This window comes from Dipodomys merriami, unplaced genomic scaffold (assembly GCF_024711535.1).
Source record: "Dipodomys merriami isolate MVZ:Mamm:240054 unplaced genomic scaffold, mDipMer1.0.p SCAF_25, whole genome shotgun sequence".
Lineage (NCBI taxonomy): Eukaryota > Metazoa > Chordata > Mammalia > Rodentia > Heteromyidae > Dipodomys > Dipodomys merriami.
The window spans coordinates 19,503,102-19,575,190 of record NW_027203937.1 but is presented as its reverse complement, the minus strand read 5'-3'; the positions used below and the strand labels follow the sequence as shown (position 1 = coordinate 19,575,190).

At 35.8% G+C, this 72,089-nt stretch overlaps 7 protein-coding genes across 7 annotated transcripts; 2 read left to right on the top strand and 5 right to left on the bottom strand.

The window, feature by feature from the left end:
* The first annotated feature begins 11,527 nt into the window (after window positions 1-11,527).
* Window positions 11,528-12,460, top strand: LOC138836583 (olfactory receptor 51I2-like). Its single transcript, XM_070035360.1, has one exon. It carries the CDS (start codon window positions 11,528-11,530, stop codon window positions 12,458-12,460), a length of 933 nt encoding a protein of 310 aa, XP_069891461.1.
* Window positions 12,461-15,105: 2,645 nt separating this feature from the next.
* Window positions 15,106-19,110, top strand: LOC138836582 (olfactory receptor 52Z1P-like). Its single transcript, XM_070035359.1, has 2 exons — window positions 15,106-15,118; window positions 18,149-19,110. The coding sequence occupies exons 1-2, from the start codon at window positions 15,106-15,108 to the stop codon at window positions 19,108-19,110; spliced, it is 975 nt and encodes a 324-aa protein (XP_069891460.1).
* Window positions 19,111-23,819: 4,709 nt separating this feature from the next.
* LOC138836581 (olfactory receptor 51L1-like) lies at window positions 23,820-24,779 on the bottom strand. Its single transcript, XM_070035358.1, has one exon. It carries the CDS (start codon window positions 24,777-24,779, stop codon window positions 23,820-23,822), a length of 960 nt encoding a protein of 319 aa, XP_069891459.1.
* Window positions 24,780-38,091: 13,312 nt separating this feature from the next.
* Window positions 38,092-39,042, bottom strand: LOC138836580 (olfactory receptor 52A1-like). Its single transcript, XM_070035357.1, has one exon. It carries the CDS (start codon window positions 39,040-39,042, stop codon window positions 38,092-38,094), a length of 951 nt encoding a protein of 316 aa, XP_069891458.1.
* An 11,312-nt stretch (window positions 39,043-50,354) lies between these two features.
* Window positions 50,355-51,305, bottom strand: LOC138836579 (olfactory receptor 52A5-like). Its single transcript, XM_070035356.1, has one exon. It carries the CDS (start codon window positions 51,297-51,299, stop codon window positions 50,355-50,357), a length of 945 nt encoding a protein of 314 aa, XP_069891457.1. The 5' UTR covers window positions 51,300-51,305.
* A 10,564-nt stretch (window positions 51,306-61,869) lies between these two features.
* Window positions 61,870-62,808, bottom strand: LOC138836212 (olfactory receptor 52E4-like). Its single transcript, XM_070034708.1, has one exon. The coding sequence runs from the start codon at window positions 62,806-62,808 to the stop codon at window positions 61,870-61,872; it is 939 nt and encodes a 312-aa protein (XP_069890809.1).
* A 7,344-nt stretch (window positions 62,809-70,152) lies between these two features.
* Window positions 70,153-71,085, bottom strand: LOC138836211 (olfactory receptor 52E1-like). Its single transcript, XM_070034707.1, is given in 1 exon segment — window positions 70,153-71,085. A coding segment is annotated over 1 exon segment (933 nt).
* Between the last annotated feature and the right edge of the window lie 1,004 nt (window positions 71,086-72,089).

Genomic DNA, 72,089 nt, shown 5'->3' with positions numbered 1-72,089 from the left:
GACACTGTGGCTCAAGTGATAGAATGTTAGCCTTGTGCTGAAGAGCTTGAGGGACAGCACCCAGCCCAAAGGTCAGGCCCCATGACCAGCAAAAAAATAAAAAATAATAAATAAATAAAAATAAAAACAAAAATAAACTGTAAGAACCTGTACCCTTCTTCATACTGGGCAATAAGCTTTATTAAATATTCAGATTTTATATGGGCATCTTCAGTGGAGTAACCAAGTAGGGTATAAATAGCAAAGAGAATGATGACCCTCATCACAGGAAGCAAAATCATAATGCTGAACATCTAGTTGAACTAAAGGAAAATATGACATTAAGTGAAGTAAGCCAGGCCCAAAGAATCATAAGTCCCATTGTTTCCCTTATTTGCAATGTCTGGGACAAGCAGAAAAGGTCAAAAGCTCTGAACATATGATCATATAAAATGATACTAAGCTAAATGAACACCAAGATAGGGACACAAGAGGTTTTTATCTTTGTTGCTGTTGTTTTTAGTGTACTTATAATGTACTTTGATTTTTTTTGTTTCTTTTGTAAGTTCTTCCTCCATGGTATAACCCCTGTTTTCACTGTATTTGATTCTGGTGGCCTGCATCTTGTATATACATTTTTCTAATTTGGGGAGGGGAAGGGAAATACCAAAGTGCTGAAACTAAGATACAAATTGACTCATTGTAACAATGAGATGTACAAGACACTATGTTGAAAATGAACTTCACAACTTTGGGAGAGCGAGAAGTTGAGGGAGGTGGGGAGGAAAGGGAGGGTAGGGGAAAACAAAGGAGAAGGTAACAATGCTCAGTAAGAAATGCCCTCATTTCTTTACTCATGTAACTGTAACCCCTCTGTATCTTTACAATAAAAAGGAAATCATAAAAAAGAAAGAATAAGCAAAACCATAGTCATTTCCTCTTTGTTAATTCTCTGTTCGTAGGCACACCAAAATAAGTATTATAACTGGAGTTGATGATGACAAATCGAATCTTAATGGGATATAATATGTTCCTTGAGGTGATGTTCTAGAAATACATATTAATGTGGCTTTTCTGAAAATAGATTTGTTAATTAAGTATATCTACCCAATTCCTCACATTAATAATCATCAGTAGACTGATAGTTTTTAGTCACTTCTGGGATACTAGTTATTCATTGATTGTGCACATTGCCTCAATTGATTTCAATAGTAAAATTTACTGATACATAATTATACATATTTAGCAGATACAATTTGAAATCTTAATATATGTATACAATATAATTTTTAAATTTGATAATAACAAAACAATAAAAATGCTAATTAACACATTCTTCTTAAACAAGTAATTTATTTTCATGGTGAGAACATTCCAAATCTCCTCTTGTAGGTATTTTGAAACATCATTAAATTATATTAATATTAATGTTATTGTTAATATTAATTGAGAAATAGAAAGCATTAAAGAATTATATTATTACAGTATTATTTTTCAAGATGAGATGATGGACAACTTTTACTGAACAACTAAAACATGGAGATGGCTAATTATTGATCACACACTATATGCTAGGAAATTACACACTTTAATGACAATAAAACCTTGGTAAACAAGAGCTTAGGGCTAGGTGCTGTGGCTCACTCCTGTTATTCAAGGTGCACAAGAAATGGAAATCAAGAGAATCACTTTTCAAGGATAATGTTTGTGAGACCCCATCTCAACCAATAAACTTGGGCTTGGAGGCATTGATCTGCCATTCCAGCTACACAGGAAGTGTATTCTGGTGTTTGTAACTATTTAAAACTAATTGTGTCCTATTTGTTCATTACATTAATTTTTATATTAATGTCCAGTTTGATCTTGGCCGTGAATTGAAGGCTTTCTTCTTTGATTTTTTTTTCATTTAGACATAATAAGGAACTCTCAGACAGACGTAGAGCATTTCACTTCTCTAAGACAAGCAATCATTTCAAAGTGATTATTGCACTTTTCAACAAAATAGTACACAAGCATTTGAAAATTTTGATTTTATTTATCTATATGGACTAAATGCTATATTGCTTTATTTTCAATTCCTTTTAAGGAAAGGTCTCTTTTACTTTTCACTTCTGTTAGTGTGTATAGTCATGTATCATGCTGTACCAATCTACCTTTTGATGTTCCTAACGTTTAACATCACTGTCATGTGTGCAGTGCTGTTCTAATGCCTATCCTTATTACTTATTTATTTAACAGTGGAAAACTTGGCGGGGTGCACCTGTGAGGCAATTTCCTGATCAACAAATTGATATCTAATTAATTTCTAAAACATTTATTCTCTATATCTTACCTCAATGTTTTTTTAAAAATAATCTTTATTGTAAAGATACTGTAGAGAGGGGTTACATTTACATGAGTAAGGTGATGAGTACATTTTCTATCGAGCATTGTTACCTCCTTTTTTGTTTTGCCCCTACCATCCCCTACCTCCCCATCTCTCTAATTCCTCCCTCCCCCTCCCCAAAGTTGTAAAGTGCATTTTCAACATAGTGTCTTGTACATCTCATTGCTACAATGGGTCAACATGTATCCTTATTTCAGCATTTTGTTATTTCCCTTTCCCTCCACAAATTAGAAAATATACATATACAAAATACAGGACACTGGAATCAAATACAGTGAAAAACATTCCATGGGTGTAGAACATACAAAAAAAACAAAAAAAATCACATAGTACATTATAAGTGCATTAAAAGCAACAGCAAGAAAGATACCTCAATGGTTTTTATTAGTATTTTCTTTAGTTCTAATAGACAACATCCTTCATCCAATGAGCATGCATCTCATTTTGGCACATGCATCTCATTTGTAATAGAGATATGGAAAGAAGGATATGTAAACTTCTCAAAATTTCTCCAACCTACTTAACTATAAATAACACTACCAGCACCACCATCATCATCAACAACAGCATTATGACCCCTACCACCAGATATGAGTGAAACAAAAACTAGTATCTGTAGCAGTCAGCACCATTTTCATCTAAGTGAATATTGTAAACATTGTGTTTCTCAGAGACTATCAAAATGTACTTAAGTCTGGATTAATAAACTTTCTTTAATAATCACTCATATGTATGACTCAGAAGAGCTGTATTTTTTAAATGAGCTCGTTCTATTACCCAAATTAGGAGGTATGCTTCATGCTACTGTGACTCCAAAGAACAACAAATTCCCATCGTCACTGGTTCATTATAGGTTAATCTACAATCTTGCAGAAACTGTTTAAGAAAAACGTTGTTATTCAAAGAGAAATGAACAATGAATTTCATTTGTAGATTAAAATGAAAGTTAAACTTTATGTATGCTCAACTTTTTTTAATTTTATGGATTCATGCATTCAATAAATTCAATAAACCTAAAAAATGATATAATGGGCAAATACAAACATTATAAGGATTTTAGATATTTTAGAGTAAATACATTCTAATTAAAAATTATATATATATATTATATTCCCAAAATGTAGAGCTGAATTTCAACAAAGCTTGATGAAATAAAGTATAATGTTTTATAAGGCGAAATTCACATAGAAGATTAATTAATACAAGATTACAATGTTTTGATGTCTTGGAGGGAGTAGTAGGTATTCAGGTAGTTTACATATTCTTTTTAAAGAATTTACCATCATAAGGTAACATTTAAATTTTTTCTTGTCTTATGGTTTTGAAATTCTCTTGAAGGTAATTGTTTAGAAGTGTGTGTTTTGGAAGGGCACTGTGTGTATTGATATATTAATTAATTCGTCAATGGCTCATCATAGCACATTTTTTGTTATAAAGGCAGTTCTCTGATGCACTTGCTCTGCTTTTCCAGTGGAGCCCTCAACCGTCTGACATTATAGGAAGAAGGGCTTTACCAAATGAGTATCATTTGCCAGCCAGTGTCCTCGTTCTCTCTTGCCTCCTTCTCCTGTCCTTATAAATCACCACGTCCTCAGTGTTCAGATGTAGCAACAGAAAATAGATTAGGACAATGAGAGAGAAGATGGTTTCATAAAAAGAAGTATTTCCCATTGCTTTTATAGCATTGAGCAAAAGGCCAAGAAGTTCTGAGTTCCTTCCATAGTTTTGTAATTCAGAAATCAAGACTTCCCTTCCAGATCCCATCATTTAACTTGAATTTGTCTTCTAAGAACTCCATTTCCCTCTGTGTTGTGTCAGCATGAAGTTTTTCCCAGCCCTTATTAATTTATGAGGTATTATCTATTTCCTTAGTTTTTGAAAATTCTATGATTTTCATTTAATCTCTAACTAGTTTGATTTGTAGTTGCAGAAAAAATCCTATAAAGACAGTGTACACAGTTGTAAGATAACAGACAAAACCATTGGTGTGAAGCCATATAAGGTAATACACATATCATAAATATATACATACATATGTATACATATATGTATACATTATGGTTTATGGAATTATAAAATAAAAACACAAATTAAATATGGTGAACGAACTATGTCAAAGTCTTCTAATCAACAAATATATGAGCTGAATTGATGGATAATAGATTTGTCAATTCTCTCTAGATTTTTATAGAATAATGATGACACTAATAACTATAAGGTTTGCATAGGAAACCTGATATGTTAATTACACTATTTTTTGACAAAATTATGCTTTAGAAGATAGATACCATTAGCCTATCTCAATCTTTAGCATTTCACTCCATGTATATTTTATATGGTATCTTTGAAAATATGATATCTTCTTAAAATTTACAAGAATAATGTTATGCTTGCTTACTATATCAATTAATATTTAAATGTTGCTCGTATTCATAATGATTAATATTTGGAATCATTCAGTGTTTCTCAATTAGTATAAATATATTTGGAAATATCAATGTTATCTTACATTACTATTCATAATGTTAATAGCTTAAAACTCTTATTTTCTATGGGCGTCAAAATATATTTTATTATTTTAAGTAGTTGTACAAAGGAGTTGCCATTTAACAAAACTGTTTATTTCTTTCCTATTGATTTTTAATGAGAGGTGTAAAAACAACCTCTTTCTACTATGAGCACAGATAGATTTAAAGAGAGAAAAAAGGCCAAAAACCTTGAAAGATAAGCAGAACATTTGCTCCCACATATTTAGTAGTTAACAAAATAATAAACACAAGACCACATATTTAACAGTATATTATCTGTAGCATTAGGAATTAGTTACATAAAGTTTTTTTTACAGGGGATGTAGATTAAAATCTTAGATATGAATCCATGGATGGTAGTACAAAGATAAGATGTGTCTAATGTCTTTTAATAGGTAGAAATACACCTGCAAGTGTTTTAAGCACTCTGGGGAAACTTTCATGGTAATACTGATGGAGCAGATATTATTCTCATGAGGCAGCTTTAAAGGAAATCAGATCTAGGATGATATACACACATGCACACAAACACATACATAAATACCTGCTCCTAAACATCATTTTAGAATCATATGCTGTACCTTTATGCTTCTAATTTTCATCTACTTTCTATGCTTGGAAAAAAGGTATCTCTTTTGTTTCTCACTGAAATGCCAATTGCAGGTTAAGTTTTAGGTGTTATTTTAAAAGCTAAAGGATTGTTTTAAATGACACATGAAACAAAAATTTCCATATTTATTGAGGTATGATATTTCTGTACATATATATATATATAAATATATATATATATATATATATAGTGCAAGGTTTAGTTAGGTTAAATGTTTAGTCACTTCCTCTGTTATACCCTTTCTTTCAAACAGTTAAAAACAGTCTGATATTTTTGTAAATATTTGCTCAACTGTTAAATATATTAAAATAGAATTCTAAGGTCTGCATAGAATCTACTAGAAATTCTTTCTCCTATCTGTCTATAAACTAATACCCACTGGTCAACCTTTCTTCCTTCTGCCTGTCCACTCTGAAAACATTACAAACACTCTACTTGTAGCTTCTGTAAGATCTTTTTTGTTTTTGTTTTTGGATTCCATGTATTTTTGGATTATATGGTACTTGTCTTTCTGTGTGAGTCTAATTTGACTTAATAGTTTCCAGTTGTACTGATGTGTTTACAGATGTGGTTACAGATGACAGAATTTCATATTTTATTCTTAAACCAATTTTATTAAGTCACAAATTAGTATATGTAAATTTTAAAAGTTCATTATAAACACTCAATAATGCACTGAACGTCTTCCATTAGAAGGTCCAATGAGTTGTTTGACAGTCACTGAAGAGGTTAAGCACTCTATTCTGAATCTTTTTTAAAAATTTTATTGTATGGTAAGAATGCTGTATAGAGAGGTTACAGTTACATGAGTAAGGTAATGATTACATTTCTTGTCGAGCATTGTTACCCCCTCCTTTGTGGTTTTCCCACTATCCCTTCCCTCTCCCACCTCCCTCACTCCTCCCCAAAGTTATAAAGTTCATTTCCAATATAGTGTCTTGTGAGTATCATTGTTCCTATGGGTCATCCTTGTTTCCGCGTTTTGTTATTCCTCTTTCCCTCCCCAAATTAGACAAATGTATATACAAGATGCAGGTTAACAAAATCAAGTACAATAAGAACAGAGGATATATCATAAGGGGAAGAACATACAAAGAAAACAAGAAACCCACATAGTACATTAAAAACAACAACAACAACAAAGAAAGACCTCTTATGTCCATATCTTGGGATTGATTTCGCTTAGCATCATCTTATATGGTCAGGTGTGCAGAGCTTTTGAACTTTTCGGCTCATCTGATAAAAATTATCCTAGATGTGTACTAATTATTGCAAATGAGGAAACCATGGGACCTGTATTTCTTTGGGTCTGGCCTTTTTCACCTAATATGACTTTTTCCAAGGCTTTCCATTTCTTAACAAATGGGGTGGTATCATTCTTTCTGATGGAACTCTAGGGGTTCTTTTATTTTTAAGATGATTTCATTAGCATCAATTAGTTGTACAAGGGGATTTTATTTTCATATGTCCATATGAACATTCAACATACTTTGAACAAACTCATCCTCTTGGTTACTTTCCCTCATTCCCTCTCCCCACTTTTCAAACCAATGTCAGTAATCTTCATTGTTCCATTTTCACACATTAATTTTCTACCCATATTCTCCCTCTGTACCCCCTCTCTGTTCCTCCTCGTTCTTCTCATTAGTCCTTACCTTACAAATGGCATGTAATTTTATTCCTTTTTATGACTGAAAGCTATTCCATTGTCTATAGCAGCAAAATTAATAATTCTCATTCATAATCTAAACCTATAGAGGTATGCATTTTTCTTTGACTAGTAAGATTTCTAAATGAGCACTGAAGATAATAAAATGAGAGATATGTAATAAATGGTGTTAAATTTTGAATATTATTTTGCAATAATTATTTGTATATCATTTATAAGATGTATACCTCTAAATTTTCTCCTAAAATTTTATTCATCCATGACTGGGATGTAGCTCAGTGGAAAAAAATGCTTGCCTAGAAAGTGAAATATCAGAAGGGATGTGAAGGGTAAACAAAGGAGGAGGCTACAATGCTTGATAAGAAATGTACTCATTATCTTGCCCATGTAATTGTAACCCCTCTGTACAGTATGTTCACAATAAAAAAATTTAAAAATTTAAAAATTTAAAAAAAGAAAGTGAAATATCATGGATTTGATCCCCAGTACCAAAAAAAGAGAGGTGATATTATTCAAAAATAAATAATACACTCATTACTTGGCTCATATAACTGTAACCCCTCTGTATATCACCTTTACAGGAAAAAAGGACATGAAAGCTCTTAGAAAATAAAGAGAAAAAGAAAAGATGAAAAAAGCTAAAAATGTTATTCACCCAGCAATAATGGTTTTAAGCAATCTGGTTTTTAAGTACAGCAAATAAATATTACCTCCTGATAAATGTTATTAAAGCTGATATTGCATAGGATATGCTATTTTTACTGTCCATAATGTATAGGTGTACATGCATATATAACAAACAGTAATTATGAGATTTAAATAAATTGCAAGAATCACAGAGCAGGTGAGTCCAAGGTGACTCTACGACTGTCATTTTTAATGCAATGACATGAACTATTAAGGGAATCAGTATCTAGTGTGCCAACATTTCCATTGAATTACAAACCGTTTTGCTGTCTTAGATGGGTTATTGAGGAAAGACACTATTTCTTAGATATGGTATATTGCCCATACAAGGGTAGATTACATTTAATACATTTAAAGATTTCATACATTTCGTGGAGATGATCATATAAAATGTTGTAATTCCAAACATGGTGCTATTTGCCTCTTTTAGTAAAAGTTATTTGTAAGTATAAAGTACAACTTTCCTGGATAAAGAAATGATCTTACTTTTTGCAGCAAAGTGTTGCTTTCTTTCAGTCAATTCACCAAGTGCAACTAGAAAATGTTTACTTTTATTATTTGAGAACTAAATAGATGCTTGTTAAAATTGCTTAAATTCCCATGATTGGAGGTGTATGAATGAGCTCCCCAACATCAACATATGGAATAGGTTCTGCAAATTACTAGAGGTCCCAACACTTTCCAGACTCTCTGCCTTATAGCTTCTACATCAGCTCTTCTCCTTTCCTGGCACTCACTGCACAGCTCTGTGGCTACATTTACTTGCCCTAGTATCTCAGCTTAATTACCATCTCCCTGTGAACTTTCATTGGAATATAATGTCACAACTGATCCATAGTGTTAATCAGCAATTTGTTCTGGCTTATATTTTAACCACAAAAGACATTAGAATGTGAAAAATCCTTGGCACAGGACATTTTAAATATATATGTACTTCTATGTATGCGTATGTTTACATAGGTTAAAATGAATAGTTTAACCTCTTATTTCTGCATGGCAATAAGCTTTAAAAGATCATTTAATTCAGTCCAGAATTTTTAAAATATGCTATTTTAGTTATATGTTCTCCTCTTTAAAATTGTAAAGAAGATGTACAGAGGGATTACAGTTACATAAGTCAGGTAATGAGTACATTTCTTTTTAAACTATCACCCCTCCCTCCTTTTCTTCCAGGTTTCTCCATACAGGCACATTTCTCTCCCCAAGTTGCAAAGTTCATTTTCAACATAGTATCTAGTGAGTTTCATTGCTGAATTGGTTCACCCTTTGTCACACTATTTCTGTGCTAAACAACTTGATTCTAGTGTTTAAAATAGCAAATGCTATTTAAGCCAGGTTCTGGTAGCTCATTCCTATAATCCTACCTACTCAAGAGACTGAGATCTGAGGATCACAGTTTGAAGCCAGCCCAGGCAGGAAAGTTCACAAGACTCTTATCCATAATTAATCACAGAAAAAGCTGGAAGTGGTGCTGTGGCACAAGTGTTAGAGTGCTAGCCATGAGAAAAAGGAGCTCGGGGACAGTGCTCAGGCCAAGTTCAAACCCCAGGACATAAGGGGGAGGGAAACTATTTTAAACAACTTAATTGACTCTAGTATTTAAAGACTATCCTGATCTTGAGCCAGGATAGGATAAGGACACCTGCACATCTATGTTCATTGCCTCACTATTCACAGTAGCCAAGAAAGGGAAACAGTCCAGATGCCCCACAATAGATGAGTGGATCCTATATAAAGTGGAATTTTACATGGCCATTAGAAAGAATAAGATAATGTCATTTGCAGGGAAATGAATGGAACTAAATCAAATCAAATTAAATGAGGTAAGCCAAGCTCAGGGAGACAAATGGCACATGTTCTCCCTGATATACAGAAATTAGATCTAAAATACACTAGCATATGATAAATTATACAGGAGTCTACATACTCACACACAGTGAGGCCAAAGAGGATAGATATTCAGGAAAGAAACACAAAGGAGCAATGCTTAAATGCCTCTTCACATTTATATAATATTTATGTGCATATATACTGAAATGAACAAGAGACCTCTTTTTTCCTCTTTTTAATTTTAATTTTTGATGATTCTGTCTTCTTTAACTTATGTAGGGTATATTCAAGTGTATCTCTTCTGAAGGTTTAGGGGTAGGGTACAAAATTTAAGGGAACAGGGCAAAAAAGTGCAACAGTGGGTCTCACTGGACACTGAAGAAAGTGAACTACCAACTTGTGGGTGGAGATGGGAAGGAGAAACCGGGAGAGAGGGAATAGAAGACACTACATGAAAGGAAATGTACTCATTACCTGGCTCATGTAATTGTAATTCCTCTGGACATTACCTCTATAATAATAATAATAAAGTAAATTAATAGTAAACAAAAATCTGGCCTTTGGTATAACCAATAAATATGTAGTAGAGGTTGATATATGCAAGTTAATATATATATACATATATATGTGCTATTTATACAGTTTAACTCAGAAGAGTAGCAGTATATCAGTCAGCACCATATATAAGTGAATGTAAAGATTTGAGAATGTGCTCCATCAAATGTTGGTTATATATTGGCCTGGGAAGGTGGCTCAGTGGTAGAGCACTTGCCTCGCATGCATGAGGCCCTGGGTTTGATTCCTCAGCACCACATAAACAGAAAAAGTCAGAAGTAGCACTGTGGCTCAAGTGGAAGAGCGCTTGCCTTGAGCTGAAGAGCTGAGAGACAGTGCCCAGGCCCAGAGTTCAAGCCCCACACCCGTCAAAAAAATGTTGGTTGTATGGTCTACATTTTTAAGGGGAGTATAGGAGCTAGACAAAATAGCTGTAATCCTAGCTATCTAGGAGGCTGTGATATCTAGAGGCTCTTGGTGCACTGCCATCCCAGGCAGAAAAAAATCTGTGCAACTCCATAAGCCTGGATGGAGGTATAGCTTGAGTGGGAAAGGAGCATCATAATCAAACAACCGAGGGAACTCATAGCTCTGAATTTAAACTCTGACTTAAAAAAATGGTAAGTAGAGGAAATCAAAATTAAAAGAAGTAGAGTCATGCTTTATCTTATATGAACCTGGAATTTTATTGTTAGGAAAATTCTAATTTAATCAGTGCCATGGGGTTGTTCTATGTTCAGCAAGATCTGAACCTGGTTGATAGAAGACATCCATATTTCCCTATGTTTCTATCAATTCCATGAGAGAGAGAGAGAGAGAGAGAGAGAGAGAGAGAGAGAGAGAGAGAGAGAGAGAGAGAGAGAGAGAGAGAGAGTAAGAAGACAGGCTCTCTGCTAGCTAGCTATTTCTGTATCTTAACAAGTCAAATTGGGTAACATCTCCCTGTGATGACAACCATAATCCCATTTTATATTGAAAAACATGAATGAAGTTTAGAGGTATTAGTGTATTTCATGATTCAGTTTAAAACACCTTCTAATGAGAAAATAAATTATAGACCTGATTCTAGGTAATTCGAGGTAGATATGTAAATATACTAAGTAGCTAGCACCTCCAAGCTTCTCCTTCTCCATAGCTTTAAAACATGGTGCTGAGTAATCGAAGCACAGCCAAGAGCATACCGTACACATAGTGAAAGGTCAGTGGAGATGATTCCTACTAAACTAGTCTCTTTTACTCTAGGAAGAAAAGATTAGTGATCCCAGAAACACAAATTATACAAGATGGACTTTTTCAACACCAGTACCTACCAATACTTTCTTCTGTCTGGCTTTTCAGGTTTGGAAAGCTCACACAAAGTGATCTCCATTTTGTTCTGTGCCCTGTACATTATTGCCCTGGTGGGTAACAGCATCATCATAGTGGTTATCAGGGTAGAGCCATCCCTTCATACTCCCATGTACTTTTTTCTCTCCATGCTGGCTGCCAGTGACCTGGGTCTCTGTGCTACCACCCTGCCCACTTTGCTTGGGCTCTTTTGGTTCAATGTGCGTGAAATCAACTTTGATGGCTGCCTTGTCCAGATGTTCTTCATCCACGTTTTCTCACTAATGGAATCAGGCATCCTGCTCAGCATGGCTTTTGATCGTTACATGGCCATCTCCAATCCACTCAGGTACAATGCTATTTTGACGAATACAGCTATTGCCAAGATCGGGGTTGGGCTGTTGCTAAGGGCCGTGGCTGTTATATTGCCAGGCCCCTTTCTCATTAAGAGACTGAAGTTTTGTGAGGCCAATGTGCTCTCCCACTCCTACTGCCTACATCCAGACATCATCAAGCTCTCCTGTTCTGACCACCGCATCAATAGCATTTACGGCCTCATCATCATTCTCATCACCTTTGGTGTGGATTCTGCCCTTATCCTGCTGTCTTATTTGAAGATCTTGATCACTGTACTAGGCATTGCCTCCCGGGTAGAACAGCACAAGGCACTCAACACTTGTGTCTCCCACATCTGTGCTGTGCTGTTGGTCTATGTCCCTATGCTGGGGGTGTCTATTATCCATCGCTTTGGGAAACATGTTCCCTCGGTAGTGCACATTATCATGGGCTATGTATACCTCTTGGTCCCTCCTGTCCTCAACCCTGTAGTATACTGCATTAAAACCCAGGAAATACGTACCCGCATTCTGGGCAATCTAATGAAATCATAGCAGAGAGGACTTTGGGGCCTTGTGCAGATTTTTGGAATAATCCTTGTAAAATCAAATTCTTATGCAATAAAAGTTTAATCGACCTTATTTTTTTTAATATATTCAAATCCTGCATGGCATGGACTTTTCTATCTCTTTTCTTCTAGTTTTTAAAGGTTTTTTTTTTTGGCAGTAGTTAGGCTTTGAACTAAGGACCTCACACTTCCTAAGCTGATGTGATACCACTGAGCTACGCCTCCTGACTTGCTTTTCTCTGGTTATTTTTGGATAGGGTCTTGCTTGGTGACGAGAAAAGTAAGCTATTTTTAGGCTTCCATTACTATTTGTTTCCCAAGCCCTCAGCACCAAGTCCATCTTCCTTTCTGTAGAGATCAGGTTAAGATTTTTCCATCTTACAGCATCATCTTCCCAATCTGCCTCTTATGTAGTTTGGATGATAGACAAAGCATGGGCCACTATGTGTATATGCATAGTGAGGTGGAGCTATCTAATATATATAGTATATATTACAAAGTACATTTATGCCTCCCCTAATAAAATGATTTTAACTTATGATAATATGCAAGCCAAATAAAACATAGGCTTAAAACATTTCTTAACTAGAAGGGTGATATAGCTCAAAATGCATTTTACTCATAACTTGATTTATGAAATTTTAACCTCTTTGTAAAACTACCTAATAAAAGTTTTGACTAGTTTTATCTTCCAAAATTAAGTTTATTAACAAATTTAAACATTTAACTTGATAAAGATCATTTTCTCAATAAGATTAAATAATTCTCACATCTATCATTTATATTCATGAATACGTCCATAACCAATAAATTCTTTTTTAGGTAACGGCACATTAATATGAAAATTAGTGTGAAATATCTAAATATAATCGTAATTTATATATTAGAATATGTCCATGTTGTTCAAAAGAGAATGATTGTATGTGTGAAGTGACAGAATAGAATTTAATTATACTTTTCATTTGTGAATTTCCACCTACATTTGTCTATTTTTTCCATGTAACTTCTTATTGTTTGCTTGATTTTCTGTAAATATAGAACTGTTCAATAATGTAAAAAAATCTATTAATTTAAAAATAAAAACTACATTTCAAATGTGAGAAGTTTGTAAGTACTCTATTATACTGTTCCCTCTTCAAAACCTCCAAATGTTGCACTAAATATCAGCTTTTGATTTATTTAAATAAATTTAAGTAGTCTCAACAGTTGTCATAGGAAATGTTGTCTCAGAAAAGTCAAGCCATATAAAATCTCCTTATTTTTATACTCTGTAGGTAATGAATATTGAGTTGCAGATACATTATTTAGAGACTCTTGCTTCAGAAGGAACTGTTGCACTTGAAAATTAGAAAATATCATTTGAGCTCTATGTGGAGTCTTTTGAGGAACCTCCATACTGCTTTCCAAAGTGGTTGAGCAAGTTTACACTAGAGCTCCCCTATGACCTAGCAATCCTAATTTTGGGCATTTACCCAAATAATCACAAACAAAACCATACTAAGGCTACCAGCACAATTATGTTTATCACAGCATTATTTACCATAGCTAAGATATGGAACCAACCCAGATGTCCCTCAGTAGATGAATGGCTCAAGAAAATGTGATATAGATAGATCGATCGATCGATAGATGGATGAATAGACAGATATCCAATGGAATTCTATGCCACCTCCATCAGAAAGAATGACATTGCCCTATCTGTTAAGAAATGGAAAGACTTGGAAAAAATTATATTAAATGAAGTAAGCCATGCCCAAAGAAACATAGGTCCCATGGTTTCCCTTATTTGAAATACCTAGTACATGTGTAGGACAGGCAGAAAAGGCCAAAAGCTATGTACATATGACCATATAAGATGATGTTAAGTGAAATGAACCCCAAGATAGGGACACAAGAGGTTTCTTCTATCTTGCTATTGTTTCTAACGTATTTATAATGTACCATGTGATTTTTTTGTTTCTTTGTATGTTCCTCCCCCATGGTATAACCCCTGTTTTCACTGTATTTGATGTCAGTGCCCTGCATCTTATATGTACACTTCTCTAATTCAAGGAGAGGAAGGGAAAAAAACAAAATGCTTAAATAAAGGTTGACACATGGTAACAATGAGATGTACAAAACACTATGTTGAAAAGGAACTTTAAACTTCAGCAGAGTGGGGGTTAGTTGTGGAGTTAGTTGGGAGGGGAGGGATAGTAGAGGGAAAACAAAGGAGGAGGCAACAATGCTCAACAGGAAATGTACTCATTACCTTGCTCATGTAACTGTAATCCTTCTGTACAGCATTTTTACAATAAAAAAATACAAAAAAAAGATGAAAAAAAGAAAATATCATTTGAAAGTTTGAAAGCCATTTGAGTCAGCTAGTCCAAATCATGCTTTAGGACCACTTGCTGTGAAAAGAGTCACTAAGCACATAAAATTCTCAAAAGACCTACCTCCTTAGGGTAATTCCCTGGCTTGTTGGTATAAATATCAATGTACAATACAGATGGGTCCATAGGTCTGTCTCCTCTGAGCTCTGGAGCAAGGAATGATTCTCTCAATTAAGTGTTATGAATATCACAGTAGACGGCGCTAAGGAAAAATTTAAAATCTACCTTTTTATGTTAATTTTGATTTAGAAAGGCCATGCATCCACCAGGTAAATCAGAACTTTTAAGTAATTGAAACCGTGGGCATTGTAGTTCACATTTCTGGATTAAAGAGTGATTTATCTTACATCCTGGAAGAACAGTAAATGTGCCAATGTTCTTCATGCTGTAGCTGTCATCCTTTCATTGTGTTAAACATGTGAAGTTCTAAAAGCAGTATGTTATTGCTGCTGTTGTTGTTGTTGTTGTTGTCAGTTGTGGGGCCTGAACTCTGGGCCTGGGTGCTGTCCCTCAGCTCTTCAGCTCAAGGCTAGCGCTCTACCACTTGAGCCACAGCACCACTTCCAGCTTTTACTGCTTATGTGGTGCTGAGGAATCAAACCCAGGGCCTCATGCATGTAAGGCAACCACTCTACCACTGAGCTACCTTCATAGCCCCCTAAAAGAAGTTTGAAAGAGTAAATTTGCTACGTTGTAAACAACTTGATAAATATTTGCAGTTATTATTATTGATATTTTGATTGGATTGTCAGTTTCTGTAGTGATATTTGATTTTTCTGTTTAAAAATGCTGTTAATTATCTGACATTGCTCTACAGCAAAGCCAGGCACTGCCAAGGAGATAAACAAATGAACAAGGCAAATTTTTAGTCAAGGGGCTAATACAATTGTGATTATACCTCTTTCCTGCACTGTTTCTAATATTTCATTTTTTAATTATTTTTATTATTCTTAAGTAGTTATCAAAGGGTTTCAATTCTAGCATCAGGTTTTGAGCACAATGCATCTTCATCAATAATCACAACTTTTATCATTCTCCCTCATCTCTCCCAAACTCACCCCTCCCCTCAATTAACTGGGTCCATTTTCACTTGTGTACATTGACTATTATGATTGCTTTTGCTACCCTTCCTTTCTCCATTCATCTACATCCCTTCCTTGACCTTCTCTCCCCACCCTGACATGTTCCATCTACCTAGTGTTCGTTTTTTAACTGCAAATTTGTGGTTTGAAGGAATTATACCATTGCAATACTCTAGTGCATATACCATACTTTAGTTAATATGTTTGTTCAAATATGCATATGACACTATGTATTTACATATATATTTATAATTAGATCTCCTTTATATATTTTTATACATGCTATATCTGCTCTTGGACTAGAAATTTTACATCTTCTTCCTCATCTGAACATAGAAAGGAAGAAAAAAGTGGTAGAGGAGAATGAATACAGTGTGAGGGTAATAGGATAAATATAGAATATGTGCTGCTGATGTGATCATGTGGCTCACTTCTTGGTTAAAAGTTTATACTATCTGAAAATAATTTCACTTAATGCAGGGGCTGAGCGATATCTTTACTTGTGATTGTGCATCCACATGGTGGTGGTAGTATGACATCCCCATAGCCAGATAGTAGAACCTGTGCAGATCTGATCTTAGCAACGATTTCTGCATTGAATAACATTTGTTATCCATGATTAATACTCCTGGGTTGCAACCAAAACATATGAGTAAACATATACATCATTTTGCTAACATTGCTGTTTTTGATTACCAACATGACCAACTGAAATAATGATTTATAGAATGAAAAAAGAATAATTTGTACTTGAGACATTTTACAGAAAATCCATATTTACTTTTAGATAATTATTGATGTCCTAAAAATAAGAACTATTCCTATGAAAAACAGTTGGTAAAATTTGATCTCGTTCTCTTGCTAGATCTGAAGATGCCCATCATGCTACACCATAAAAAGCTCATTCATATTGGATAGGCATTGGATGGATAGTAACATGGATAGACTATTTACTGTGTATAGGTATTGGTGTGAGTGGTTATATATCTTCCTTCGAATGTTTGTCTGCTTGGCTGTTCAAGGAGTTACAAGACAGAGGTGAGATAGTTGTTAGGCAATGGATTTTTATTTAACTAAAAGTTAAGTAATACAACTTTTGCAGTACTTTAAATTTCATGTAAATTCATCTATTCAAGTATTGTCTTCAAAGGCTTACATGTGACACAAATGAAAAGATATTTTCTCTTGTGGTAGAAAATTTAGGCCAACAGAGAAAAGCTTACAAATTTAGAGAAGGATACAAGAATAGACATCTTCATGCTGTTTCCACCTACATCAAGTTACCCCATAACACTTCTTTCATCCATTTGTCTACAGAAAAATGGAATTTTCCCTTCTGTCTTCTAATACTTACATATGGACAAAATAAAGGGGGAAAAGTGCCTTTGTCATTCATTATTTATTACCCAGTCATCAAATGCAAAGTCTATATTATAGTTCAAAAAACATACACATAATATCTTTTTCAAATACATAGCATCACATAAAATAAAGAATCTGACCTAGTTTTCTTTTTTCAAATATATATTTTATTGTAAAGATACTGTATAGATTGGTTATACCATTATATGAGTTAGGTCATGAATACATTTCCTATTGAGCATTGTTACCCCTCTGAGAAAGACTTTACTACTATATATGTACTGCAATAAGGACTAATATCTTCCATTAGATCTTCCATTCAAAAACTGAACTGGAAAAAGTAAGTCATTTGTACTATAAGGCATGGACCACACATACAGAGGGAGACTTAAGGGAGCAGTAGAAAAATGGTTGTTCTCGCCGGGCGCCGGTGGCTCATGCCTGTAATCCTAGCTATTCAGGAGGCTGAGATCTGAGGATCGCCATTCAAAGCCAGCCCGGGTAGGAAAGACCGTGAAACTCACGGACTGACCTAGTTTTCTGATGTACACATTTTCAAACAAAAACCAAATGCCCTATAGAACTTAAGGGATTTGCCACAAATCACTCAGTCATTTGAAAACTTAGAACAATGTCATTGATCAAGATTCACTGCACTCATAAACTGACATGAAGAAATGAAACTTCTCTGTAGAACTACTTAAAGAGAACAGTAAAATATACAAATAAATACTTATCTCTAATCATATTATTCATGACTCAATCCTACTTTATCCTACCCTAAGTAATAATTAAAACATGATTAATTTGGAGGAAATTTCTACTAAAGTTTATTCGATATTTTTTTTCCTACAGTACATTCTAATCACTTGTCTGTTGCAGTACTCAACTATACAGCTACTCAGCTCACTTCCTTTCTCCTAACTGGTGTTCCAGGATTAGAAGATGTCCAAATTTGGATCTCCATCCCTTTCAGCTTCATGTACCTCTTGGCTGTAATTGGCAATGGCCTTGTTACAGCTGTGGTAGCCTGTGACAGACAGCTTCATCAACCCATGTATCTCTTCTTGGCCATGCTGGCACTCAATGATGTCCTCCTGTGTACGGTCACAGTACCCCAGATGCTTCTTATCTTCTGGAAGGGGCCTTCCCTGACTCCGTTTGCTGCCTGCCTCACACAGATGTTTTTCGTTCATGCTCTGTTCCTCTCCGAATCTGCTGTCCTGCTGGCCATGGCTTTTGATCGCTATGTGGCTATCTGTACACCACTGCACTATGCAACCTTGCTCACAGGCTCTCTCATTGGTAAAGTGGGCCTCATTCTGGTAGCTCGGAGTATAATTGTTGTCACCCCTGGTGTCCTTCTCATTCTTCGGCTACACTTCTGCCGAAGCAACATTATCCACCACACCTACTGTGAGAACATGGGCATTGCCAAGTTGGCCTGCAATAGCATTGCCCTTAATAGTATTTATGGACTCAGTGCCGCTCTCCTCACCACAGGGCTGGACTTTGTCCTCATCTCTCTTTCCTACTGGTTGATCTTGAGAACAGTCCTGCAGTTGCCGTCAAGGGAGGCACGGACAAAGGCCTTTGGAACCTGTGGAGCTCACATATGCGTCATCTTGGTATTCTACACTCTGGCTTTCTTTTCTTTTTTTACTCATCGTTTCGGGCACCGTGTGCCCAGGCATACCCTTATCCTCCTGGCAAACCTCTATTTACTGGTGCCACCTACTCTGAACCCGATTGTTTATGGAATAAAGACCAAAGAGATAAGGGCAAGGGTACTAGGACTCCATTGTCAAACCAGATGATCTAAATGTGGATGCCTTTAAAATGGCCTTAAAAATGGAATGAACAAGGCAGGCGCTGGTAGCGCAAGCCTGCAATCCTAGCTACTCGGGAGACTGAGATCTGAGGATCACGGCTCAAAACCAGCAGAGTCAGGAACGTACGTGGACTCTTATCTCCAACAAACTACTCAGAAAAATCTGAAAATGGCGCTGTGGCTCAAGTGGTAGCAGGCTGACCTTGAGCACAGAGCAGATAGCACCCAGGCCCCGAGTTAAAAAATGACGGAGGGGGTAACAATGTTTAACAAGAAATGTACTCATTACCTTACCTATTCAACTGTAATCCCTGTGTACCACCTTGACAATAAAATTAAATTAAAAACAATTTTTATCATTATTTAAAATTTTAATTGTGAAAATAACTTACAGAGGGGTTACAATTACATGGGCAAGGTAATGAGCACATTTCTTATCAAGTATTGTTGCCTCCTCCTTTGTTTCCCTTTACTATCCCTCCCCATCTCCGCCACCCCCTCCACCCTCACGTCAAAGTTGTAAAATTCGTTTCTTATACATCTCATTGTTGCAATGGGTCCATCTGTATCCCTATTTAAACAATTTGATTTTTCCCTTCCCCTCCACAAATTATACCAACATCAAATACAGTGAAAACAGGGTTTTTCCGTGGGAGAGGGACATAAAGATCAACAAAGAAATCACATAGTACCTTATAAATATGTTAGAAACATATATACAGAATGGAATTCTATGCATCCATCAGAAAGAATGACATTGCCCCATTTGTTAGGAAATGGAAAGACTTGGAAAAAAATTATATTAAGTGAAGTAAGCCAGGCCCAAAGAAACATAGGCCCCATGGTTTCCCTTATTTGCAAAAACTAATATATGTCTGAGACAAGCAGAAATGGTCAGATAAGTTGATGTTAGGCAAAATGAACCCCAACATAAGTACTCAAATATTTTTTCTTGCTTGTCATGGTTTAAAAAAATTTTTTAAAGAAATGGAATGAACAGAAAGTCAACAGAAAATTTAGGTTACCAAGAAGGATTGTGCTAACATTTATCCATGTAAATCAGCAAGGACAGGAGAAAAATGAAATTTCTCTGAAGTCAGGGATTACTTCTAAGTTCAAGTTCACTATTACATCAACAAGATCCCAGAATATAAAGAATTTCATAAATAATTGTTGAATAAATGAACTCCTAATTAATCAAATAACTACTAATCATTTTTCTTGAAATAGCCCTTATGTTATAATTTGAATATCCCTTATGATATATCTGTATGATACTTTTCTTTCCCCTCATAAAGTTTCCCTTAATTTCCAGAAATCATCTTATATTTTTCAATACCTTGTATAATAAAGATTCTTTTTCATTCCCTCTGCCGTAATTAACTTTCCTTACTTTAAATAAATTAACAAAACACAAGCTATTTCATGGAGCTAATCTGAATTACAACATGACCTTGAAGGGTAAAGATAACTAAAATTCCAAATAGGAAAATACACAAGCTGCCAACTACAGGAGAACATTGCTGAATTGGTGACACTGTTGTATCTTAAAGGCAGTAATGTCAGGAAAATAGCATAATTCCCTTGAATTAGACAATATCACAATCATAGATCAGTTCATGATCTATAGAATCCCTTAAAATTCTGAATTATTATGGGTGCAATTACTTTGGTATTATTTTGAATAATAGGAAATGTTGATCTGGAAATGTTCACTGGAAATATGAGATTATACACTAGATTCATTTGGTTTATGGACTGATTGATTGATTGGCAGATCTTAGTAGTTAACCCAGGATGGCCTTGATTTCATAATCCTCTCTCCTTAATATCTCAAGTGCTAGGATCTAGAGATGAACACCAACACATCAGTTTGGGGGTAGCTCTTTTTTTAGATTTTGTTTTGTATATAGTTTCCTAGTTTTCCTCTTCCCACATTCAGCAGTTTTTCGGATTGCATCATACCTGGCATATAATCTATCATCTGAAAAACTATCTGCATTAATTTCTGAAATATAATTCATTTTCCTTACTATAAAACATTCATTTCCAGATTAACAAAAAAAGCTAAAGTGTTTCCCTTCTACAAAGACTACAAATATATAACATAAACATAATAATTTAAAAAAACCCTACCCTCAATCCAGTAACTGAATTAGTTGGATTAAGTGTCTTGAATGAAATCTATTGGCATCATTTTGCTTATAAAAGCATAGGCTGTTTCTGGATTCTGTGTACAATTAGGCGATCATCTATACTGTGTTTAAAAATGTTCTTATTGTTTAATTAGATTGAATAATTAAATGATGAAATGGAATAATGAGATGCTTTGCCACAACTATGTGAATAAAAGAAAATCATAACCACTTAGAGATGATAAAAATAAATTATTAGTCAGTCACATAATTGCTCATCTCTTCAGCAAATATACCTTTCTGGAAAGAAGTATCCTAATTTGGAGAAAAAAATCATTCTTTTTCTTGTAAAATTTTTAATTGTTCTTGTAAAAGTGATGTAGTTGTATAAGATGGGTAATTAGTACATTTCTTTTTGGACAATGCCACCCCTTCCCTTGCTCTCTCCCAATTGTTCCCTCAGGTCCTCACCCAGAAGTTATATAGTTCATTTTCAACAAAGTATCTAATGAGAACCACTGCTATAGTTGTTAACTCCTTATCCCTCAATGTCTATGGAGACTAAGTGTTTCTAAGCGTCTTTGTTGAGATATATTTTATGAATATAAAGTAATTATAGCTATGCTTTACTGATAATAGCTCAAAAGTTTGATAATCAAAGTTTATATGATCATCTGAAGTGCTTTTACTGGCAAATAAAAATTTTAAATCTAGAATCTCATAGTTTCAGTGTGCTTTTATTAACAGCCACTAAAATATGTTAAAATCTATGGCTTTAAAATATATTCTGGATCTAAAGGTCATATTTGAAAGATAATCATATATAATTAAGTGATACTTATGCAAAGTATAATTGCTGGTAAAGTTCATATTTTCAAGGTGCTGTTTTATATTCAAAGTTATTCTAATTATGAATTATATGAAGAGTAATGTCTTATTTTGATGTTCATATTTCTTCCCTTACTTTCATTTCCACTGCCTGAAATTTATAATCCTACTTATGTGTTTGTGTGGTTTATTTTATTGTGTCAAGTGTGACTTGATGATCACAGGATTTTTACAAAATACTTTGTAAACTTTATCTTTATTTTATGAATTGATTTGTATAATCAGTAATTATATATCTGTATAATCAGTAATTATAAAGAGCTGCTTTTAGAGTAAATAAATTACAATTCTTTTATAGCCTGCAAAATAGTAATTAGTAACATATGAGAAAACAGATTACCTGTTGTTAAGTCCTATACAATAACAAGGACCATAAAGCATTACTAAACATTTTTCCTTCTTGATGTACTTTTCAATTAAACACAGTGTCAAAGTATGAATTTAGAACAATCATACATTAGAAAATTTGAAAACAGGGACTGGGAATGTGGCTTAGTGGTAGAGTGCTTACTTAGCATGCATGGAACCCTGGGTTTGATTCCTCAGTACCACATACACAGAAAAAGCCAGAAGTGGTGCTGTGGCTCATGTCGTAGAACACTAGCCTTGAGCACAGAGAGGCTCAGAGACAGAGCCCAGGTCCTGAGTTCAAGCCTCAGGACTGGCAAAAAAAAAAGAAAAGAAAAAATTGAAGACATGTTTATATCTGTATATTGATAAAAGTTGTAACACAAATTATCTATAATTTCATATTTCCAACTACTATTAACTTGTAAGTACTTGCACCTCAGTTACATCACAGTTTGCCCTAAGTTATTATTAAAACAAAAGTTAATGTAATACCTGAAAGTTTCCAAAATTTTCAGACTCATGTTTCTATAAAGTTAAAAATATTTCCAAAACTTATATATGGCTGGGTGCCGGTCGCTCACACCTGTTATCCTAGCTACTCAGGAGGCTGAGACCTGAGGATTGTGGTTCAAAGCCAGCCAGAGCAGGAAACTGTGAGACTCTTATCTCCAATAAACCACTCAGAAATCTGGAAGCAGCTCTGTGGCCCAAGTGGTAGAGTGCTAGCCATGAGCTGAAGAGCTGAGGGACAGTGCCCAGGCCCAGAGTTCAGGCCCCATGACGAACTGACAAAACAAAACAAATCAAAAAACTTATATATGAAGGTTGCTGCTGTCTATTCTTGAAGAAGCTAAGCTTCTCCAGAGGAGAGGGGAACATGGTATATAAAAATTGAAAAGCTTGTTCTCATGCTTCATGACAGTTTATAAATTTTTGAACCATATGATTTTCTATCAAGATAAGATATTAGCATTTATAAGATAGAATATGCATATATTAAAACCCAGTCATAATACAATAAAAGAGAGTATATGTTCCTATGACAATTATTACATAATATCAAAGATTGAAGTTGTAATTTCCAAACTTGATGGAGAGTACTGTGAATAAAGGTTAAAACACTCCTCTGCAATTTATGAAGCCTATGTTGGGTCAAGCTCTCTTGTCCCAATAGACACCAACACTATTAATTACAGCCTCTTTTTGATGCTTGGTGGGCTCTATTTCTACTTTTAGACTAGTCTTTTGTTGATGACTCTGTAGAATAGTTAGAGCAGACAGAATTACCACTGGTGCCATCCATTGCTTTCTTGAGATGTGCCTACCACAAAGTGGAACCCATTTTCCGGGGGGAAATCAGATGAAGGACTCCTTGACGGATCTGCTTGTTCTTCACACTGTAAATAATTGGATTGAGCACTGGTGAAACCATTAAGTAGCTATGAGCCATAAAGATGTGAACAAAGGGAGATGAGTGTTTGGCAAAGCGATGGACAATAGATAACCCAATCATGGGCACATACAGAATGAGCACAGCACAGATGTGGGATGCACATGTGTTAAGTGCCTTAAGCCTCCCCTCTCGGGATACGATTCTTAACACAGAGTGGAGGATGAAAATGTAAGATATTAAAATGCCCAGAGCGTCCATACCCCACAGCATAGTAATCACAATCATCCCATAAATGACATTAAATCTGATGTCAGCACAGGCCAGGCGGATTATGTCCTGGTGCAGACAGTAGGAATGAGAAAGGACATGGGAGTGACAGAAGGAAAAGAAAGCCAGACGAACATGAAGTGGAATTAGTGGAATAGCACTTCGAAGCAGGGCTGCAATTCCAATCTTGGCAATCAGTTTTGGGGTGAGAATGGTAGCATATCGCAGGGGGTGGCAGATAGCCACATACCTGTCAAGGGCCATGGCCAAGAGCACAGATGATTCAGTGAAGGAGAAAGTGTGAATCAAAAACATTTGGACCACACAGACACTGAAGGGGATCTCCCTAGAAATGGACCACAGCACCCTAAAAAGGGATATCATTGGAGTCAAAGACATGGCCATGTCTGTGAGGGAGAGCATAGCAAGGAAGTAGTACATGGGTTCATGGAGCCTGGAGTCTGTCCGGACAATATGTAGGATGGAGCAATTGCCTGTTATCCCAACCAGGTAGAGGAAGCAGAATGGGATGGAAATCCAGTGGTGATATTCTTCATAGCCAGGGATTCCGGTGAGATAGAAGGTGGAGGACAGTGCACGGCTGGAGTTTGAGGCTGCCATAGAGTGGATGGTTTGACCACAGTCCAGCTCCACAGACATACTCTAGTGAGACACTGTCTGCTTCATGGTGGGGAAGGGGTAAGAGAAAAAAAGAAAAAAACAACTTCATTGGCTTAGCTCAAATCACTCCTTAATCTATCCCCCTCATTCCTGCTTCATCTTCTCCCTTTCATTGTTGGTGTTTGTCAATTTGGTAACCAGGATCAGATTTTTATATTTTTTATTATAAAGGTACTGTAGAGATGGGTTACAGTTACATGAATAAGGTAGTGAGTACATTTGTACGATGTGATTTTTTTTTTGTTTTTCTTGTTTGTTCTTCCCCCATGGTATAACCCCTGTTTTCACTCTATTTGATCAGTGCCCTGCATTTTGCATATACATTTTTCTAATTTGGGGAGGGGAAGGGAAATAACAAAAATGAGGATCATAACTTTTGACTCCAAATTCAAATTCATTCCTCTTTGGTCAAGAGAAACATCCTGTATTAAGAAAGATGAGCTGTTCTTCACCATACCACTTGTACATCATTTGCTAAGGAACTGCTAATATAAGAATTAGCAACCCATGGAATGGATTATTTCCCCCAGTAAGGAAATATGTTAGCATCTTCTTGTAAGATTTTCATTGTTGGAGAATGTCAATTCCCTTTTAATCTCCTTAAGTCTCGAGTAAATAAATTCTAGGTATTTGTTTCATAGTTATAATTTTCTAGGAAATTAAACCAGAATTTGAACATGCAACTTCCAAGGTATACCCAGTCTTTCTGATTCCTTATATTACCAAATTTGAGCCATATATTCTGTAAGCCAATATCCCCTTTCCATGCTATCTTCCTCCCTCTGACAACCTCATAATAATCCCAAATCCCGCTTACTATTTCTCATACCTCTTATAGAGATTCCTTTACAGTGTCATTCATGATCACAATACAGAAATCTGCTTCTTTTACACTTCACTGCCTAATAAGCTCTGACCACTTCTCTGACTTTATATATTTTGTCCTTCATATCTAAAAAGGTATAAACATGAGGTCTAATTGAGATATGTGACCTTGCAGTCAGTGTGAACCATACTTATGTCAATACATTTATTTCAAGGTTTAAGGACTAATTTGCTCACTATCTCCTTCTTAGTGGTGTTTCTCTGGCAATGCAGTCACATCAGCCTACGTTATATTATGATTCCAATGTTGCACACTTTGTTTTTGTTTTGTTGTTTTTGTTTTTTTGGTACCAGTATTGGAGGTTGAACTCAGAGCCTGTGCTGCTGCCCTCTAGCTTTTCATTGAAGGCTAGCATTCTACTACTTGAGCCAAAGCTCTACTTCTGGCTTCTTGGTGATTAATTGGAGATAAGAGTCTCACTGAAAAGGAGGAAGTAACAATGCTTGATAGGAAATGTACTCATTACCTTGCTCATGTAACTGTAACCCCTCTATGCAGTATTTTTACAATAAAAAAATATTAAGAAAAAAGAGTCTTTTTCTGCCTAGGCTGGCTTCAATCCACAATCCTCAAATCTCAACTTCCTGAGTAGCTGGGATTTATAGGCATGAGTTACCAACACCCAATGTATGCTTTTTGATTATGGAAAAAATGTTTTGTTTTTTATGTGCACAAAAGATGCTTCCACAATTTGACAATATTTAAGAATTAAAACAGATTTTGTGTAATGTCCAAATCAGGACTATTATCATATGAAGATGAATAGATCCTTATACATAGTGACCAAAAAAGCTACAACACTTTGTCTGCTGTCAGCATCTGCTACTGATGACAATGGTAACAGTGATAACAAAGAAGACAGCAGCAATCTAATATATAATCGGGTATAGAAGAAATGGAGGACTCTTCATTGTCCCCTTATGTAGAAAAACAGCATGGATTGGCCTTTCACAAAGTAATCTAAGTTTGATTCTTGGTCAGAATCATCAGTTTTGAATCAATTTCATTTTGGGAAGATTCAACATAGCCAGAGAAAAACATTCCCTTCTTAATCTTTTTCTCTATCCGTAACTTTCACTGATGATTACAATAAGCCTCACTAGATAGTGTTCAGTCTATCCAGTGTCAATTTTCAAAGAAAATATTTTCAAGTTAGATTAAGAAGTTCGAGAGAAAGAATGAGATCTTCAGTGGGCTGTGAATCTTAGCAACTACCTTAGTGTACTGGGATCGCACAACAGACCCGTTCACTTTAAAACATACATATTCAATACTGACTGTGAACCCTTATTCAATACTGATGGAACCCTTATTATTTAACTTCCCTTTCTATGGAAACGCTGCTGGTTTTTGAGCACTCAGCTGCTATAGTCTCACATTCATCAATACGGCCATATGATATCATTTACCTCCAAAGTGGAGGATGGAATTTGTCAGGTTAGTTTATAAACTTGACAGTCTAAAGGACTTGGTACATGAGATTAAAAACTTTTTTTTTTTTTTGGTCAGTCGTGGGGCCTGAACTCTGGGCCTGGGCACTGTCCCTCAGCTCTTCAGTTCAAGGATAGCCCTCTACCACTTGAGCTACAGTGCCACTTCCGGTTTTCTAGTGGTTTATTGGAGATAAGAGTTTCACGGACTTTCCTGCCTGGGCTGGCTTTGAACCGCGATTCTCAGATCTCAGCCTCCTGAGTAGCTAGGATTACAGGCGTGAGCCACCAGCGCCCGGCTGAGAGATTAAAAACTTTAGAGCTGTAATTCTGGAGTCATTTTAAAACACTAAAACAAGGAATTGGAAGGGATCGTCTAAGTTTTCTAGTGAAATGTCAGTCTCATTCTGAAACTTCTCAAATAGCCCTTGAGCCTATGTAAACAATAGATACAAAGAACCTCCCATGGAATCTAGAACATCTTAAATAAGCCTGTCTGCCTGAAAAATATGAGTCTAACTTGAAAGCTACAAATATGAACATGAACAACAATAATATTTTGGTAAAAATTATGTCATTAAAGGAGCTGAGTACCTCACCTTTCTTGAAGCAGACTCCGGTTTTCCTCAAACATTTGCTATCTCCTTTCCTCTCTTTTGCTTTGTCATGTTCCTCTCTGTGTTTTCTTATTTCTTCTCATTTTTATTACTTCCAGATCTCACATACTTGATACAAGAGTTTTCCTTACTGTGAGTAGCCATTCTACTTGTGGGGATTAGAGTCAAGATGAATTAATAAGGCTGATTCTAATCCTTAGAGACCTGAGGCCCGGGGATGAATGGGAGACAGTGGCTATAACCCTGTCAGTGCCAAAAGTTCCACTTATGGCTTTCCAAAAGCCCTCTCTCCACTATTATCACCTTGCAGATTGATGCTACAATTTAGCAATAAGTGGGAAATAATAATTTTTAAGATTCTCAGATTTTTTTGCATCAAATTCTGAAACAAATGGCATAATGCAACCTGATAGGAGATAATAGTTTACAACTAGAATATGAGAGAATAAAGAAGAATTTGGGGCTTATCACAGCATTATTCACCACTGCACCTCAATAGATGAATGGATCAAGAAAATGTGATGTATGTGTGTGTGTGTGTGTGTGTGTGTGTGTGTGTGTGTGTGTGTGTAATGGAATTCTATGCTTCCATCAGAAAGAATGATACCATTTGTTAGAAAATGGAAAGACTTGGAGAGAATCATATTAAGTGAAGAAAGCCACACCCAAAGAAATATAGGTCCCATGGTTTCCCTTATTTGCAATAATTAGCATAGATCTAGGATAATCTTATCAGATGGGCAAAAAGCTCAAAAGCTATGTACATATGACCATGTAAGGTGATGCTAAGCGAAATGAACCCCAAGATCTAGACACAAGAGGTTTTTCTTTATTGTTGTTGTTTTTAATGTACTATGTAATTTTTTTTTATTTCTATTGTATGTTCTTCCCCCTATGGTATATCCCTGTTGTCATTGTATTTGATTTTGGCACCTTACATCTTTTTAAAAATTTTTATTTTATTGAAACATTCTTTACAGAGGAGTTACAGTAAGGTAATGAGTACATTTCTTGTCCAGCATTGTTACCTCCTCCTTTGTTGTTCTCCCACTATCATCTTCCCTTCCCCACTTCTCTCCCCTCCCCCGCCACCCATGAAGTTGTAAAGTTCATATCCAATATAGTGTCTTGTGGGTACCTGCTTCTTGTGCATTTTTATATATTTATCTAATTTGAGGAGGGGAAGGGGAAACAAAATGCTGAAACAAGGACACAGGATGACCCATTGCAACAATGAAACTCATAAGAAATGAACTTTACAACTTGGTGGGTAAGAAGGAGTGGGGGAGGTGGGGGAGGGAAGGGATCGTAGGAGAAAGGAGGGGGTAACAATGCTCGACAAGAAATGTATTCATTACCTTACTCATGTAGCTGTAACCCCTCTGTACAACCTCTTTACAATAAAATAAAATTAAAAATAATTTTGGATAGCTGTACCTAATAAGAGGGATTTAGGAACATAAACTCTAGAAGAGCACAGAATGTACATTCTAAGATCTGGAAATGTCTGAGCTTATTTCTATATGTTATCATATAAAATGAGATCCAGTTATTTTAGTTTCTTGCCTCAATATCACAAAATAAACAATAAATCCAAGGTTGTCACTCAGATCTTTTGCTTTTCCATTATGAACTTGAAACTGTGCCATAGAGTTCTTCCAAGACCAAAAATGAAGGATGCATTGTAGACATAAACCGCTTTATTAAATGGCAAAATATGCAATGTATATCCTCAAAAAATTAAGAAAGTGAGGGATGAATGGATTGAGAAGAGTGAGAAAATGTTGTAAACAAGGACAATGATCAAGATGCGCTGCATTTATAAGCTGCTTTGCTGGCAACTCCTTTGTACAACTACCTAAAAATAAAAATATTCCAAAAATTATTTGGAGAATGTCATCTGATTATAATGGACACTTTTTCTCAACAAATAAAGTCCTCTATACACTTATCAGCAATATTGACTTTCTAAATATCTTCCCTCTTTTGCAATTAATGACTTCAGCAAAGTAACAGTAATTGCAAATAAAATTTAGCTAATTCACTAATGAAATCCATCACCCACTAAATATCTATGAAAACTAAAATTCATTTATACCTTATCATAAGAATAAGCTTTGTATCTCCACCTTTACACCTTCTCCTTTTTGTGAAAGTACCAAAAATAAATTTTATTTATTTCCCTCATTGGTGAAGAATGTCTTTGATGCCCTCCGCTGTACAATTTTCTGTTAATTTTAAGTCATAAACTCCATCTTGAAATCACGACAGGTGATTAGAATGTGATAACAATGACCCCTGATAGAGCTGCTAATAGTTAGACCACCCATACAGAGATGTGAAAGCCAGGCTAGTGTCTGGTAAAACAGCATGCTTGAATTATTTTTCAGAGCTAGTGCGTTATATCTAACCACCAGGGACTGCATATGCAGGCTGTCTTTTTCTCTGGTTTCTGGTTTGAATCAGTCGCAATGGGAACCAAAAGGAAATTGTGATACAGAAGACCATGCAGCTAGTTTAGTCATTCTCCTGACTCTTTACTTTGGCTCCTCTTGGTAGCTTCATTTCCCTATGCAAAGGGAAAGCACAGGCCAGCTGCTCCCCTCCCATGCTCCTTTTTCTGAGTTCTGCTAAACTTCTCTGCCTTGTCACATCAAGTCTAGGGATGGCCAGAAAGAACCTACCTGAAACACAGTGTACATTTTCATCACTTTGACCATGTTTATACCATGTTTATAAGGACCCATCAACAGCCTCTTCTGAGTTTGACTTTTTTTGAGTACGAAATCTTTTTCCTAAAAGAAAGTCAATATAATTGGAAACTGTATACCTCTCTGGAACTTATTTTCCATCTGTTTCTGTTTATCATTAGCACTGTCTCCAATCGTATCACGTGTTAAAACTGAAAGATATATAACTTTTGCCTTCATCGGTTCCTTGTAAGAAGTCTGAGATCCTTTTTCTTCGGGGTAGAGGATTGAACATCTCTTTTCCCCACAATGAAGTAAGATACTTAACTCATCACCATCATCATCATCATGTGCTCAACTAAAAGAAAATTTCCAACCAGTTTGTATATTTACTGTTTCAGCACTCATGAGTAAAATCTGAGACTAATAGAAGTCTAGATTAGACAGAGAGCAAGGTACCAAAAGAAGAGGGAGAAAAGAAGTCCTTCTTAAAAAAGGTTCTATTAATTGCATATGATTTGACCTGTTCCCTGGATTTCCATGAGTGAAATGTTTTTGATCAACCAATATGTCATCAGTGCAAGAGTTTTGTAGCAATACAAATTCCATTGAAGAAATAATTTATTTCTTCTTTTGTTCTTAGGCCTTTAACTTTAAAAAATGATGGGTGGAAATTTCTGAGGATTTCGTGCTAAGTTTCAACTCAAAAAGTTTCTTCTCTAGAATAAAATGGGGCTCTTCAGGGAGTCTATGCATACCTGGGTCACTTTCTTGGTTCCTAAGAGGCTGTAATCCTTAATGGGATACCTGACCAAAACAGCCAGTTACAACAAAGGCAGCTGTTGCTTCTGATGATAAAGACGGGTAAGGTTAAATAACATAGGAACATTTCAGCATCTCCATTCACCAAAGACACAAAAAGGGGTCCTGGGCCTTCCCCCAAGGCCAAGAAAACCAGAGAAGAGTATAAGATTGGGAATGAAAATGAATATTCCAGCAGAGCAGGTAAGGAGGTTAGGATGAGGTGAAGATCAGTGTCTTCTATGAAGAAACTTTTTAAATTGAAATTGACACTATACCATATAGTGTTTCAAAATATGTACACATCTACTTTCCTTATTTCTGTGAATGAGGGTCCGCATCAACTGTCATGTTTCTTTTTTTTAATTTAATTTAATTTTATTTGTGAACATACTGTACAGAGGAGTTACAATTACATGGGCAGGATAATGCGTACATTTCTTACCAAGCATTGCAGCCTCCTCCTTTGTTTACCCTTCACATCCCTTCCCAGGCTCCCCCCTCCCCCCCAATCCCAATCCTTCTCCTTACCCCCCTTCCCCCACACACACCGACGTTGTAAAGGTAGTTTTGGACATGACAACTTGTACTTCTCATTGTTGCAACAGGTCCACCTGTATCCTTACACAACTGGTTTTTGCCCATCCCCTCCACAAGTTATACTGACATCAAATATAGTGAAAGCAGGGGTTATACTGTGGGGGAGGGACATACAAAGCAACAAAGAGATAATCTTATAAATGCGTTAGAAACACATGCATGAAAGAAAAAAACATTAAAATATACATCTAAGGGTTCATTTTCCTGACATCACATTATCTGACCTTTTCCGCTTGACTCATACATATACTAGATATTACAAATAAGAGAAACCATGGGACCTATGTTTCTTTGGGCCTGGCTTACTTCACTTAATATAATTTTTTCCAAGTTTTTCCATTTCCTAACAAATGGGGCAATGTCATTCTTTCTGATGGAGGCATAGAATTCCATTGTGTATATATACCACATTTTCTTGATCCATTCATCTACTGAGGGGCATCTGGGTTTGTCATGTTTCTCGAACCACACAGAATTTCTGGTTAGATTTTCTTAATTCCTGGTAGCATTATAGTTTTCCCATCAGAACTTCCACAAAATGGATGTCATCCAGGTGAGATTTTCCTAGCATAAACAATATTAGTAAAAGCATGAAACCTAGAAGTATTTATTCCTTACCACTGCTTCCGTTAGACCTAAGGGCAAGCAACACAGCTTGTCATTGGGTATATATGAAAGACTTACATTTAAGGCAAGATATTTAAGGGTTCAACATGGAGCTGAAAATTAAAAATTCTGGGAGGAACACAAAAAGAAAGAAATTCCTTGGAGCAGTGAGAAGACATTTATGAGTGTTCATTCCTTTTTTCCTATAAATACTACAAGCTAAAATCATCTAGAGTGCTTAAATCCATCACGACTTCCTATACACTCGTCTGCAAAGACTCTAATGGTAACTGAACTTCTAACTTTAGCTACCAACTTGTTAGAAGAAATAGTGAGCTTTAAAGTTGGTCAATGTGGAAGGAGAACTCTTAACTAAAGTGTCCTTGTAGAATTTGTAACACAAATAACTTTCTAGTATGGAATTACACAACAAATTGCTTGTTGTACATTTCTGAATATTCTTCATTTACTTTTATTCTTTTTCTTAAACTTTTTTCCTTTCTCTTTTTTTCTTTTATTTCCTTTCCTTTCTTTTCCATTTTCCTTTTCCCTTGTTGTTCAGGACCTTACACTGTTGCTCAATTTGCTTACTCATGGCTGACATGCTACCACTTAAGCTCCAGACTGGCATTTTGCTGGTTAATTAGAATGATTTGGTTTGAGATTTATTTTACCACATAACTTCATATGAGAATATCATCAGTGCACTGCACCATCTTCACTATTAGAATTTGAGTATCTAGATTTGGGGTTGAGTCCTGTCTTGTACTGATCCTTCAACTGAAAACAAAAATTGTCAGATATTTCACATAAATTAATACTACTTCAGCACATGAATGGACAAATGCATGGACAAGAATCAGCACTTTTCTTTTTTTTTTTTATTATTGTGGAAATACCATACAGAGGGGTTACAATTACATAGGCAAGATAGTGAGTACATTTCTTATCAAGCATTGTTGCCTCCTCTTTTGTTTCCCCATACCATCCCTTCAAGAATCAGCACCTTTCTACAGCTGACACAGCCAGTAGTTTTTATCATGTCATTGTCAAACAGCACAGATTCCATCACAGTACCTTTCTTCTCCTTGGTATTCCAGAAATAGAAACCATTCACATCTGGTTATCAATCCCTTTTTGCCTCAGCATCTTTTGGTTCCATGACTGGAAGATCTATTTTGAAGATTGCCTTCTACAAGTATTTCTCATTCATTCACTATGCAGCATGGCTTCTGGGTTTTTCTTGGCCATGGCCTTTGACTGCTATGTGGCAATCTGCAATCTTCTGAGACATTCCACTATCATGACACATAGATTCATCTGGAATTTGGACTGACCAATGTTTTCTGAGGGACTTTGCTTTTTAGTCCATAGCCATTCATTCTTCGATGGCTTCCTTATTGCTGAACTAATATTATCCTTCATATTTACTGTGAATATTATCCCTCATACTTACTGTGGATTACTGGCGAATATACAGCCTAACTGCTGCCTTCCTAACTGGAGGGTTAGACTTCTTGTTGATCATATATTCTTATGTGGTTCTCCTCTACACTGTCTTCTGTCTTCCAGCCAAGGCTGTGAGGCTCAAGATGTTGGGCACTGTGGCTCCCGTGTCTGTGTAATCTTAGTAGCCTACACTGCAGCTTTTTTTCTCTTCCTCACTTACCATTTTGGTCACAGTGTTGCTCCCCATCTTCACATTTTGTGGCTAATATCTACCTGCTTGTGCCACCTTTAGTGAATCCAATGATCTATGGCATACGAACAATAAGAATCACAGAGCGTTTTCTCGAGGTTTTGATGTCTCGCAAACTCTAAAGCAACCTAATCACCTTAAACAAATTTCCCAGACTTAGGAAAACCAAACAACAAAACAAATCTCATGGAAGAATGAATCTCTCTATCTTCTGTTTGTATTTACAGTATTAGCCTTGATTAGATTGGGTTCTCCTTAGAGATACCTGACTTAGGCTATTTTTGATATGTTTGTCTTGGAGTTTTTGCACCATTGTAGGATCTTATTTGCTCATAAGTTTGCTTCTATAAGACTTCCCTTGGTTCAATTGAACAAGCTTCACTGGAGATATTGTAATAGATTGGTTATCTCTTTTTTTGGGGGGGTCCAGTCGTGGGGCCTGAATATACATGCTAAATAACATCAATAAATCAAGGTAATTCAAGAATTTGGAAATAAGCTCAATTTCTCAGTGTTACAATGGCAGAGGAATGTGTAGTTAAGAAGATGCAGTTATGGATGTGTTTGAAAATCCAATCCCCAAAAATATGAAAAATAATTTTAATAAAATATTTGGATCCAGGATAAGAATTTGTACCAATATGACTTTATATTTCATTGAAGAGCCTGTGAGTACTATTCTGTTTTTCTGGGAAGCTAAGGATGCCTCTCTTTCTGTGAAACAATACTATAGGAAATACAACAGGTGACTTGCAATGGCTCCATACATTGGAAAGCAGATATTTCACTTACTATTCTACAAAAGTTGGCACTTAAATTTGGATTGCTTCCCAAAAGTCTTAGCTATTTTAACACCTGATATTAAAAAAAACTACTTCTCTTAAAAGATGATTTTGGAACTGAGAAGGTGCCTCAGTGGTAGAGCGCTTGCCTTGCATGCATGAGACCCTGGGTTCGATTCCTCAGCACCACAAAAGCAAAAAGAAAAAAGCCAGAAGTGGTTCTGTGGCTCAAGTGTCGTAGAGTGCTAGCCTTGAGCTGAAGAGCTGAGGGATAACACCCAGGCCCAGAGTTCAGGTCCCATGACTGGACCCCCCAAAAAAGATGATTTTACAGGAAATGAGAGTTTTATTTTTTCCAAAACATGTTCATATATCCAAGAGATTTATATGTCCTTGCCATGCTCTCTGTGAGATCACAAAGAAAATTGGGAAAATAGGCTCCACTTCACCTGTTTTTACATATTTCCTGCATTAATCACTTTAAGTGTGTGTGTGTGTGTGTGTGTGTGTGTGTGTGTGTGTGTGTGTGTGCCCTAAGACTTGAACTCTTCACCTCACACCCTCCCTCAGTCACAGCTAATATGCTACCACTCATCTCTACTTCTGTTTTTTTGTAGATTAACTGGAAATATAAATATGCGGTTTTGGTTGTCCTGTATGGCTCTAAACTGAAATCCTCAGATTTCATCAACCTGAATAGCTAATGTTGTAAGTATGAGACACTAGTGGCCAGCTCTTTAGTTTTGTTTGTTTGTTTTTTTTTTTTTGTGTGTGTGTGTGTGTGTGTGTGTGTGTGTGTGTGTGTATGTACTGGTGCTTGAGTTCAGGGCCTGGGTGCAGTCCCTGAGCTTTTTCACTCAAGGCTAGCTCTCTACTACTTGAGCCATAATACACCACATTCCACTTTCTCCTTCCTTCCTTTCTTTCTTCCTTCTTTCCTTCTTTCCTTCCTTCCTTCCTTCCTTCCTTCCTTCCTTCCTTCCTTCCTTCTTTCTTTCTTTTTTCTTTCTTCCTTTCTCTTTCTTCCTTTTGGTAGTTAACTAGAGGTAAGAGTCTTATAGACGTCCCTGCCTGGCTTGACTAGCTTCAAAACAGCAATCCTGTGATCTCAGCCTCCCCAGTAGCTAGGAATACAGGCATGAGCCACAGGCACCCAGCTTAGTTGCTTTTTTAAAGATAGTCCATATACCCTCAAGCTGCTCAAACAGTTGACCATAGACAGGTCCTGTTCATTCCAATGGCTTCTAACACTTCTTTTTGAAAGAACATTTTCAGATTTGGGGAGTTAAGGTCCATTCATGAAGGCAATGAGACAGAAGTACTGGAAATATGACAATTTAGGAGATATTACCAATCAGTTAGATATCAAAATTATTGGGTAAATATTGCACATTTGTAGCCACCACTAAGGTAATTCAGAGTTGTGTTTCTTACACTTTATCCAGGTATCCCTAACAAGAGGGATCTCTGATGATCCACAGTGGTAACTTCCTCAGTAATAATGAAAAGCTCATTGACTTTCTTCTTTTCACTATCTTGCTTTCTCCTTTTCCCATTAGTTTTTCTCTGATCATATTTCAAATATATCTGATTTGGTTTTCTTTTTATGAAAACTCTTGATAGGACGCCTTGTGTTATTAATATCCTGTTATTGTTTCTTGATTGAAGATATCACAAGGTAAACTTTTATTTACCTTTCCATCCATAAATAATACTATAAGTCATTAACGACCATCAAGAGGAGAGACTAATGGAACCACTGGGTTAATAATACTAGTGCTCATGTGGTGGCTGTCATGACAGTGTGATGCTCTCAACCCACAGAGGTCTTGGGGAGGAAGATCTGACAAAGAGGCAAAGGGAATGAGGCTAAAGGTCAATCTTCCTTCACTAGCTTGTAAGTCCCCCTTAGACTCGTTATGATAAGAATAGAAGAAAAGACAATGTTATAAGTTACTAACCTCGGTGCTTGATCAGTTTAACAGATTAGCTGTCAAAACTCTCCAAAAGATCTCCTATTTACCCTTTGACAAAATAAATAAATAAATTTACTATGAGTTTCAATGCTATGCAAACAGATCGTGGGCTGTTTTCAAAGCCACTAAGTAGAAAACGTTGGTAATTGGAAGTTAAGGGACGTTGAGGGAGTATTTTTAAGTTAAATAAAATCAGAAAAAGAAAGCTCTGATGATATGTAATTTCTATCTGCAGAATTCTGTATAGTTTGTTAATTGATAAAGACAGAGATGAGGCTACTTTTCATGATTTGCAGGCTTAAGTAAGTCAGGTCCACAAATATCTGTTCATTTCTATGAGTTCTGATATTAAAGATGTTTAAACTGAATTGAAGATATGGTAAATAACATTTCATCAGCTAAAGTATAATTTGTTATATGAATCTCTTATTTGCCCTGACTTTCTCTACAAGGTCTTTGATTCTTTCTGAAAACTAGATTGGTTGCTTCTCAATTGTGAAACTAAATCTACTGTTTTTAACTTTTCAAAACTTAACCAGCACTGAGTTAAATTTACCCAGTGTTGGCTAACAATGCTCAATAGGAAATGTCCTCATTACCTTACTCATATAACTGTAACCCCTCTTTACAGTATCTACCATAAAAATATTTTTAAAAATTTACCCAGGGTTGTTATATTCTCGCTATAGAATCTTACATATCCAAGTGATGAACTATAGAAAGACACAGTAGATATATGCATGAAAAAGAAGAAAAAAATGAAGGGAGAAAACAGAGATAGAAGATTAGGAATTTGACATATATATTTAACCCACATTTTTCTACTGTTCTGATGGTTCTTTTTTGGGAGGGGGCGGTTCCAGTCATGGGGCCTGAACTCTGGGCCTGGGTGCTGTCCCTCTGCTCTTCTGCTCAAGGCTAGTGCACTACCACTTGAGCCACAGTGCCACTTGTGGCTTTTTTCTTTTTGCTTATGTGGTGCTGAGAAATCGAACCCAGGGCCTCAGGCATGCAAGGCAAGCGCTCTACCACTGAGCCACCTTCCCAGTCCTGATCGTTCTTTCTATGAGAACTATTACTGTGGTACAAAATATTGCAATAGCCACAACATATAAGACTGTTCACTTTAAACAGGCAAATGGATGTTTCTTCGATCTTTGTTGGATCATTTCAGTATGTCTCGCTGTGGAATGAAAATTTGAACAACCCGTTTGCGAATCTCTTTGGTCTTCACACCATAGACAATAGGGTTCAGGGCGGGAGGTACAAGGAGATAGATGGTAGACAAGAGGATATGGGCATAGGGTGATACATGGCCAAAACGGTGACTGAAAAATGAAAAGAAAGCAAGGATATAAAATTCCAGGAAGACAACGATGTGAGCTGTGCACGTGTTGAATGCTTTGATCCGTGCCTCTTTCTGGGGCAGATGAAAAACAGCTCGAAAAATCAGCACGTAAGAGATGAACACAAAGATCATGTCAAAACCTAAAATTGCAAAAGCCACGAAGAGCCCATATGATTTATTCATGTGGACATCTTCCGCAGCCAGCTTGACTACAGCCATGTGCTCACAGTAAGAGTGAACAATGACCACGGAATGGAAACGGTGAAGTTGTTTGAGTAGAATAGGCAAAACCCCAACCAGTGTTGTTGCCCGAATCGCCACCATCAGCACCACTCGAAGGAGAAAAAGAGAGGTGAGGATAGACGCGTGCCTCAAAGGATTACAAATAGCAACATAGCGGTCGAAGGCCATGGCCAGCAGGATGCCAGATTCCATGCCCTGTAAGGCGTGAATGAAGAAGAGCTGGGTGAGGCAAGCATCAAAAGCCATGGAGCGTGAACCAAACCAGAAAATGGCCAACATCTTAGGAGCAATGGCCACACAGAGACCCAGGTCAGTAGCTGCCAATACTGCCAGGAAGATATACATGGGTTGGTGTAGACTGCGTTCTGTTGGAATAATGATAAGCAACAAGATGTTGCCTAGAAGGGCCACCAGGCACAAGCTGAAGAAGGGAAATCCAATCCAAAATTGCACATGCTCTAGTCCAGGTATGCCAATCAGGATCACCGTCTTGGGGGTCAGATAGGACATGTTGGTGTAGGTCATGGTATCGGTAAATCCTAAAGTCATCGGTGATTTATGGCCTATTCAGAGAAAAATCATGAATAGGAAGGAGAAGGGACACTCTCCTCGACTTTCTTCTCAGAACCCGAGAAAGATGGATGGAATGAAATCATATGATTTTAGATCTCTGGACACCACTGCAATCAGCTTCTGAACTGACCTCTTAGATACATGGGTCTTTGTGATCCAGTGTTCATACCCAAGACATTATATAAATGAGAACTTTGTTTTGGGAAGCATCAATTCTGCTGTCTCTGGAGTTTTCTCTGCTTGTGTCATAGATTGCAACTTTAACTCCTTTTCATATTTGTGTCAAAACTCCACATACACTTCATATTGAGTTAAATATCCCTGTGATCAAGTCACAATCACATAACCCTGTACTATTATCTCAAGTCTCAGGATATTCAGGTATGAACAGCCCTATGCTGAATGTCTCCACTTTTGTGTAAAATGCCTTTCCCCACTTGCTAGGAATTGACTTTCTATGGAGCAGTGAGGTTTCTTTGTTTTTTCACTACTTTGGAAGGACTTTTCATAATGATAATTCCATAGGTGTGCAGTATACTTGGAACAACTTCACACCCTACACTGCATTTCTTTATTCCTCCTCCTTCCTCCTCTTCCTTTACAAACAGTGGTCAATGGATTTTGTTGTGGTATCTGTGTAGAAGTTATAGCAGCAGTGTCTGAGCATAGCTGACTGCGTTAATTCTGGTTCATTACTGTAAGAAAAGTCAGTGGAAGGTTATAAACGTATTCTTGGATCTTAAGGGAAGCAGAAAAATCAAGTAGAGAGAGAACATAAATAAGACATTATGTACACCACAAGTATTAGTTTACTGAATAACCTGTATAACTTAAATATTTTTGTTATGTTTACATGTCTCAGATTTAAAAACAGCAGAAAGGCTTTGGTCCTTATAATAGAGTTTAACTCAACTTATTTTATATTTACTTTATTAAAGTTTATTTTTATTGTCAAGATGATGTACAGAAGGGTTACAGTTACATACATAAGGTAATAAGTACATTTCTTATCTAGCATTGTTAGCCCCTCCCTCATTTTCCCCCACTTTCCTTCCCCCACAGTGTCCCCTACTAAAGTTGTAAAGTTCATTTCCCAAATATTGTCTTGTGAGTATCGCTGTTGCATTGGTTCACCCTTTGTCCTTTATCTTACCATTTTCTTGTTCACCTTCCATTCCCTAATTCAGATAAACATATATACAATACACAGTGTACCAAGATCAAACACAGTGACAACAAGGAATAAACTATAGGGAAAAAAGAATAAATGAAAGAAAAAAGTAATAACTTCACATGGTACATTAAAAAACAACAACAACAACAAAGAAAAACTTCTTGTTTCCCTATCTTGGAGTTCACATCACTTAGCATTATCTTACTTGGTCATATATACATAGCTATTAAGCTATTGTGATCCTAGACATATTATTACAAATGAGGGAAACCATACAGTCTATGTTTCTTTGGGTCTGTTTTACTACCAATTACCATTGGAAAAAATTTGCCATGTTTGTATTATCACACTTCACATCTATCCCTTCATCTCTTAATCTATTTTTAATTTTTTTCATTCTCTTTCTTTGTCATACCAGTAAGTAAAGCTTATAACATTATTTACTCTCATCTTTTAACATATTTTACTAACCAATTTGTATGCCTAAATTATGTCAAAGTTTTTCCACCTTTTCATAACTGTGTCAAAGCCAAACAGGCTAACTAAACAGCATAATTCTTAATGCTTATTTTTATGTATTTTGCCTTGAAATGAAAATAAAAGGGTTACTTTGGCAAATTTATAGAAAAAGAGTATATTGGCTTGCAATCAAAAGGAAAACATATGTGGGCATAATGGGAAATTACTCAGGTAATAATACATAACATACTTTTGTAACTAACTTCCTATATGAACATCAGAGGCCACGAAAACCAGGGGACCATGGTTAGTGAAATAAAGAGCTATATTATTTTAACTAATTTTGAAAGTAAAAACTGTCAACATTTTAAAAATAATTTTAATGTCAAAATTTTTGATATTCATATCAAATGAGGCTTGGTGGAGGAAGTAGAGAATCCCTAAAAATGATGATTGATAAATGACACAAATTGTTCATATAAAACCTAATGGAGCTGAAAACAAAAGAAATCCTGTCTGAGGTTGTTACTTATAAGATGCTTAATAAATTTAAGGATAAAAGGAAAAATTAGTTTCCAGATCACCATGATAATAACATAATAATCCCATTAATTTTTCTTCATATTATAGTACATAAAACAATGGAATATTTATTTTGAAATGTAGGGTGTTATCTAAAGCTGCATTTACTACTTGTTTCACTCTAAATGAGGAGAAAGTGTCATTGAACTCATTGGATAATTGGAAGGAATAAATATTATATAGGAAATGCTCAGCCTGCACTATAGGAAAGTGTAAGTTTGCAGTGACTGGCAGGTGATACTTGTCAGAGCTGGTGAAGAACTCTGAAGATGAGAAGTGCTACTGCCTTTTTGAGAAAATGTACACATTAAAGACAGTTCACTTTCATATTCCTTTGGCTATTTTTTATGTAAAGTAGTCGCTTAAATTTCAGATAAAAAAATGAAAATATCCCTTCCTTATTTTTTCCCAATTCTGGCGCATATAAGCTGCATTTTACTCATTTCTCCTGTTTTATTCTTCCACCTCTCTTCCCTTACCTCCCCTTTCCTGTGGGTTGAAATGGGATGAAAGTGTTGAAGGGATGACACGGATCAAGATAATTTATGAAGGGCTGGGAAGGTGGTTCAGTGGTAGAGTGCTTGCCTTGCATGCATGAGGCCCTGGGTTCGATTCCTCAGCACCACAGAAGCAAAAAGAAAAAAGCCGGAAGTGGTGCTGTAGCTCAAGTGGTAGAGCACTAGCCTTGAGCTGAAGAGCTGAGGGACAGCGCCCAGGCCCAGAGTTCAGGCCCCACAACTGGACCCCCCCCCCAAAAAAAGATAATTTATGTACACATAAATTGCTTTGTTAACTTCCAAAAACAGCAACACATTACCTAAAAATCAAGAAAATTGAGAGAAAGAACAGGATGGAAGGGATGGTAAGAATGTGAAAAGGGGTGGTGTGGATCAAGAGGCACCGGATTCATAAATTCTCCTGTCGAAGGAAACTCCTTTATGCAATTACCTAAAGAAAATAAAAATATTCCAAAAAATGAAAATACTAAAAAAAATAAATAATTGCCTCAAAATGTTCTTTGAGGATAGAATTTCTGTAGTTGAGAGACTGCTCAGCTAGATCTGTAGCACTGGACATTAGTGTAAGTAGATCACTCAACAGAACTCCACATCCAAGCATGCACTCCTTGGTGAAGTAAGTAAATTCCACCTCTTTAAAGTAGTTTAATGCAGACAAAGCATGTATATATATATATATATATATATATATATATATATATATGTATATATATATACATACATACATATATATACATTATCTATATCTGAGAGCAAAACATTTTCTCCTTTAAAGTCTTTCTAATTAAATGGAAAAAAACATGAACAGGAGTGCCAGTTTTCTCAGAAAGCAATTTGAAATTGCATCTGTGGAAGGAAGGACATCCTAGCTTTCTATTACAATCATATCAGAAGACAATCTTCAATGACTGGTTTCTGAATAGAAGAAAATGAGAAAGGAATAGGAAGATGTCATAAATAAAAATGGGACAAAGAGTAGGAGATAATAAAGGCTGTGTCTCTAATATAGCCGACACAGAAAAGCATTGGATGTCAGGAATTAGGATCTGAGCTGTATCCATTGTATTCACAGACTTACTCTTACTGATTTAATTTCTTTTAAAAAGCGATGCTAGGTTAAGATCCTGAAAACCTGATCCTCAGTTATTCCTATTACTAACTAATGACATTGTGTCAATTAAGCTGATGGTACTAAACCACCTTTTCATTTCTTCCAGTTCTACATCATGAATTTAATCCATTTCATATACTGTTCATTAAAAACACCACCAACTTGGGATCCTGATAGAGAATAAAGTTTTGAGATGGAAACTTTCTTACTGAATTTCTCAGATTTTTTCTAGTCTTTTCTCTTCCTGTTACAAACTTGTTAAAATTAAAAATCCTAAGGTATCAACACACAAGGAAAAAACTCACCCAGGTGAACAGCTATCTGCAGCAGATCTTTTCTGGCTGATTTTGGGATTTGAAAGGCATTAATACCTAAGTGCCTTGCATCATCTTCCTTTCTTTTATTTTTTTTTTTAGGCTCTGAGCTTATCCCAGGTTAATGACCTGATCTCTAGAGAGGTTATTACAGTTCTGAGGATTCTTTCTGTTTGGAAACAAAAAAAAATTCTTTCTTTGAGGATATATTGCTAGACAACACACCTTACCTCTATAAATCATATATAAATCATATGCTATGCAAAGTACTACATTGTTGTTGCTAAAATCATATGCTATACAAAGTACTACATTGTTGTTGCTAAAATTCTTTGAAAAGCTTATAGCACTTTCCAGATTTAGAGGGAACAATGGTATTTTTTTTCTTTTTTGCTCTTCACTAGCAAGATACTAAAGATCTTCACTGTTCAGACTTGTTGAGAATGTACCATTGTCTTCTTTGGTGTTTTACTTGTTTATTTATTTTTAGAAGTAGTGGATTTGAATTCTAGGCCTCATGCTTACTAGTCAGGTGTTTCACCAGTTGCATGACATTTCCCTCCACCACCCAACTCTTTTTTTTTGCTATAGTTACTTTTAAATTTTAATGTTTTTACTATCTTTTAGGAGTTGCAAATCAGTCTATAAGCACACTGCATCTTGATGGAAGCCATAACCATGATTCTCTGCTGGCCCTCTTCTCAATTCTCTTACTTCCATAGGATATGCTATGCATTGAATATTATAAGTCCATTTTCCCTGTCTTCCTGTTACTTTTGGAATATTGTCTTGATTTTTGTCTCACACTATTTTCAGACCAGTATCATCTTATCTAAAGCTTCTGTGACAGCTGGTATCACAATCTCATGCCAACACACCTAGCAAATTAACTGAGAGGGTCTTGCTACCTTCTTTTCACTGACTAGTCTTGATCTCTGTCTCCTGAGACTTTAGGATTACAGGTGTGAGACACAACTTTCATTGCATTATTAAGGTCTCTGGTCCATTTTCAATTAATTTTTATACAAAATGATAAATTGATCTCTAATTTGAATTTTTGACACTATATTTTATTGTGAAAATACCATAAAGAGGGGTTACAATTACATGGGAAAGATAATGAGTACATTTCCTATCAAGCATTGTAGCCTCCTCTTTGTTTCTCCTTCCCATTACTTACCATACTCCCCCAGTCATCCTCCACCTGATCCTCCCCCCACCCACCACCAAAGTTGTAAAGTTCGTTTTTCGACATAACATCTTATACAGCTCATTGTTGCAATGGAGCCACCTGTATCCCTATTCAAGCAATTTGTTTATTCCCTTCTCCTTCTCAAATTATACCAACATCAAATACAGTGAAAGCAGGGGTTATACCATGGTGGAGGGGCATACAAAGCAACAAAGAAATAATCTTATAAATGTGTTAGAAACAATAGCAAGAAAGAAAAAAAAACATTTGAATACATATCTTAGGGTTCATTTCCCTAACATCAACTTATTTGACCTTTTCTGCTTGACTCAGACATATACTAGAAATTGTAAATAAGGGAAACCATGGGACCTATGTTTCTTTGGGCCTGGCTTACTTCACTTAATATAATTTTTTCCAAGTTTTTCCATTTCCTAACAAATGGGGCAATGCCATTCTTTCTGATAGAGGCATAGAATTCCATTGTGTATATATACCATATTTTCTTGATCCATTCATCTACTGAGGGGCATCTGGGTTGGTTCCGTATCTTAGCTATAGTAAATAGTGCTGCAATAAACATGTCGTGCTGGTAACTTTAGTGTGGTCTGTTTGTGAACATTTGGGTAAATGCCCCAAAGTGGGATTGCTGGGTCATAGAGGAGCTCTATGTGGAGTCTTTTGAGGAACCTCCATACTACTTTCCAAAGTGGTTGAACAAGTTTACACTCCCACCAACAATGCAGTAAGGTTCCCTTCTGTTCACATCCCCTCCAGCATCTGTTGTTATTAGAATTCTTGATTGTAGCCATTCTAACTGGGGTGAGGTGGTATCTCTATGTTGTTTTAATTTGCATTTCTTTTATGGCTAGGAAGGTTGAGCATTTCTTCATGTGTCTATTGGTCATCCTTCTTTCCTCTTCAGAGAAGTTTCTCTTTAAGTCTTTAGCCCACTTATTTACTGGGCAGTTGTTTCTTTGAAGATTTGTTTTGGGGGGATTTAATTTTTTTAGTTCCAGGTATATTTTAGATGAGACCCTTGTCCATTGTATGGCTAGTGAAGATCTCCCAATCCATAGGCTTTCTATTGATCTTACTAGCTATGTCCTTTGCCATGCAGACGCCCTGCAATTTCATGCAATACCATTTGTCCAACCTTTCTTTGATTTGTTGTGTTTCTGGGTCTCTATTAAGAAAATTTCAGCCTGTGCCAAGGAGACCTAGGGTTTCTCCTATTCCATCCTGTAATGTTTTCAGAGTGTCCTCTTTAACTCCAAGGTCTTTGATCCATTTGTAGTTGATTCTGGTGCAAGGTGATATAGAAGGATGTAGCTTTAGTTTTCTACAAGTAGTTGACCAATTTTGCCAGCACCATTTACTGAAGAGGCTGTCTTTCTTCCATTGTATTTTTTTAGCTTCCTTATCGAAGATTAGATGGCTATAGGTCTGTAGGTTCATTTCTGGGTTTTCAAATCTATTCCATTGGCCCTAAGGTCTGTTCTTGTGCCAGTACCAAGCTGTTTTGATTACTATGGCTTTAGAGTAGAGTTTGAAATTTGGTATTGATATTCCTCCAGCAGTGTTCTTTCTGTTGAGGATCGTTTTTGCTATTCAGGGTCTTTTATTGTTCCATATGAATTTTTGGATTGCCTCCTCTATTTCCTTGAAGAATGAGGTTGGAATTTTGATAGGTATTGCATTGAATTTGTAGATAGCCTTAGGAAGTATTGCCATTTTCACGATGTTAATCTTTCCAATCCAGGAGCATGGGAGTTTTTGCCACATTCTAAGTGCTGTTTTGATTTCCTTTTTCAAGTTTTTAAAGTTTTCATCATAGAGGTCCTTCACATCTTTGGTTAAGTTAATTCCTAGGTATTTTATTTTTTGTGGGGCTATTACAAAAGGAATTGCTTTCCTAATTTCAGCCACATTTTTCTCATTGTTGGCATACAAAAAAGCCATTGATTTTTGAGGGTTAATTTTATACCCTGCTACTTTGCCAAAGTTTTGAATCAGCTTGAGTAATTTGGGAGTGGAGTCTATGGGATTCTTTAAATACAAGATCATGTCATATGAAAAGAGGGAGAGGTTTACTTCTTCTTTCCCTATTTGGATCCCCTTTATGTCTGCATCTTGTCTTATTGCTGTAGCTAGGCATTTTAATACTAAATTGAAGAGAAGTGGAGAGAGTGGACATCCTTGTCTTGTTCCTGGGTTAAGAGGAAATGGTTTTAGTTTTTCACCATTAAGTATAATGCTGGCTGTAGGTTTGTCATATACAGCCTTCAGTGTATTGAGGAATGTTCCATGGATTCCTAATTTTTCCAGAACCTTCATCATAAAGGGGTGTTGGATCTTGTCAGATGCTTTTTTTGCATCTATTGAGATAACCATGTGGTTCTTATCCTTGGTCGTGTTGATGTAATGAATTATATTGATTGATTTATGTATATTGAACCAGCTTTGCATCCCTGAAATGAATCCTGTTTGATCGTGGTGTATGAGTTTTTGGATGAATTGTTGAAGTCAATTGGCTAAAATTTTGTTGAGAATTTTTGCATCAATGTTCATCAAAGAAATAGGTCTATAGTTCTCTTTTCTTTGATGCCTAGTTTTGGGATGAGGGTTATGATGGCTTCATAGAATGTGTTCGGTAGTGAACTTTCTCTTTCAAATTTATTGAAGAGTTGGAGGATTATTGATGTGAGCTCTGCTTTGAAGGCCTTGTAGAATTCAGCTGTAAAACCATCTGGTCCTGGACTTTTCTTAGCTGGGAGGTCTCTTATTGCTGTTTCTATTTCAGTGCTTGATATGGGCCTGTTAAGATAGTTTAACTCATCTTGGTTTAGTTTTGGCATGTCAATATTTGCTAGGAAAAGGTCCATTTCTGCCAAGTTCTCAAACTTATTAGCATAAAGTTGAGAAGTATTCCCTTAAAATGTTCTGAATCTTGGTTGTTTCCGTGGTGATGTTTCCATTTTCCTCTCTGAGTTTATTTATTTGGGTTTGTTCTCTTCTTTTTCTGATAAGATTTGCTAAGGGTCTGCCAATTTTGTTAATTTTTTCGAAGAACCAACTCTTTGTTTTGTTGATTCTTTCTATAGTTTTTTAAGATTCTAATTCATTTAATTCTGATTTAATTTTAATTATTTCTTTTTGTCTACTGGATTGGGGTTTATCTTGGTGCTCGTTTTCAAGGAGGTTCAGATGTCTCATTAAATTGTTGGTTTCAGATGTCTCCAATTTGTTGATGTAGGAACTCAGAGCTATAAACTTGCCCCTGAGTACAGCCTTTGCTGTGTCCCACAGGAGCTGGTAATTTGTGTGCTAATTTTTGTTGAATATCATGAACATTTGAATTTCCTTTCTAATCTCTTCCATGACCCACTCATGATTCAGCAGAGTGTTGTTCAGCCTCCATGTGTTACAAGACTTTCTTTGGTGGCTTTTGGTGTTGAGTTCTAATTTTATTCTGTTGTGGTCTGAGAGAATGCAAGGTATAACTTCAATCTTTCTGAATTTGGAAAATTGTAACTCCTCTGTATGGTATTCTCACAATAAAAAAATTAACAATTAAAAAAAAGAAATGTACTCATTACCTTGCGCATGTAATTGTAACCCCTCGGTATTTTCACAATAAAAATAAATTTTAAAAAAGAATTATACTATTTGGATTTTCCATAGATTCTATTTGCAGTGGTACTGGAATTTATCTTAGGGGCCTGTGCTTACTAGGCCAGTTTTGACCACTAAGTCCCACCTCCTGTCCTGGTTGATGGTGGACAGGGTAGGATAGGGCCTTCTATTCTGCAAAGATGAGCCTGGACTGTGATCTACCTGTTTTAGGCTTTTACTCATTTTTTAGATGACAAACATGTGCTGTTGTGTCCATGCCTCCCTCCATTCAGATAGAGTCTTAGAGACTTTTCTGCTAGGCCAACCTGCAAAAACCATGCTTCAACTCTCTGCCTCCCCAGTAGCTAGGATTACAGGTATGAGCCACAAGACTGCTTGTTTGTTTGGGGCACCTTTTTAACAAAGTATATGGCTACAACTGCAAAGGTTATAGTCTAGGTCCTCTAGTCTAGAGTTGGGCCATGTGTCTGTTTTTTTAAATAGAAAATGTTTTATTGTCAAGGTGATGAACAGTTATATAAGGGGTTACAGTTATATAAGTAAGGCAATAAACACATTTCTTGTCAAACTTTTTGTGCCATTATCATGCTGGTTTCTTTTCTATTTTTTTAAGCTTGGCTTTGCAGTGTAATGTAGATATTACAATATCTCTAATATTACTTGGCTATTAGAGAACTTTAGTGCTTCCAAATAAAGGAACATACCTCAATATAATAAATGAGGTATATGATAAATCTATAGCTTACATTGTAGCAAATAAGGAAAATTTGAAAACATTCCCTTAAAATCAAAAGGTATAAAGAAGGCTGTCTACTTTCTCCACTCTTATTCTGTAAATGCTTGAAGCCTTAGAGCAAAGCAAAGTCAGAAAGTGGTGCAAACAGAAATTGAAGACATTAACTTATCTCTATGTGGAAAAGATCTGAACTTCTACTTTTAAAAAAGTCATAAAACCAAGAATCAAGATAAAAGGGTCAACATAAAAATGAGTAGCTTCTCTATATATCAAATATACTAAGATGGATAAAAGAGAACATGGTCCCAAGGACAGTAACACCTAAAAAATAATAACCTATGAATAAATCTAACAGAAGACATGTAAAACCAATTAAATGAAAACTAAAATACTGGAGAAAGAAGTTGTAAAAGGCATTAGAATGATAGCAAGCACTCCTCTGTTCATGGAGAATCAGAGTTAATATTGTAAACATGGCTATTTTACTAAAACTGCTTACATGTTCAACACAATCTACAATAAAATTTCAATAACATTGAAATGACACAAATTGAAAAATAGTAATCCTTTTTGCTTTATATCAGCTAAGTTTCTTCTTTTTATGTTTTCTCCCTCTTGGTTTATACTTTTTACTCTATAATTTGTTTTATAATTGAATGATTCCAGTTATGTCACTTTGTTTCATATTTCAATTTATTAATTTTTTTCACTTTCTTATTCCTTTAGGTACAACTAGAAAATAGGCTTATATTAGTACATATGTATGTACAAGTATCTATACATGTATATGTACAAGTATCTATTTCCATGCATAAACATGGAAATAAAAAGAGCAACACAACAGTCCAATAAAGAACTTGCCTTACTTTTAAAGGTACAAAGCATTTAGGTATACAGAGTTAAATATAATAATACATTTCAAATATTTGAAATCTTGAAAACATTCTCCAGGAGTAAAAAAATTAATTTAGAAGTGACAAAAATTTCATTAAAATTCTTAAATCTCTTGCTATAAAGCAATGTATGTCTCCTTGTCTTCAGTTACCAGAGAAATTCCAATTTATAGTGGTCTTATTTTTTAATTGAGTGAGAAATATAGGAATTATAATATAAACACATGTATTATGGCAGAATCCATCCTTAAAATAAATCAATTGAAGAAAGATATCTATTCTGAACAATTGGCAGAAAATCAGCAACAAAGTTTATTTAAGGAGTCAAAAACAATTACAAGTAAATTGCAAAGAGAAGTTTAACAATGCTAAAAATTAGATTAACAGTCAAAGTCACCAAAAGTAGAAATGATGTTAGTCCTTAGTCGAATACTTTGTGTTTCAATGAACCTATAATTTTTCACTGCTGTTGCTTTTGATGGTATCAAACCTAGAGCCACATGTGTCTAAGCATGTGCTCTATCACAGGTTACACTTTTAGTCCTCAATTAAACGATTTTATGATCCAGAGTTATGATCTGAAACACAATGCACACAGAGTGTAAACTGTGTGTATAAATTTTCTCTAGGAAAAAAGAAATAGCAACTGCTAGGATCCATGATTTATAAGAAAAATCTGTGCCACACGCTTACGAATCACCATGTTTTTTACACCATAGACTATAGGATTGAGTGCAGGTGGAAGAAGGAGGTAAATAGTAGACAGCAGAATGTGGGTTGAGGGGGGAACATGTCCAAAACGGTGGCTGAAGAAGGAGAAAAAAGCAAGAACATAAAACTCAAGGAAAACAAAAATATGAGCTGTGCAGGTGTTAAATGCTTTGACCCTGGCCTCTTTTTGTTGTAGTCGAAAGACAGCCTGAAAAATTAGGACATAGGATATGAGAATAAAAATCATATCAAATCCTAGTATGCTAAAACCCACAAAAAGACCACATACTTTGTTGACTTTGACATCTTCTGCAGCCAACTTAACCACAGCCATGTGCTCACAGTAAGAGTGGGCAATAAGAATCGAATGGAAAGCATGCAATCTTTTAATCAGAATGGGTAACAGACCAACCAGTACTACAGCTCGAATTGCCACCACCACTATCATATGAACCAGGATGGAAGGTGTGAGGATCGAAGTGTGCCTCAGAGGGTCACAAATGGCAATGTAACGGTCATAGGCCATTGCTAACAAAATGCCAGACTCTATGCACTGCAACGTGTGAATGAAGAAAAGTTGGGTAAGGCAGGCATCAAAAGCCATGGAGTAAGATCTGAACCAAAAGATGGCTAACATCTTGGGAGCAATGGCCGCACAGAGTCCTATATCCGTGGCTGCCAGTACAGCCAGGAAGATGTACATGGGCTGGTGCAAACTCCGCTCTGCAGGGATGATGATCAGTAAAGTGATATTTCCCAAAAGAGCCACAAGGCACATGGCAAAGAAAGGAAACCCAATCCAAAACTGAACATGCTCAAGTCCTGGAATGCCAATCAAAATGACAGTTCTAGGGTTCAAATATGATAAGTTGTTAGGTTTCATCGCAGTTTGTATTCAGTCTCCTTCCCACAGAGTGTGATACCTGTGGAAGAGAATTCGGATGGCCTCAGTCATTAATGTCATTCCACTGTGGATCATGCAGTTACTATTATTCAACCATACTGAATACCAAGCAAAGTTTAGTGTGTTGTGTGGGAATTTGTCCATAATATTCCAAATTGCATAGAAGACTGTTTTCTCAGAGCCAGCCAGGGAAAGTTAACTGTCTAAGTGAACATTGACTCAGAGGAATTGGCTGAATGGAAAAGAAAGGCTGCTCTTACTGGAAAGTTGTATAATGTAGAAAAAGAACCATAAAGGTATCAAATTCAAGAAACATTATTGCATTATTAAAATCTCGTAGATTCACGTTGTCATTTCTCTCATTCTCTACCCTAGGCCCCATATTGTTAATAAAGGAAATTATTCTTCAAAATAATGTTTATTATTTAGCCCATGTAATCAGCAACATAAATAGAATAACACCCCAAGATAAATATCAAAACAAAACCTGGTTAATCTTAGACTTATTTTGAAGGTGAATGTGTGTGTGTGTGTGTGTGTGTGTGTGTGTGTGTGTGTGTGTCCTCAGATGTCAAAAATCAATGGGGCAGATGAATGAAGAGGAAAAGAAGGGGAAAATGCAGACAAGGATCCAGTAGATAGTGTACAAAATTAAAAGGAATGATGTAAAGAGTGGGAGAGGCGGGTTGGGGGAGATGGCCGCAAATGTTGAAAGGAATGACATTTATCAAGATATATTGTATTCTTTAACTGCTTTGGTAAACATCAATTCCTCTGTACAAAAAGATAATACTTAAAGATAATAATAAAATAAGTAAAACAAGACGTTATGTCGTAAAACAAACTTTACAACTTTGGCGGGGAAGGGGGTCAGAGGTGGGAAATGGGGGGCTGGGATGGGAAGGGGAAACAAAGGAGGAGGCAACAATGCTTGATAAGAAATGTACTCATTACCTTGCTCATGTAATTGTAACCCTTCTGTATGGGATTTTCACAATAAAAAAAAACCTGTAAAAATAAATTTTAAAAAATCAACTGGTCATCAGATTCCTTGGGATTAGGGGAAACCTGTGTGTGCTAATTTCTATCATGGACTATCTATTTGTTTCCTCTTAATAGCTTTACACCATATATTAATAATTAGCTGCATATTGAGTTTTGAAGATCCTTGCAGTATAATGCCCATGTCCTTTTCATAGCGATCTAAGTTCCCAGTTTTTCCCCAAACTCCTGATGTAATAGCAGAGCCCAGTCTCTTCCATGGAGATTTTCTCTTACCTGGTCATATTAGTACACCTGGCATAGGAACACTCTTTGTGAATAATAATAGAAATCTCTGTCTCATTTTCTCTGTGAATGACAGTTTTGTGAAAAATATCAGTTAGATGCTTCTTTCACTCAACATACACATTGTGATAATATAAAATAATTTTCTTCAACTAATACTTACACATAACAAAAATAAGAACATTGAAATCTCTTCGCCTATTACTTGGCAACAATACTAATGAACCAGGTGGGGGAGAATGAGAAATAGTGATTAAAGCAATGAATCTTATTTTTGAAAAATAATTTCATTTGTTACCAACATAGTGTCTTTGGGACAGAGGTTGGGAGAAAAGATCGTATAGATGTGCAAGTTTTTATTAGTTATGAGTGGGATTTTTCCAGAAATCATAGCAACCAAAAATGAAAAAGACATTTTAAGCTAAAATAAATTCATAGTAAGTGAAGTAAGTCAGACCTAAAGAAACATAGGCTCCATGATTTCCCTCATTTGTAATAATTAGTATATTCCTAAGATACTCACAATAGAGGTTCAAAATAGCCCAATAGCTATGAACATATGACCATATAAAATGATGCTAATCAAAATGATCTCTACAATAAGGAAACAAGAGGTTTTGTTGTTGTTGTGTTTGTTGTTTTGTTTTTCTTCCTTTTTTAGGGTAGTGTTTGTAGTTATTTTCTTTGTCTTTTGTTTTTTTTCTATTCTAGCTTATTCCCTGTGGTCACAGTTTCTGATTTCAATACCCTTTGTTTTGTATATAAGTTTGTCTGATTTGCGGAAGGGAAGAGAGATCACAGAAATGGGTGGATAAAGGGTGAACCCATCCAACAGTGATACTCATGGGACAGTGTGTTTGAAATGAGAGGGGAGGCAGGGAGGAGAGAAAGCAGGAGAAAGTAGGGAGGGAATAACACTGTTTGAAATGAACCCCAAGGTATGGACACGAGAGGTTTTTTTTCTTTGTTGCTGTTGTTTTTAACGTACTATGTGATTTTTTTGTTTCTTTTGTATGTTCTTCCCCATATGGTATAACCCCTGTTGTCACTGTATTTAATTCTGGTGCCCTGAATCTTGTAAATACATTTTTCTAAATTGGGGAGTAGAAGGGAAACAACAAAATGCTGAAACAAGGATACAGGTTAACCCATTGTAACAATGAGATGTACAAGACACTGTATTGAAAAAGAACTTTACAACTGGGGGGGGGGTGAGGAAGGAGTTGGGGAAGTTGGGAGGGAAGGGCTAGTAGGGGAAAACAGAGGAGGGGGTAACAATGCTTGATAGGAAATGTACTCATACCTTACTCATGTAACTTTAATCCCTCTGTACAGTATCTTTACAACAAAATAATTTTTAAAATTTTTAAAAAAGAAATGTACTCATTACCTTATTTATGTAACTGAAACTCCTCCATTCACCAACTTTACAATAAAAAATAAAATTTAAAAAAGATCAGCATTTTTGTAATTTTAATTAATTTTAATCATTCAGTGTTCTTTAACAGTTTAAAGGCATAAATATTTATTATATTCACTCTAGTCCACTTGATGATAAGATCTTTAACAAGGTCACACATTTATATAGTTTTCAGCAAATGGCTAATATGCAAAATTCAGAAAGATGCATTTGCTGTTATATTTGATACCAACTTACCATTTATTTATTTTACTCAGTCTATTCAACTGTAAATTGAGAACACCACTCTCATTTACTGTTGTGTAATTGCCATAATTCACAGAATAGATCCTGTCTGAAAATTCACATAACATATATTCAAAAGACATTAGCATATAAAGACCCTGGCATTTTTCTCAAAATATAAATTATGAAATAAGGGGCTGGGAAAGTGGCTCAGTGGTAGAGCGCTTGCCTTGCATGCCTGAGGCCCTGGGTTTGATTCCTCAGCACCACATAAGCAAAAAGAAAAAAGCCGGAAGTGGTGCTGTGGCTCAAGTGGTAGAACGCTAGCCTTGAGCTGAAGAGCTGAGGGACAGCACCCAGGCCCAGAGTTCAGGCCCCATGACCGGACCCAAAAAATAAATAAATAAATAATGAAATAATGAAATAATGAAATAAGCTGAGTGGAGAAAGAGAACCACAGAAAAATTACACTGTATTCTTTTTATAAAAATAAACAAACCATGGACAAAGAAACATCACAGACAAATATTAACTTTATTTTCCCCTGAAAATACGCTGTCATGATTTCTAGCTGTAAATTTGTAGAACAAGAAATTTACCATGAGAGCTGAGGACAGGTCTTGCAGGTAAGGATGCTTGATGGGCCAACTCATTTGCACTCAAATTTCCCACACAGATAAGACACTGCTGGGACAGTCAGCACTGTGCATGCCTTAAAGCTTGATCGGATCTCAGAGCATCATTATCCTCCTGATACCCTAGAGACTCCCAGTAAGCTCCCCAGCCCCAGGCTTCTCTACCAAGAGTAAGCAGGACTTGCCTGGTACCAAGGGGCAGCAAAATCTCTGATTTCTAGGAAAAAAAGAATCTACCAGGAATAAAAACTAGCAAATAAACTGCCTTTGTTTTACATTCAGAACAAGGTGACCCTGAGCTACCTGTAGGAGGAAGATGAAGAACTGGAGATTTCCTAAGCTATAGAAATAGAGATTAAGTTGTAAAGTTCGTTTTTCAGACATATGTCTTGAACATCTCATTGGCGTGGGGCGCGGTGGGGGGGAGGGGAGAGGGGGAGAGACAGGGGAGATGGGAAGGGATGGGAAGGGGAAACCAAGGAGGAGGCAACAATGCTTGATAAGAAATGTAACCCCTCTGTACGGTATTTTCACAATTAAAAAAAAAAAGAAATAGAGAGTAAAAGAAAAACAAAGGAGGGAGTAGCAATGCTCGACAATACTCATTACCTTACTCATATAACTGTAAACCCTCTGTACAGCATCTTTACAATAAAATAAAAATTTTAAAAAGAAATAGAGAGCAAGAATCACTTTTTATACTCTCATCTGTCAAGGTTCTCTAACTGAAGTGGAAGAGAAAGCTGTTCTAATGAATTCATTCCTGTGACTACCGTTACTAAAACTATTTAATGAATGTCATTCCTACAGCCCAATGTACTTTTTAAAAAAGGTTTTTTTTAACTATATGTTAATTGCACAAGGAATTTCATTGTGGTATTTCATGCTTCCATTTACTGTATGTTAACCAGATCAACCATTCTATTGCTCTGTCTTCCGTGTGCTCCTTACCATCCTGTTTTCAGTAACTTTATAATGTCAGCTTCATCCATAGATGTTAATACATTTAGATATTATTTGCCCAGGTGTGTGTTTTTCAGTAATCATGTAAATATGCCTGAATTTACATATTTTATTTGTTGAACTTGGCAAAACATGTAAGTACATACTTATTTCCATACACCATTTTGCTTGAAATGCAATATCATTTCCCCCTTAAAAAATAGAATCTCAGATGAGTTCCATTATAAAATGACTATGCCAGAAAATTGAGAACAAATATCCAACACAGAGTTGGATAGTCTTAGTCCATTGATAAATTTTAATTTTGGCACAACTCCTAAAGAATCACACTGCAAGCTATAAAGCTACCTGTTCGACCAAATGTCATTTTATGAAAAGAAAATGAGGATTAGAAAAATACAAACCAGAAATACTCTTTTTGAGCCAAGAATGATCACTTGTATCTTAAAAACAAGATGAGAAACTTACTGAAATCTGAATATAGGGAATTTTTTTTTATGTATTTTAGGTAGTCAGTAATTTTTTCCAATTTAATTTAGCAATTAACACTGTTACCAAGTTTGGGATTCCCTACAGCCCAGTATTTTTAGGTTCTGTATTTTCTTTTTGTTGCTAAGGATCAAACTCAGGGATTTGCATTTGTTAAGCATTCTACCCTTGAGTTAAACCTCCAAGCACTAATGTTTACTTTGAATTAAATTTCAACATATTTTTTCCCATGGACAGCATGTCCCCTGTTAACTGTGAACTGAATTGTGAAGCATCAGGTACTTCAGTATAATCTCATTTATCTTGTAATGAGGTGGCACAGTACTTCAGGGAAAGTGTGTAAATAGTTCCATTAATCTTACATCAAACCCTCAGATAACAAGGATTATAATTTATTATCCACTCTATGCTTTCTATTCCAGCAATTGGAGACTATTCTTAAATAGCTCTTGTTTTATTTACCTCTATTTACTTATTAACAGCAAAGACCAACAATTGACTGACTACAATCTGCAACTACCACACAGCCTCCCTCTAGCTGGCTTCCAGGTGATAATAGCATTTTGGATCATGATCACCAAAAAAAAAGTCATGTACACAAAAATCCACACATTTTTTCACAAAGTGTGGTTGAGTTGCCTTGTGAAATACCATCATTGATTAGTTTGTATTCAGTTTCTCAGTGTTCTAAGCTCTGTTTAGCTTCATAACCAATTGTCCAGACTCATGATCTACACCAAGTTGACTTGAAATATAGCGAGAGAATATTTTCAGTGGTCATCTTTTCATTGTTTTTCATTTAATTCAGAAATTTGTTATTACTTGTGAGTTTCCCAGTTTCTCAAGATCTGTGAGGTAAGCTTCCCCCTCTCCACCTGCATAATTCAAGTGTCATCGTTAAGACAGTATTATCTCCTTTTTCCATAGATTTTTTTTCTGTTGCACTTAATAGGGAGCTTAGGACTTGAGAGTAAAGTTTGTTTTCTCACAAGACATATTAATATAGTTTCATGTTTGTATCTATATTGAAAGCTTCCATGCAAAGAAACAAGTGTCTATTTCCCAGCAATTCTGTTATTTGATATTTCCTGAGAGAAACAAGCATGTAATTCTACAATGAGAATTTTACATTAATATTCATAACAGATCTTTGCATACCAGCACTTAAATGAAAACAACTCAAATTTCCCTCAAAAAGGTAATGAAGTATTAAGTATGTTGAGATTTGACGTGAAAATACTACTGGGAAATCATCATTCAAAATAAGATATTAAAAATTTCCAGAACCCAGGAACATCCCCTCAAGCCAATTCTAGTTAATTTTCTGACTTCTAAGCCATGTGATATTTATTTGTTTATTTATTTATTTATTGTGTGTGTGTGTGTGTGTGTGTGTGTGTGTGTGTGTGTGTGTGTGTGTGTGTTGGTCCTGAGGTTTGAAATAAAAGCCTAGGAATGGCCCCTGAGCTGTTCATTTTTTAAAGGTTAGAGTTCTATCACTTGAGTTACAGCTCCACTTTCAGCTTTTCTTGAGTAATTAACTGGAGATAGGAGTCTTATGACAGTTCTTACGCTGGCTGGCTTTGAACAATGATCGTAGGATCTTAGCCTCTTGAGTAGCTAGGGTTACAGGCATGAGCCACCTTCGAATTAACTGAATGAAAACTTCAAAGAGGGAGAGGAAAATTGGAGAACAAAGGAAGTCCAAAAGAAATGTACTCATTACCTGACTTATGAAACTGCCACCCAATATATAACACCTTAATAATAAAAATAAATTATATTTAAACAAAAAGAAAATTCCAATGAATATTTCAAAGAGAAGGATTATATTAATAAAAGATGCTAGGCCGGGCGCTGGTGGCTCACGCCTGTAATCCTAGCTACTCAGGAGGCTGAGATCTGAGGATCGCGGTTCAAAGCCAGCCCGGGCAGGAGAGACCGTGAGACTCCTATCTCCAATAAACCACCAGAAAACCGGAAGTGGCGCTGTAGCTCAAGTGGTAGAGTGCTCGCCTTGAGCTGAAGAGCTGAGGGACAGCGCCCAGGCCCAGAGTTCAAGCCCCATGACCGACAAAAAAATAAATAAATAAAAATAAAAGATGCTAAAATACCAGTTAAAGTGATGTATGAGGGAAGAGGTGGCATTGTTGAAAAAGAAATGTACTTTTTTCTTTTCTTAAATTTTATTTTATTGTAAAGATGCTTTACAGAGGAGTTATAGTTATATGGGTTAGGTAATGAGTACATTTCTTTTCAAGCATTGTTAACCCTCTCCTTTGTTGAAATGTACTCTTTATCAAACATATAACCATAACCTCTCTGTACATGACCTCTACAATAAAAATAAAAATGTATTAAAATAAAGTAATACTATGGTTGGAATAAATTTAGAATATTCTAGATGTATTCTAAGAATCAGGTTTGTGTCAGAATGAAATTTATGTCTCTGCACACATATGATTTTAACATTATTCTTTTTGTAAGAAATGTTGAATGATTATTGGCTATTAGGAGAGAGTTAAGATACAATTACATTTGCAATTGCATTTTGGAAATGTCCATCTGAAGGTTTCTTAAGTATAAATTGTAAAATGAAAATATATTTTAAAGTGCTACAATATTTAAAGCAATAGATAACTCACACACTTCCTTGGATCAATGCATGAATAAAACCGTGCTCTTATTTCCTTTTAAATCATTGTTTTGACTTTTTTTTCAAATACATAGAATACTCTTGACACAGACCACATAATGATCTCCATAATTCTCTCTCTACAGATGAAGCTGTAAGTTGTTCCGACCACTGACATTACCTGAGTCAGAGGTACTGTCACTAAAACAGAAGTGTCTTTTATATGAACAGGAAAACATCAGCTATCAAGAACTCACCATTTTTAACACATATGCAAAGTTCAACATTTATGGCACAAGCAGGTGCTTCATGATGCTGTGCTTTCAACTACACTCTGAAGCATTCTCCCTCATAGAGTGGGTCCATTTCTTTAACCTTCATAGTTGGAAAGGACCTACCCTGGAATTTTCTTCAGAGTAAGAGCTCTTGCATACTCTCTCTCAGTCTCTCTCTCTCTTTGTGTCTCTCTCTCCCATATCTCTCTCTTTCACACACACACACACACACAAATACACATGTGTGTGCTCTCCTTCTTATTTTGTCTTTGTCCCCCGCCCATGGGAGTGAAATGAGTCTTGATTATAAACTTATCAGCATTTGAAAAATATGTAATAAAAATATGAGGAAATGAAGGATAAAATTTTATACTAGTTTGTAAAGAAGTGAGTTTGATATCTCCGAAAGAAAGCCTATTGAAAATGTAAATGGAAAGATTCTATACTGGAAACAATGACTATTTTTGTTACTAATTAATGAATAATTCAGTTTTTTATTTTTATTTTTTTAAATATTATTTTATTTTATTTGAGAACATACTGTACAGAGGGGCTACAATTACATGGGCAGGATAATGCATACATTTCTTACCAAGCATTGCAGCCTCCTCCTTTGTTTACCCTTCACCTCCCTTCCCACAGTTTTTTATTTTTTAAGATCTTAGAAATCTTCAAAAATGATCTTGTAGAAAACAAAATATGTTCTGAAACAGAGATATTTCGTCAAACTATAGAGATCTGTTTTTTTTTAAAATTTCATCATTACTGTCCTATCATTCGGTCATCTATATCCACATGACATGTTACTTGTCTTTGCCAGATATCCTGAAATACTAGAAAAGGACCAGAATGCTTTGGATACAATAATTTTGATTTTAGAGCCAAGTAGATGCTTCAGGTAGTTGTATTTGAAATACAATCCTGGGTACCATTATAAAAAGTTGGGAATGGAACAGAAAGGTAAGAAAGCCAATAAAACTTTCATTAATGTGATGAAACATGATCTGATATTAAATTTGGGCCATGGTTACTAAACTTTGTAGATACAGTAAGTATAATGAAAGCTATCTGGTTTTGAAACAGGCATTATATCTGGTTGAGGTAGTTCTGTTCTTTCAGCTTTTTGTTCTTTTTTTTTTTTGGGTCCGGTCGTGGGGCCTGAACTCTGGGCCTGGGCGCTGTCCCTCAGCTCTTCAGCTCAAGGCTAGCGCTCTACCACTTGAGCCACAGTGCCACTTCCGGCTTTTTTTCTTTTTGCTTATGTGGTGCTGAGGAATCGAACCCAGGGCCTCGAGCATGCAAGGCAAGCGCTCTACCACTGAGCCACCTTCCCAGCCCCGAGCTTTTTGTTCTTGTATCTCTTTGTGGTTTCATTATTTTTAATGAGACTATATGAATTCTTTCACACATTTACTGACATGATCTTTATAATGTGGTGAAATACATTGATTCTTGTGAGGCAATGTCTGCCCTTCAGATAAATACTAGTTGGTTATGATAGATGTTCATGTTTCATAATTATTGAATTCAATAAACCTAAAATGTATTAATCATTTTAGAGCTAAGTCTAGAAATTTTTATTTTCATATAATACTCTCCTCTTGTTTTGATACCATTGTAGAACTAGAAATCAGTCATGAGTTTGTTTCAGAAACAGATGAAGTAGGTATTCCATTAGCATGCAGATTGCCATAACTGTGTGAAATTGAGATAGAACACTTAAATGATAATAGTACTAACAGACAAATAGCTGGTTGAAAGTTGAGTTAGAAAATATCAGATCATGGGTCAATGCCTGAAGGAAAAAATACCATTCAAATCTTCCTTTAAAATGGAAAGACATGGAAAAAATTATATTAAGTGAAGTAAGCCAGGCCCAAAGAAACATAGGCCCCATGGTTTCCCTTATTTGCAATAACTAGTATATGTCGGAGACAAGCAGAAAAGGTCAAATAAATTGATGTTAGGTGAGACGAACCCCAAGATAAGGATTCAGATGTTATTTCTTTCATGTGATTGTTTCAAACATTTTAATAAGATGATTTCTTTGTTGCTTTGTATGTCCCTCCCCCACGGTATAACCCCTGCTTTCACTGTATTTGATGTTGGTATAATTTGTGGAGAGGAAGGGGAAAAACAAATCGTTTAACTGGGGATACAAGTGGACCCATTGCAACAATGAGATGTACAACTCTCTATGTCGAAAAAACGAAATTTACAACTTTGGTGGGGGTGGGGAGGATTGGGTAGGGGCGGTAGGGGGTATGGGAAGGGATAGGAAGGGGAAACAAAGGAGGAGGCAACAATGCTTGATAAGAAATGTACTCGTTATCTTGCCCATGTAATTATAACCCCTCTGTAAGGTATTTTCACAATAAAAAAATTTTCCTTTATATTTTTACTAAATGATATGATAAGCATTGTTGCCTCACACATGAAAGAATCTTGAAATTCAAATCACATTATATAAAGGAGAGACTAATAGTGAGTTAGTAGATGCTATTAGTGGCCAGAGTAACATCTAAGTGATGCTTTACCTGATGTCAATTATAGAAACTCTGAGAAACAAACTGGAGAATGGCCAGAGGAAAACGTTGACAAACTTCTCAATAAATCTGAGTTACTTTTTCTTTACAAATATTCCCATAACTCCTTCTCGAATTTGTTTTGTCCTGACCCCATAAATGACTGGATTTAAACAGGGAGGAACCACCACATACAGATTAGCCAGAAGGATGTGGATATAGCGAGGAATATTTCTACCAAACCGGTGAGTCATGAAGGAGAAAAATGCTGGTGTGTAAAAAGCTAAGATGACAGAGACGTGGGAGCCACAGGTGCTGAGTGCCTTGCGTCTGGCATCCCTGGAAGGAAGGCGGAAGACAGCTTGTAGGATCTGAACGTAAGAGAGCGCAATGAGAATCAAATCAAAGATCAGGGCAGCGATGGTAAACAAGCCGTAGATGATATTGATTCTTATGCTGGCACAGGCCAGGCGAGCAATTCCCATGTGTTCACAGTAAGTATGAGGGATTATATAGTGTCCACAGAAAGGCAATCGCTTAAGAAGAGGGCAGAAGGGGATGACCAGGAGCACTGGTCTCCCCACCACCACAGAAGCCATGATGGCTACCACTCTGTTGGTGAGGATGGTGGTATACCTCAGTGGGTAACAGATGGCCACAAAGCGGTCAATTGCCATGGCCAAGAGTACAACAGATTCCATACCAGTGTAGGTGTGGATAAAGAACATTTGGATGAGACAGCCTTCAAAGCTTATCTCCCTAAGGTTGAGCCAGAAGATTCCCAGCATCTTGGGAATGGTAGAAGTAGAGAGGCCTAGGTCAATAAAAGAGAGGAGCGCAAGAAAGTAGAACATGGGCTGATGAAGACTCGGCTCTGTCTTGATCACATACAAGATGGTGAAATTCCCCACAAGTGCTATCAGATAAACAATGAAGAAAGGAAAGGCAATCCAGATGTGGAAGGATTCCAGACCTGGGACACCCAGCAGAAGGAAGGCAGAGGGATAGGAGGCAGTGACATTGACAGAAGACATACTCAGAGGACGTCTTGGAAGATACTTTACTGTCTTCTTCAGTATTTCTGGGGAGACAGAAGACAAGATATGATAGCTGATGAAAACTAGACATAATAATATGCCACATAAGTTCTTAGGAGCATAATGACAGGAATTATTGGTTAAATAGCTCTTTGAGACATTGAAATTATTGACCCTTCTGCTTAATATTTCATGAAGACTGTGGAAGTTAGAAACCATCTTTTCAGATGGGTATGCAATGTCATGATTCGTGATTGTCTTTAGCTCATCCTTTTGCAAAATTCATAGCTATATAAACCACCATCAAATGAAAAGTCCACTTGTAAACACAAATTTTACATATCTTCAAGTTACCTTGGCTCCTGTGTTGAGCAGATAGTTAAGAGAAAACTCCTGAATCTCTTCTGAAAAATAAATAAATAAAAAGTGAAGATTTAGAGAGGGGATGGATTTTATGAAGTGATGGTAATAAAGATATACACTGAAGAGTCCACCTGCTATTCATACTCCCTGATCTCTGGTTGTCTTCATAGCAATATATTCATATGTATCTCTTAACAAGATTGATCTAAATCTTTGTTTGATGAGTCCATTATTAGTACATTACTGGCTTTATAATATAAATATTTGGGATTTATTACATAATAAATTAATATAAAACAATTTTAACAGAGGTAGTAAAACATTCAATTAAGTTTCACATCTAGGCATGACTTTGAAAATCAAAATCATAAACATTAAACTAGGAAAAAATAAAATGTGATCAATTTGAAGAACATAAAAGTTAATATTCTGAATGTTGAAATATTTCAAAAAAATTTCCCATAAAATTGAGAATACAACAATTCCACTTGGTTTTCTCTGGTATTTCTAGCCAGTCTACATTATCAAGAAATATTAGTAAGGAAAAACCAATCCTAAAAAAAATTAACTTTCTTGTTCATAAATTATATAATCTTTTAGGGGAAATTTAGAGCTAACCATTTAATGTCAAGTCTAAGAATCTATGCTTTTGCCCAGTGCCAGCGATTCACAGTTGTAATCCTAACTACTTAAGAGTCTACAATCTGAAGATCACAGTTTGAAGCTGGCCTCCAAAGGAAAGACCATGAGAATTTTTTTTTCTCCTTTAACCACCAAAAACCTGAAAGTTGAGGTATGGTCAAGTGACAGAAAACTAGCTTTGAGCTAAAAAGCTATCTGGGAGCCCAAAGGCCCCAAGTTTAAGCCCCAGTACACACACACACACACACACACACACACACACACACACACACACACACACACACACACACACATACACACACACAAACACACACACACACACATACACACACACACTTGCACCCATGCATGCACACACAAAGGAATAAATACTTCTATATATAACAATTTGTTTTAAAATTTGAGAAAAAATTCTGAATATCATTCATGATGAAATGAAAAAATAAAGTACTGTTCAAAAAGAAATGTACTGAATACCTGACTTATGTAATTGTAACCCCTCTGAACATCACCTTTACAATGAAAATTAACAATAAATTTTAAAAAAGCAGGACGCCTGTAATCCTAGCTGCTCAGGAGGCTGAGATCTGAGTTCAAAGCCAGCCCAGACAGGAAAGTCGTGAAACTCTTATCTCCAATAAACCACCAGAAAACTGGAAGTGGTGCTGTGGATCAAGTGGTAGAAAATTAGCGTTGAGCTAAAGAGCTAAGGACAGTGCCCAGGCAGAGAGTTCAAGTCCCACAACCAACCAAAAATAAATAAATAAATTAAAAATAAAGTACTTAGCAGTAAACATTTAAATTAAAAACATGATAAGTAAATTATAAATTTTTGAGTGTGTGCATATATATGAGATCAAACTTATCAATGATTTGGAACAGGCAAATAATATTAAGATGTCAATTCTTCCTAGGTTGGCCAATAAATTTAAAATAATTTCAACTAATTCATAATTTCTTGAAAATTGCATTAAAATAAACAGATAAAATTGCAACAGAAAAAATTTAAAGTAATACAAAAAAGATTTAAACTGACACTTGACAAAAAAAATGTGACATCAAAATTCTCAAAAATCATTAGATGTCAGGAATTGTATATTAATCACATAATTACAAATTACTGAACATCTGCTAAAATTACTTAGATTAAAAGGCATGCTAGTGCCTGCCCTAAATAAAGTAATAACACAGTGGACAGTGTGAAATGAAAATAACATTTGGAGCAGAAGAGTAGTTGCTTTTTATACCTTAAGCTTAATAATGTAACATACTCGTTATTACACACAACAAGTGAACACTCATGCTTACTCAAGGTAAATGAATGCATATGTGAACAGGAAGGCTTGCACAAGTAGGCTCATACCAGCCTTACTTATAATTACTACCAAGAGGGGACATTGTAAATGATCACCAACAAATGTAGAGACAAATCAGTCCTGGAACACTTGTATGATAGAATCTAATCCTCAATGAAAATGGGTTGATTTCATGTTATTCAAGGCATAAATGACTCTAAAGTCATTAATCTGAGTCAATGTTGCCACTAGTTTCAAAACAATTATTACTACATTATTCTGTGTATCTGAAGTTCTAGAACATGAAACAAAGTCACAATATTATTTGCTATAATATTTTGAATTTTGGAGTTTAGACATGGATAATTTTAGTTGAAGAGAATAATATATCTCCATAAAAATCAAAATACTAAAGGTATCACATTTCAAAGTCACATTTTTAAAGGCATAAAATAATAGACCATTACAAGAGTAAATATTTTTGTAATGATTTCTGGACTTTTTGTCAGCTTACATCATAAAAGAGATTATATTATTATTTTTCCATATGTGTCTACAATGTATTTCAATAACTTGCTCACTGTCCCTGTGCGCCTTTTCTTCTTCCCAAAACATTTTCAACAGGTTAGATTGTTCTAGAGTTACAGTTGCAAATAATCTATTTAGACAGTATCGAGCCTTCTTTGCCCTCCTTATTTCCTTCCTTCCTTTATGAGGTTTACATATATAAAATTGCCATATGTGATTCCTGTTTGAGTAAAATCTCATTTTTATTCCTGATATTTTCCTTCTTATCTGAACTCCCTGAACATTCCTCTTCTTTATATCTATTTTCAGCTCTTCCATCACAGAGGATCAATTATCTTTTTCAGTATTCCCATAATAATAATAATAATAATAATAATAATAATAATAATAATAATAATAATTCTGGGACAAGACATATTTAGCACAGATAACAATAAAAATCCCACCATCTAAAAATTAAAGTGCAAATGAATAAAGCATAGTTTTTTTTAAACCATCCCTAAGTAGATTTGAAACCAGAAGATCTCTATACAGTTCTCTTGGCATTCATTATTTATTGGGAGATATTGGCCTAACAGGTGAACCAACAATCTCTATACTCCATCCTGCTTTTCTTAAAATTTGCACAGGTATGGACTTACTGGAAGCTTTGTTAATTTACATCATTTAAGATAGAACATATCCTTTTACTTAGTATCTGATTCACCCATGGATTCTTGCTGTAAATTATCAAAACTCATCTCTTTTCTACAGGTGATTGAGAATGAGTTCATATGATATACAAAGATTTTGCCCTGAAAAACCAAGAAGATATCATTGTTTTTAATCTCCCACTTACTAATCACCTCAGAGAAATTCATTACCTGGATCTTATTTCACTTATCAGTGGAGGTTAGTATCTACATCACCTGATACCATTGGTAATAAAATAAGATACTGTGCAGGAAGTTTCCAACAAAATGTACTGATTCATGTTACATTGAACAATTTGACATTATTTTTACCAATGGCTTTTACCCATTATTTTTACCCATGGTTTGGGGGAATAATACCTGATTTGTAAATAAAACAGTATTTTGCTATTATAGATAAGAAAATCATTATTGAAGAAAAACCATGTAAACTGAGTACCAACATGGAGTTGTCAAGATTCCTATCAAAATATGTTTAGAGTCTATCTAAAATAATGTCAAAATATTCCAGATACAAGTTATATATTTAGTTGGGAGAAAATGGTAGAATTTTAGAATTATTTCACTGAAGCTCACTCTGGTAAGTCTCCCTTCCTGGGAGAAATTTACAAATTATTTGATTTATATGGTTAAACAAGGATGGTAGAGAGTACATTCAACTCCATCTGAGTCATAAAAGGCTCTAACTCAAATTTCTATTTCTGTCAGACTATGAAATACACAGTAACCATCAAAGAATGGGATTCCTAAACACAGACGACTAAACATGTATGATCAGTAACGACCAGTGTCCAAACGTCATTCCCAAGGCTTTCCAGAAAATAGCTACAGCAACTCTTCCCAAGAGATCACAAAAGACTATACAGTGATTTGTTATGTGCAACCCAAGGTTCTACACACTGACCATTCACCCACGCCTCTATTGGCTGTCATAGTCACTGTTCATCCTCTGGATGCTCCCCCACTATGCTATGAGACTGGCAATTTCATCTGGCATTCAACTGTGGCTACTACCTGATGTGAGTTTCAGAAACTTTTTTCACTGTCCAATGTACTGGGCTTCTCCATTTGACTGGGCCTTTTTGTGAGCCATACCCACAAATATAAAATATGACCTTCACAAAGGACAGTATCCTCCTTCTTGTCGAAGTGTTAGGGTGGATGTCAGCCCTGGATTAATGTGTGCTTCTCAGGAGGGATACTTTATGGACAGCAGGTACATCCCAGGAGAAGGCACGTGGGTCAGCTGTTGAGGGACTCAGAGCAACCAAGAACTTGAATCAAGTCATTTAGAGCTATTAACATACTCTAATTATTTGAGTCATGATCACCTCTACTTGGAATATACCTTCTTTACCCAAATATATTAGTCTCATTCATATTTCTGGATTAATAACTATGTTCATTTCATTCTGAGTTATAGACAATCATGAGGACTCTGGAAGTATTTTCTGTTTGTTTTTCCTTTTTTAATTTTATATATATATATTTTTATTGTGAAGATTCTGTACAGAGGGGTGACAGTTACATGAGTAAGGTAATGAGTCCATTTCCTATTGAGCATTATCCCCTCCTTTGTTTATCTTCTACCATTCCTTTCATCTTCACCTCCCCAACTCCCCCCCCCTTCCCTTGTTGCAAAGTTGTAAAGTTTGTTTTCAACATAGTGTCTTGTACATCTCATTGCTACAATGGGTCATCCAGTATCCTTATTTCAACATTTTGTTATTTCCCTTCCCCTCCCCAAACTAGAAAAATGTATATACAAGATGCAGGACACCGGAATCAAATACAGTGACAATAGGGGTTGTACCATGGGGGAGGATCATACAAAGAAACAAAAAAAAAATCACATAGTACATTATAAGTACATTAAAAAGAACAACAAGAAAGATAAAATCTTTTGTGTCCCTATCTTGGGGTTCATTTCAATTAGCATCAGGTTATATGGTCATATGTACATAGCTTTTGACCTCTTCTACTTGTCCTAGACATATACTAGTTATACTAGTTATGCAGATAAGGGAAACCATAAGACCTATGTTTCTTTGAGTCTGGCTTACTTCATTTAATATAATTTTTTTCCAAGGGACTTCTATGCCTCCATCAGAAAGAATGACATTGCCTCATTTGTCTGGAAGTGTTCTTAACAACTGATTGTCTATTTCATAGTCTGTTTTTACATGACATCAAAGAAGAGAGATGAAAAAACATTTTCCTGGAACTAGATAATTCATTTCAATTCTGTTATAGACCAATTTTATGAATATATGTACTGCCTAAATTCTGAGTCTTGTCTTATCATGAAGAATGAAGTACACAAAGAATCAAACCTGCTTTCTGAAAATTGTATACCAAGATAATTGACTACTATTTTAGTACAAATATTGTTTCTGGATTCATGATGTTTATATTCTCCATAAATCATATGAAATTTGAGAATTCTTATCTTTACCTTATTTGAGGAGACAATTATTCTTGCTATTAGGTACTTTATACTGGTCATTTATATGTATAATTTAGGATGTAATTGATTCCATAGGTTTTGATGTATTTAAGAGATATATTTTAATTTAATCAGGTGAGAAATTAAAATTTTTCTATTCTCATATTAAAATCCTTGTCCAGATTTCTGGCTCAGGTCTGCAATGTGAGCTACTCTGGAGGTAGAAATAGAAGATTTGTCAAAATAAAGTCAGAAAAGAACTGATCTGGGGGAAAAACCACGATGTTTTAAAAGTTGAAGACAAAAAGGGCTGGTGTGTGGCATGAGTGGTAGAGCACTTACAAGAAGGTCTGAGTTCAAACCTCACTGTTGTTCCAAATAAAACCATACATACCCATTCTAAAACAATATTACTGTCAATATGTAATATGTTACACACATTTCTCTTCTGATATTTGTACTTGGCAAAATACCTCTCCAGAGGACAAGTCTACCAATGTCTGCATAAAGTATATTGTATATTTATTCATGCATTTATATAGCATTATTGAAATGTATTAATACAAATACTGTTCAGGAGAATGTGGAGCAAAGTTGCACAGTGTGAACATGTTTTTTTTTAAATATTACTCAACACTGTCATTTTTCCTTTCTCCTAGACTTCATCAACTATAAAAGTTAGTTTAATAAGATTGCTGAAATTATGCCTCTTCTCTCCCCCAGGCCAACCTTCCACTTATACACTGTCACTCTGTGTCATCTCATGAGGATGAGGTATGATCCTGAAATGCACTATACACAAACAGAACACAGTGCATGTCTTCGTAAATATTTTCAGAAATTTTGCACATATTAGTAGAGCAATCATCATTTCAACTGAAAGAAAGATTTGTATTCATTCTGGCAGCTAACCTGGACATGTGTGTCACATATATCTTCAGACTGAAAGACTTACCTGCATCTATTCATTGCCCCAGTCCCACCAGCTACCTCTTCTCACTACACTATGCAGCAATGTATCATTGCCTCAGTTGCTGTAGCAATAAAGGTAGTTACTTAGCAGTGGCAAGAAGACTTCAAGGAGTTAACACAAGCTATATATGGCCAATGACGTATTTTCCCCCAGTTCATCTTATTTTTATTTCATGCAATTTCAACAGCTTTGTGTTCTTTTGTATCTGTTTTGATATGTGGTTGGAACTGAGTTTGTGTCCACTGCTAATTGTTCTTTGGGAGATTTTTTTACTTACTAATATAAATAGGAAATCTGTATATAGTTTACAGTGCTCTCAGATCCTATAATGCTGCCATGAGAGTAGGTAGCAAGGTTTAATTTTTATCCTGCAGCTTTGTAATCTCTGATATCCAAATTCTGTCATTTCTTTCTAAAAACCATAACAACCCTCTCCCTGATCTGCTTAGTTCTGACACCATAAATGACTGGGTTGAGTGCAGGTGGGATGACAACATAAAAGTTGGCGAGAAGAATATGGATGTATTGAGGAACGTTTCTGCCAAAACGGTGGGTCATGAAGGAGAAAAACGCAGGTGTGTAGAAGGCCAGTATAACACAGACATGGGAGCCACAGGTGCTGAGGGACTTGAGTCGGGCATCCCTGGAAGGAAGGCGAAAGACTGCACGGAGAATCTGGACATAGGAGAGGACAATGGCTAAGATATCACTCATCATGTTAGTGATGGCACATAGGCCATAGATAATGTTGACCTTGATGCTGGCACAGGCCAGACGAGCAAGGCCCATGTGCTCACAGTACGTGTGTGGGATGACCTGATGGCCACAGAATGGCAGTCTTAGGATGAGCAGAACAAATGGAATGGCAATTGCGAAGGGCCGCAGGAGGATGATCAGTGCTATGACTGACACAACCTTGTTGGTCAGCACCAGTGTGTAGCGAAGAGGGTTACAGATGGCCACATAGCAATCATAAGCCATGGCCACCAGCACAGTTGACTCCATGCCAGTATACATGTGAATGAAGAACATCTGGATGAGGCAGCATTCAAATGTGATTTCTCTCAGGTCAAACCAGAAGATGCCCAGCATTTTGGGGATGGTCGATGTGGACAGGCCCAGGTCAATCGAGGATAGAATGGCCAGGAAGTAGAACATGGGCTGATGGAGACTGTGTTCAGACTGGATTACAAATAAAATTGTGATGTTTCCCAGAAGAGCCGTCAAGTACACGGCACAAAATGGAAAACCAATTCATACGTGCACATCTAGACCAGGAATTCCTCGGAGAAGAAAAGCATGAGGATGAAACTCTGTGTCGTTAGGTGGGATCATGCTTCTTTTGCCTTTGCCCAGCTACAAGGAGAGCTGTCATTCACTTACAGTCTCTAGTGATTTTTTCCAGTGTCATTCTTCAGTTTCCTAATGAATAACAAAAAGAATGCTTTAACGTTTCTTATAACCAAGCCTATCATGACATAACTGTATAATTCATTCAAAAAAAACTTAAGAATGTGCTGTTTTGGTTTCATTTCAACAGAACCAATCAAATTTATATTACTAAATTTCATTCAAATCAAAATATATCTAAGTAAATGTTTATAAATGCAAGGATGATACCAGATAAAAGTATATAAATATACTGATTGATATATTTGTATATCTTTAGACTGTAACAATATTATATTGAATGACATTTCCTCTATGCTGAATTTGCACAAAATATTTTCAAGGTTCCAAACTAAGTAGAGAAAGTCACTAAATCAAAATTAATACATATTTTTATCAGAAAGGATATTTTGTCCTAGGGTGATTGACCTTCACTCAAGAAATGTATAGTCTTTGTGTTTTTGATTGGCATAACACACAGGACTTTAATTTTACATTTTGCAATTCATTTTTGAAGATAGCAGTAATTCCAAATTGATTCAATGCTGCTATTTGGAGAATTTGAATAATCTTTTGTGGTATTTTCATTAGAAACACACACACACACATATGGAAGATTTTATTTTGTGGAAAGACTCAAAACAACTCTAATGAATAACATCCTGCTCATTAAGGAAAGTGTAATTTAGTGCATATGGATTTCTAGTTGACATCTACTTTTGTGCATGCCCCTCATTGAACACAATTTCCACACATATAGGTCCTGTCTTTCATCTTCATACATACTTGGTACAGCTTTGAATTATGAAACTCTCAGTCCCCTTCAACTCAGACCTCTCATTATTCTAGCTTACTCAAAAAATTTTTCGTTTTTACATCAAGCTCTGTGCTTAAGGTATATTCTTTTTCATCAAATTATGAATTTCCTGACAACTTCAGTTTTTCAGCTT

Coding starts and splice junctions, on each gene's coding strand:
- LOC138836583 (XM_070035360.1), top strand. CDS start 11,528: ATGGACTTTTTCAACACCAGTACCTACCAATACTTTCTTCTGTCTGGC.
- LOC138836581 (XM_070035358.1), bottom strand. CDS start 24,779: ATGGCAGCCTCAAACTCCAGCCGTGCACTGTCCTCCACCTTCTATCTC.
- LOC138836580 (XM_070035357.1), bottom strand. CDS start 39,042: ATGACCTACACCAACATGTCCTATCTGACCCCCAAGACGGTGATCCTG.
- LOC138836579 (XM_070035356.1), bottom strand. CDS start 51,299: ATGAAACCTAACAACTTATCATATTTGAACCCTAGAACTGTCATTTTG.
- LOC138836212 (XM_070034708.1), bottom strand. CDS start 62,808: ATGTCTTCTGTCAATGTCACTGCCTCCTATCCCTCTGCCTTCCTTCTG.